At 46.6% G+C, this 72089-nt stretch overlaps 2 protein-coding genes across 5 annotated transcripts in view; both read right to left on the reverse strand.

The window, feature by feature from the left end:
- KCTD17 (potassium channel tetramerization domain containing 17) overlaps positions 1-5450 on the reverse strand; it is a 54334-nt gene extending 48884 nt beyond the window's left edge. Inside the window, exons 1-2 of the mRNA XM_086936457.1 lie at positions 5206-5450; positions 3082-3190 (exon numbers count right to left, since the gene is read on the reverse strand). Of these exons, the coding sequence (XP_086792583.1) occupies positions 3082-3190; positions 5206-5397 (301 nt within the window). The 5' untranslated portion in view covers positions 5398-5450. The remainder of the gene's footprint in view (positions 1-3081; positions 3191-5205) is intronic.
- Positions 5451-12180: 6730 nt separating this feature from the next.
- On the reverse strand, positions 12181-40798 carry LOC147748571 (3-mercaptopyruvate sulfurtransferase-like). 4 transcript variants are annotated; one of them, XM_086963159.1, is made up of 3 exons: positions 40682-40798; positions 36696-37352; positions 12181-13301 (listed from the first exon to the last, which is right to left on the reverse strand). In XM_086963159.1, exons 2-3 carry the CDS (start codon positions 37288-37290, stop codon positions 13000-13002), a joined length of 897 nt encoding a protein of 298 aa, XP_086819285.1. In that variant the 5' UTR covers positions 37291-37352; positions 40682-40798; the 3' UTR covers positions 12181-12999. The 4 variants fall into 4 exon arrangements, with proteins under 4 accessions (XP_086819285.1, XP_086819292.1, XP_086819302.1 ...); XM_086963166.1 differs by having other exon boundaries at positions 40045-40756; XM_086963176.1 differs by having other exon boundaries at positions 40559-40736.
- Positions 40799-72089: the final 31291 nt, after the last annotated feature.

Below are 72089 nucleotides of genomic sequence, written 5' to 3' on the forward strand. Positions count from 1 at the left end.
GGGCAAAGATTAAACCCTCAATCCCACCAACCATCCCATTTTCCTCAGGCTGGTCTGTACAATTAACAACAATTCTAAAGACTCCCCTTTTCACCAGTGATTATAGACTCACCTCGTTCCATCACAACTCTCAAATTCCATCCCTCTTACCACAACTTTCCTTATCAAGCACATTTTAAAGGAGGTTTCAGTTAGCTATCTTTGCACTATTTTAAGTGCATGGATACCTCGGTGTAGTAGATACTGTATATGTACTCAATAAAATATGTACTTATTGGATTGGTTCACATGAGTAGTGTTTAGTCTACTGTCCTACAGAAGCCACTGGAGACCACTCAACTATGCTTAGAGGAGAACGTGAACGAACCATCCATGGGCTGAAAGAGTGGCTGAGGCAGAAACATTCACAGAGGGGAAGAGAGATTCAGAGTGAGATATACAACGCGAGAAAGAAAGGACAAATAAACGAGTAGGGCGGAACTAGAAAAGACAAGCAACACAACCCAAAATAAGAAAGATGCGATGAAAAGGCAGACAAAAAAAAAAAAAAAAAAAAAAAAAAAAAAAAACACCTGCTCCAGTCAAACACTTAGAAACCAAAAAAGACCGAGACATAAGTAGTTGCATATATGCTGGCAAACATCCTAGGAGATAAACAGCAGAATACATTCACAAGGCACATCTTCAAAAGACTACATCATAATTTGCACTGCACACATTCGCACTGTTGTCATAACACAGAGGCTGCACTCTTAGGAGCCAAAACTGCCTTGGGCAAGTTTTGACCAGTTAAACATTCACAGAGGATACCGGTGTGCACTAACTGAGCTCCACTGTGGCATAAGAATGCACTAGTAATCTACAAGGTAGTGTAGGTAACCACATACCATGGTAGACCACCGTGCCCTGAACCTGGCAGTTTGATAGCCTCAGCAGGATCGTATCCGATATTACTGCATCCCTGCATTACACCCACGTTTTGCACTTGTCCACCTCTGACGAGGAGAGGATCAGACTAGGTTTATCTTTTACTCCCTCATGTTCCTGGTACTACATCTTGCCTTGTCAGAAGTAGCATGTTCATACCATTGACAGACGGCTACCAGTTCCTCGCTCACCCAGCTTCAGGCACGGGACACCAACTAGGAGTCCTTCCTCGCTCTCCATTACCCCACCTACATACACCTTCCTGCGGGACAGGAGGGTGTTTTCAACACTGCTGGTGTTCCAGACTGACCAAGATTAGCACACCAACAATATAGCTGTGAAATGTCCTGTTCAAATGTTTCTTCATTTATTAGAGCTAGTCCGTGTTCAGAAAGGATAAAGGAATGTGGTTATGAACACTCCAATGTATCCCATCCCAGAAGCTAAGAAGTCAAGCCACCCTTTCCTCCGCATGACTCCGACATGGTGACCAAAGCTGGGCTAAGTGCAGGAGGACATGCTACTTTTAATCCATCAACATAGCTCAGGTGGACTAGGATAGCTCAGGTCAAACAGTCAAGCCCTTATCAACTGGGAGCAATCGAAAATAACTGCTTATTTCTTTTGTGCCAACATATTGCATAGCAACACGTAAGCGGTGGTGCTAGTAGGAATGGTGAAGATGAACAAGCGGTCTGTGTCAGCTGAATGGAGCGCAATTGATAGAAACCTAGAAATTCTGTCCTGGAATATGGAGCTTGATGAAGCAATACAGCACCCAGCTTAGAGTAGTATTTAACTGAGGGAGACAAGCAGCACAGGCCAAGTAAACTTCCAAAGTAAGACTTAACGCCCTGCAGCCGGCAACCCTCATAATCCGGAGTCATGGAATGGGTTGTAATACATGAAGCGCGTATGGCACTATTGCACCTCAGGACAAGTCCTTGTAAGTCTAGCTCAGGCACATTCAACAAGGAGAAGGAATCTCCAGAGCACAGGTGGTAGTAATACAAAATGAGAGATCCAATTAAGTAGAAAGGGATCATCAGTGCTAGACCAGAACATCTTTAAAAAAAAAAGTCTTACTGTGGAGAATATTGCGACAGAGCAGCATTCTGTAAGACTTATAAACCACCCAAATGAGGTTTCCCCATTGTATTCCTCATTCACAGCAATACCGTACTATACACCATAGACGAATAGAGTCCTGTTAAAATAGTCTTGAAAAATTCCAGATTTGAGCGAAGGTCAACCTTGGACTCAGAAGGCCAGAGATCAAAATTTCTCAACTACATTAGGTTTGATCCTTTAAAAGACATTTCTTCCTGTACCTCAGCTCTCATATTTTGCAAAGCAAGGTACAATTGAGAAGAAAAAATAATAGCTACACTAAAAACAGTTCTTAAAGTGGTTAGTGGCGCAATATGAATACATGCACATTAAACCATAGAGAAAACCCGCCGTCGCCTGACCAGCCTTACAAGGTGGCCATCACCAGGAACACAGAGCATCTCAAAAGAACGGTTGCTTAAACTAAGGGGTTTGCTTGCTACCTTGATAAAATGATGCTTATGTATTTACTTATGGAACCTGTGTTGCGCAAGAACAAAGTCAAAGAGCACACAAGGTTGAATAGACTACAAAGCAATTTAGACCACCGAGGTTGAGGGCTTGAACTCGGCGGGGCCCGTCCAGGGCCATCCTAGGAACACTGCACAGAATAAGGGAAAAGTGCACCAGCCTGAAGTGCTTCCCTTCAGCTCCTCATCAGCCCTTTGGGGTGGACAGAGGGGACCACAAACCGCTGCACAGAAAATCATAATATAACTAAGATAAACTCAAAGGATCATGCAGCCTACTTCACATTACCCCAACTGACCTTTCTCAGCCTATAGCAAGAGCTAACTGAGTGAAAATCGAGAATGCAATATCAACTAGTCAAAATTCGAACAACTGGACCATGGAGTACTTTGAATGGACGCTGCTTGGTGTACACAAGGGCTGGCTGGACGGACATCTGAGGGCTGTGATAAAAACTAGTCTTTGTGGCAAGGGCACACTTGCAGGTCTTGCCAGGCATCAACCCACACTGCAGACAGATAGACTGGCACAACAAATAAATAAGCACCACAGATTTCCTTCAATGGCACCCACCCTCCTCCGCCAGGTCTTTGTCCAGCACCAACTTCCCATGGCGCAGAAAGTTCAGGATGGGCCCGAAGTAGGTTGGATCCCGGTCAATGAGGTACGCCCCGGATTCATCCTGCAACAAGACGGAGAAGGCCATTTCCAATAACAAAATGAAAGGGAATCAGTGGGATGGAGAAAGGGAGGTAAACCGTTTAAGGAAGGGATAGGGGAAAAATAAATCAGAAGGATGGTGCAAACAATAGGACTTCGATATTCTGCCCATTTTTATTTAAAGCTTTACAAAAAAGCAGGGCGAGGGGACAACAAAAAAAGGCACAGGGCAGATATATCAAGAGTAAGAAGTAAAGGGGGTTTTAGGAAAAGAGAGCAGACAAACCAGGGTGTTCACTGCGGACCAATTTTGGGGTATGTGGTGGTTAGATAGGTTCGGACCCACAGAAATATCCAATCTTCGCCCATACTGCACTAAATGTGTATTTTGCAAATAGAAATATTTTGCAGTGACAGCTTAAGAATTTTGGGGGACCTGGGCCAAAACATAGTCCCCCACCCACACATCCTCCTGTTGAGAACAGCTTTAAATGTATGATCCAATTTCAGTTTTTTTTGTGCCCTCTTTGACCAGGTCACCGACACTGCACTAGCAGACTGGTCCAAATTCTAAAAGTGACTACATCTAACATTTAAGGATAATGTATGGTTTTAATATTGTAATAGAGCAGCAGCACATTCATATTAATCTGCATAACCTCCATGACCCACTGCCATTTCTCATATGTGAGCTCCTGTTTGTTCTAAATGGAAACTTTCCATGGATGCTGCATGGTGTTGAAAAACATGTATCTGGAAAATGTCTGTAATAGACTCCCACACATTACCCGTATTAAAAATAAATGTAAAGAAAAATGGTGTTTATAACAATCTAGGATTAAATAATCATTCAAGGTCATCCGGGAAGGAATGCATGGCGAACAGAGCTCGATCATTCAGGGCCCCCTCCACTCCCCCTGAAAGGCTGTGGCCCTGAGCCGGAGCCCACACCTTAAAATGTCTGAACTTTAGAGCTGTGTGGTCAAAACTTTACATGATAGACCGTACATTGCGCACACCCCAATGAAAGTAGAGTGCAGCATACCCACAAAGTGTCGGTGTACGAAAATCTAGAAGCCACGAGGCTGCAGGGGGCAGATGGTCTGGGATGAAACTGCAAAATGTAACTTTCCAATTTTTAAAAAGTCTATTACATTGGCCAAAGATTCCAATACGGTCAGTGGTGTGCTTAACAGTGTAGGGTGACCAGGCGTCCCGGATTTGCCCGGACAGTCCCGGGTTTTCGCCAGCTGTCAGTAGATTTCAGGAAATTTAGCTCATGTCCCGGTTTTTAGAGGGTCGCATGAAAACGGTGGGAGGTATTTTTTTATGTTTTGCAAAGCAGTGATAGTTAGCAGTCGTTAGCACAAAGTAATTTAATTAACAGGCTTTAAAATTTGAATTTTATTTATGTTCTTACTTCCTCTGCTGTAATTCTCTGCTAAGGAACAATGTCATTATGTGCATTCAGTTGAAGTAAAATTGTAGTCCTTCCATTTCTGGGAAATGTCCCCACCCTAGAACAGTGGCCAAGGCTGAAAATAAATTGCAGGTAATCAGACATCGGCGAAGAGAAGCTTTGTTTCAAGGTGGGAACAAATCACACACGTTTAGTGCATCTGGAAGTGCCCGCCCACATGTGTGATGGACAGACAGGTGTTCACAAGGGATGTGGGTTAAGTGGTTGCGCGCCCAGTGAAGAAACAAGAACACTGCTCTGGTTCTAAACGCGCACTCCAGCTAGGAGGATGTGAAGCAGGTGCTATTGCCACCAAATGAGGATGAGGTTGGACTGTGGGCCAGAGAAAACTAAGCCGCCTTCTTCGCGCTGTTTTCCACAGCTTTTCCCCAAGGGTAGCAGATGGAAAACAGGGAGGGGGGGGGGGGGTAAGGGCGTTAGGATGAATGTTGTAAGACTTTAGAGATCAGAGCAGGGCTATCATTTTCTTCTATACCCTTCCGAGATGTTAAGAATATGAAAATAGGTGGTGGCTTGGTGCAGTACATAACATTTTCTTTCCGCCACACCCTACTCACCGTCTCGGACTGAAGGTCCGTCTCCTGGCACAGCCTCCACAGGAAGGACTGGGGCTCACGAGCCAAGGTCTGGCGGGTGCTGAGGAAGATTGTGCCCCCCACGTTAAGCCGTACCCACTGGCTGCCCCCACCGCTGCCTCCCCTCTGAGGGGGGCCCCGCTGGGCACCGGCCACCTCTCCCGCTGCTTCCATCTGCTCCCTTCGTCAGTATCCACCTCTGGGAACAGGTAGGTGCAGCAGATGCAACAGCCCCAGGGGCGGCTGGGAGTCGTAGTTTGGAAGCGAGCCCAGCCTCGCACAGGTGCACCGATCCCAGAGGGCACAAAGCTCATCAACAACATCAGCACTTAACAGATTAATCACCGGCTGGAGCAGCCATCCTGTGTGTGTGTGTGCAGCACAAGAGGACATCCCGGCTATAGGACCAAGCAGCGCACAACTAACACCTCTACCTTTAAAATCTTCCAGACCCTGGCATGTATCCTCAGTCTAATCTTTTACAAAAATGTACAGACAGCACTGGCATCTCACTCGGCCGTGGGTTCCTACTCCTGGGGTAGGTATCCCTTGTGCCTTTGGAGCTGCAATGAGAGTTGGCAGATTTCCACTAGCTGACCACAGTCAATAACGAGGAGGCAGAAAAACCTAAAATAAAGGTATATATTAAAAAGTCACAAGCAGCAGTCCAATGACAGAAAAGGGACACAGAACGGAGAGCACAAAAATCACCCATCTCAAAAGGTCAATGCAACACAGGAAGCCACGACGGCAGCATACTCGACATCAAGATTTGCATCAATTAAAAGACCACACGAGAATCCTACTCAAATTGCACATTCAGAATCTAGAAAATCGTACAATAGACTGTGCTCTTGCCATCAACCCTATACTTGAGAAAGGAGCCAAACCCTCACCTTTTCACGGAGCACCTCATCTGCCACCAGCCCCTGCATCCGCTCGTATATTTCCTCTTAAAGGATTCTATAGGCCAGATTTCTCCAACGAGTAGCTTGTGAACTACTGGCGGCTCTCCTGTGTGCAGCCTAACCTACTAAATTAAAAGCTTCTGATTGTTTGAATTAATACAACATTGAAAAGTGTGCACTCAAGATGAAAATGTGTGTATTTTCAGAAATCAGCAGACATTTGGAGACAAATGGCTGAATTCTCAAACTGTATTTTCAGCTGATATGTGATAATTCAGGCAGCGTTGGGAAGACCGATTAGTAATAAGATTGCCTTTTTTTTTAAATTACTCCCGACCACCATGTCTGATGCCTTAATGATGTACTGCTGGGCCATTTTGCACATGGAGGCCACTAAAGCAATATTGTTACTATTACAACACTTATAATCTCAGAAGCGTGGGAAGATTCAATGGACAGGGGTAGCTCTTATAACAAATAATGGCACTTCCTGTTTAAAATATCTACCTTTGTATTTTTATTTATCCAATGTAAAGCGATCCAGTGAAGTTCATTAATGTTCATTTGACACTTATTTTAACAGCTCCTCCGATTTTCATTTAGTATCTTATCTGAACTTTTTGCAAAACAATCTTAAACATACATAAATTCAACAAATACTACAGCGATTAAAAGAATACAATGCTTAACAATACTCAATATTGCTATTGAGTGTGGAGTGTTGAGTGAAGCATCCTGAGGCGGAAAGCCGGGACTAGTAAGCTGATCATTTTGCTTATTCTTTTAGCGCTTTTAAAAATATATTAAATCTGTTGTCACTGCTTTTAAAATTTGTTTTCTGATTTTAACGAGTCAAATACTGTATTTTATTACTCACCTCCACTTAATCTTCACTAGTGTGCCGTGTCGTGATGCTCCCCTGATCACCCATCCGCAGCAGAGTAGGCGCTGCTGGGGCCCCCGCCATCTTGGGTGAGGGCAGGAGCAGGGCGAGCAGACTAGTGCTCGGCCCCTCCCGCCCTCGCCACTACAAAATGGAGCCACCACCTCGGAAGCGCAGCGGGCGCACCGTCAGCGCGCTGAAGGCACGCCAAAGGCAAGCCCGTCAGCGCCCGTCCGCGACACACCGGGACCAGGGGCCATAACCCCTGTCCTACATACCAGCCACCCACGTCCCATGAGAACAAATGTCATCACATACTCAAGCAGTGAACTAAGACATTTCAACACCTTGGCCACATTACACCAATCGTCATGTGCACAACTGGGACCCCTGAATACTATGGGGCCAGTTAGCGGTCTGAACTGTAACTGGGTGAGTGATCCCTGGCACTGCCCTACTAACTCTACCACCTCCGACCTGGTCTTGAGATGTATTTATCTCAATGCAAGATCCCTCCCCAAACATGCTATCGAAATCTGGGACATTTTGGAAACTGATAAACCAGACTTAGTCTTTATTACTGAGACGTGGCTTGACAATCACAGCACCCCGGACATTGCCACAGCCCTCCCAGATAACTATTAAATTCTCAACTTTAACAGGGAGAAAAAAAAGGGAGGCGGGGTAGCAATGCTGTTTAAAGACAGCATCACTTGTAGACAGGAGGTGATTACTCAGGCCATCAGCCACGAAGCCATGGCATTCCCAGTGTCCACTAACACCAATACTCTATTTAGTGGTGTTATCATTTACAATCCACCTGGCTGCACGTCTGAGTTCAATACTCAACTTCTGGCTCAAGTTATGCCAGTCTGTCTTCACAGCAAAAATCTATTGCTCCTAGGGGACTTTAATATTCACTACGATGATAGCAACAACCCCCTTGCCAAACAGCTAGTAGAGAATATGGAGATCCTGCAGCTGTCCCAAAGAAATAAACAACCAACACATATGGCTGGACATATCCTAGACTTTATGTTCTCCAATATAAACCCCATCTCCATTAAAGGGATAAAGCCATTATTAGTATGGACGGACCACTCTATGGTCAAGTTCAATATCCACCTACCTGTTAAAAACTCCAGACCCCCTTATCCAGCAGCAACCCATAGGAGGAGTTATACTAACTTTAATGTTGAAACTTTTCAGCAACATTTTATCTACTACTATGGAGAAAAAACAAGTATTAATGAAGCAACAGATAGGCTCCCGACCCATATCATGATGGCACTTGAGCATTGCTCAGTGAGTCGCCACGGTGTCAAACCCAGGCGCACCATGTCAGAAAATTGGTACGGCCAAGAACTAAAGACATTAAAAAGGAAATGTACAATGCTCGAACACAAATGGAGATTAACAAGAACTCAAGAGACCAGAATGGCATATAAGAAAGAACTCGCACAATACACCAAAGCCATTAGGAAGGCAAAAAAGGACTATTTCTCTGGTAGAATTACAGAAAATCAAGACTCTTCCAAAGAGAATTCTAAAATTGTAAAAGAGCTATGCAGCCCTACCAGTCTCTCATCTAATCTGACTCCCTCACAAGCAGGCTGCGATAAAATGAATAACTTTTTCTGTGAAAAAATAGACACGATCTATTCATCATTTTCCAACCCCAAATCGGATGCCTCGATGACCACGAGCCACCCTCCTCCCAAGCTTGTTGTTCCAGCTTCGGCCCATTCTCTGAAGAGGAAGTGGGCAAAGCTATGCTAGAAATTAAATCTGGCTCCCCTTTGGACCCTTGCCCCCACCATATTTTTCGGCAACTCATCCCATTAATCTACCCAGCAGTGACTCAAGTGTTGAATCACTCGCTAGAAGCTGCCGAATTCCCAATCAGCTGGAAGAACGCCACAGTCACCCCCCTTCTAAAAAAAAGCAGGTCTAGATATCAATAACCCGGCCAACTACAGACCCATATCTCAGCTGCCCTATTTATCGAAAGTACTAGAAAAACTGGTCAACAGGCAACTGGCCAGTTTTCTTGAAACAAACAACCTACTTGATATCTCACAAACCGGTTTCAGGGCCAACAACAGCACGGAAACACTCCTGGCCGTGCTGGACAATATCAGAATGCATGTAAATTAGGGGAAAACAGTTGCCCTGATATTATTGGATTTCTCGGCGGCATTCGACACCGTCCCACACAACCAGCTTTTAGAAACTTTAGCATCTAAAAGGCATCAGGGACAGAGCACTGGGATGGCTGCGGTCCTTCATATTGGATAGAACGCAATCAGTGCACATGGGCAATTTTTCATCTCCGCGCCGGAACATCAAATACGGGGCCCCACAGGGGGCCTCACTAAGTCCAACATTGTTCAACGTATGTGTGTCTTCCCTGGCAGTAATAGGCAGAAAGTGGGGTGTCGAAATCTGTTCTTATGCAGACGACACTCAACTAACTAATCTTGGACGAGAGGAACGACCCCAAAGACAGGTTACTAAAGTGTCTCTCTGAATTGTCTGACTGGATGCACAACCATTGCCTTAAATTAAATGCAGACAAATCAGAGATACTGCTGTTCGGCGAACACACTCAACTGTGGAACAGTTGGTGACCAGAAGCCCTGGGTACTCCACCAGCTCCGACATCAACAGCAAGAAATCGGGGAACAATTGACACCTCTCTATCCATGAAATCTCACGTAGCTACCATATGCGGCAAAGGCTTTGCAATATTAAAAATGCTTAGACGAGTTTTCCCCTGGATTCCCATAGAGTGCAGAAAGATCCTGGTCCAGTCTCTACTGATGAGTAGGCTGGACTACGGAAACTCCCTGTTCGTAGGCATGGCAGATTATCTCTTCAGCAAGCTTCAAATGGTGCAGAACGCAGCGGCCAAGGCCATCTGCATGAAAAGAAAGTTTGACTCAGCCAAGAGCTGTCTACGTGACCTCCATTGGTTGCCAATGAAGCAAAGAGCAACTTTCAAAATGATGTGTATAACACACAGAGCGCTGCACAATACAGGCCCACTTATTCTTAGAAACAGGATTCAGTTCTATGCTCCAACCAGAAACCTCCGCTCTCAATTCTCGGCACAAGCCAGAACCCTTCGGGTAAAGAGAGCCAGGATGGGTGGGCGAGCCTTCTCCCACATAGCTGCATCCAAGTGGAATGAACTGCCTGTGGCCCTCCGACTCACAGAATGCCACCCGGCATTCAGGAAACATCTGAAAACCTTCCTCTTTCCTAATCCAGACTAATCTAACTCGACCCATGCCAACCTTCCACACACTTTAGCTATTACAGCGCTGTGATATCCTACTTGGATGATTGTTAGCGCTTTATAAGAAAAATAAATTAAAACACAATAAGATCACCACACACATCAATCACTACCTCTCACTCCTACATCACACCGATGCACCCCATATATACAGTGGTTTTAAAATCCCAGAACAAAAGTCATTGCACAAACAACCAAGAAGACTATTATTCTTCAGCCTTCCATTGAAGTTACTTGAACTGGGTATGTCCAGAATTCAATGGATGGATTTTAAAACAACTGTATATATGGGATACATGGGTGTGATGTATGAGTGACAGGTAGTGATTGATGTGTGGGGTGATCTTAGGGTGCATTGCTTAGCAATGTATTGTGTTTGCTGTAAATCACTGTACTATTGTTTGTGAAATTATTGTTTTAAGATTGTTCTGCATAAAGTTCACATTAAAACGGACTATATAAAAAAAATCGGAAAAGCTATTAAAAAATACAATTATGGCGAAATGAAATTAAAACATTAATTAACTTAATTGGGGTGCTTCATATTCGATTCAAGCAGAAGTGTCATTACTGCTTCTTGTTGTGTTTTCCCCTTTCCCAAAACTAAAGTATTTTTGGAAGGTATCTTTCTTGAATAGTGCATAAGTAGTGCTCATTACAAGGAGATCCCCACTATAGACACTACAAATATTTACAAGGCTTTGATGTTATTTAGCTGGGCATGCACTAGAAAACACATACCACGACGACAATCTTTACAGACTGCCCTCCCAACCCCAGGTACACTTTACGTTTAATTGATTGTTTAAAAAGTAATAATTTTTCTCATCCACCGTTCCTTTTGGAACTCTGGATATTTCTCTCTGCCTGAACGAGATCATTCCTCCAACTTAAGCGCAGGAGTTTCCGTCTGTGGAGGACGTGGTTATGCGTTCTAGGTGTGTGGCAGTTTGCCAGAGGCCATTTGTCCTCACACTGCTGCATTACCAGTCGTAACATTAAAAGAGTGCACTATGGAGCATCTCCTAAGCTTACCATTGTCATCCCCGGCACCAGCAGTAGAAGTCCCAAGCTCGGAGGGAACGATGGAAGCTGACAAGGCAGCTAACAAGTGACAACCTTCTGTGTATGTGTATAACTGACCACATCTACATGTATCCTAAACAGAAAAAAACGTACCCATGACTATCAAACCTTCCTTACATGTCAGCACTGAAGTGACATATCCCACTCGTGTTGGTCCACCAGGACATCATTGCCTCCCACACATCTACTGGACATCCTTGATGAGGTCCCCAGGGACCTTCTCTACTTGTGCATTACTTAAGTTACCCCATGGGCCCCCACACTTAGTAACTGTGCATCACTGACCACAAAGCCCGTCAGGAACCCACGTGCCCCAATATCATGGATGGCATCTGGAACACTCGCAGCTGCTCTACCATCACTGAAGTTACCCCCAGGGGCTCACATTCACACTTTATCAATGAAATGAACCAGATACACTCAACTCCCATACTTTTGCTGAAATTTCTCTGGGGTCCCTTAGAAAGCGACCATGAGAGCGATTGAGCTACTCCAACTCACACTCAGCAGACCATGCATTACTAAAATTGCCCACCACAACACCTTCCCTACATGAGCATAACTACATTGACCCCCACCCCTTTGACACCGTAACACCTTCTGTACCTGTGCGTTATTTAAATTGCCCACAGAGAGACACACACTCCTGAACATCCCTGAACTGATTCCCATGGACCACTACACCTTCCGTACATGTGCATCACCAATATGACACCTAGGGATCATCACACAGTGTGCAGATACTGGACTTCAGAGTAACTGATTAAGCAAACTCCCAGAAAAATTCACTGTTCTTTTATTTGCAGAATTTACAAAAAAAGGCTTGACTACAGTATTTTAATTCTTATTTTTATGCTCCCTGTGCAAGTTCAGTGTGCCACTGTGTCCGTTATGCTAGAAGAGTGCATTTGATCACCACAGACTGGCACAAGCTCCCTTCATGTCCCCCTCGTTATGTACTTGTTGCTGGTAGGGGGAGGCTATTGACTGAGAGACCCAATGTCCAACTCCATGTATGCAAGTGTAAATACGCGCAATTGCTGCAAGGGTCACTGATGTGGGTTGCTAGCGCAGAGTTCGAAGGAACCCCCTCAAAGGGATGGAGTTTGAGTCACGCACCAGTATTCGCAGTACTTTCAGCAACAAAGCTGGATGCGTCTCCTCATCGGAAGAGAGGTGGAGGACTCAATTTGTTGGGTTCAAGTTATGTACATACATCTACTGATGGAGAGATGAACAAGTCCCATGCTCAGGCAAAGCTAAGCGAGCCTGCGTGCTAGCACTGAGTAGGAGTAGGCCCCACATGGAGCCAGAGACGTACTACTCCCTTTGTTGGGTCCAAGTTGGGTAAGCACGTTCGTCACATCGAGGTGGATGGTCGACTCTCCGCCATTACGCTGGAGGAGCGCCTTCACTAGGAACAATCTGGAGAAGCTCAATTGCTGACACAGTGGTTGCCACATCTGCTCAGTGGTACAGATAAGTCTGTTCGCTCAGAAGGAGTTGGATAAATGCATTGATTGACAATGTTGGGAGAGGTCTTGCAAAGGCTCAGCATGCTCCTCTTTCCTCACATTTAGGAAGAAGGGTCTGAAACTTCACACAGTTTTCCCCCGGCCCTCAGACACCACATCCTCAGGTCGCGCCCGCATGTACCACTCCACCCAGGAGCCATCATAGACGGCAGTGTCCTCTTTACCGCACAGGAAGGCAGCGAGGCTCACGTGGCAAGCAGTGACACCAGAGCCACAGGATGCCACTAGGGGCCGAGAGAGGTCGATTCTCTTCTCCTCAAACATCTGGCGCAGCTGGTCAGGTGCCTTTATATGGCCAGTCTCCGTCAAGAAACTGTAGAAGGGCATGTTCACCAAACCACCAGGCATGTGTCCCGGCTCAATACCTGCAAGAAAAGACAGTTTGTTCAAAATACGGCAACAAGAGCAAGTATATGGAGTGTAAGAGAGAGAGGGAATGATACACAGAGAAAAATAAAGGATATGAAGTAGATAGGCACACATTCAAAAATACCAACAGTAATCAGAACGTACTAAGTGGTACAAACGTAATTTGAACATTGCCACAAACGGCTTTTTAAACTAACAAGATATGCAACAACGGTGTTAACTGTTTCAAGTCCGCATGGCACCGTTTTCAAATGTGAACAGGTCAAAAACGACTGACCTTGATTTGCATTTGCACCAAATCAAAACAAAGGTTAAAGAAAAAATATGCACTTTGACTAAAGTAGTACCTTCAATCCAGCTTTGGTGTAAATCCTTCAGTGAATTTCCTATGTGAGCTACAATGGGAAAAAATGCACTTTTCTACCATTTGCCCCATTAATGTTTTTTCATGTGCATGGCTCTTCATGAACATTGGCTCAAACGTTCTAGGCAAATCGAGAGGAGTGTTCAATTTGATTAAGCCTCAAACAGAACTACAAAGTGTCATCGTATTTCCTTTATTTCGGTTGAATAAAACCATAAACGGTACTGTATAAACATTTAAAATCGAGATGTAATAAAATGTGCAAATTCATTGTAAATTAATATTTCTAGGTAAAACTAAGTCCTGTGGGAAATTTCAGTCCAACAACTCAAGTCTCATCATATATTTAAGATCCTTATTATAATAAAAAAAAATGATTAACAAACAACAAGTGAACTCATAGACAAAAGGGTACAAAACCAATCAGAAGTACAATTGAAACAGTACATTAAGTATGCATGAAATGTGCTAACTATTTTAAAAAGCATTCAACCCTTACGTACCATTTTGCCAATACGTATCTAGTAACTAAATACACCACACAGTCTCTGGTGTTGGTTTTACATATTCTAAGAGCTGTATGGTGTTCCCTAAACCCAAGAAGTTTACAAAGAGTAATAATCCAACATGTGCGTTCTTTAGCATAGATCTTACAGAAATTAGCACATGTTCAATATTCTCCACACTACAAAGTGTCTATCTAAGACAGTGGCGGTCACCACTGTTTTGGTATAGTTAGGTTAGGCCAGTTTCCATAATAAGAGCATTTTTTGATTTGCTAATACCTCTGGAGCTGCTTGATGAATGTGCATTAAGATTTTCAAAGAAGGTCATCCATCTATGGTCCTTCCGGGAAAGGATCACGCTGATCCATTAAGCAGGGGTCAAGAAAAAGTGAGGGGGTCCCAAAAGTGTGATTTCCCATGGTAAACTTCGTTCTCAGACAGTAAAAATGGCTGAATGAAATTTGCCCACATTTGTCAGAAAAGTTAGAAATATATTCAGAAAGTGTGCTCCTTTTGATGTGATGTAATTCTGTTCAGCCATTTGAGAAATTAGCTTGGCTATGAAGAGGTTAAAAAGTAAACTATAGCTGGACTGTTGGTGTCCAGATATATGCTCAGATTTAGCTCCAATTTCAAACGGAATAGTCGATTCAGATTGGCTGGCCACAACATGAACATTAGATTGTGGCAGCCATTGCAGAACTAAGGAACATTGTACCTACATCTTAAAAATTAATTAAAAGATAATAAAAAGGGACAGGGTTGGTACACCCTGATACCCGGAGGTATGCGAGGGGTTGGTGACGGTCGAGTCCTCAAAGGCCTCTCCCTCGATTTGCTGGCCATAACACAGACAAAATATTGTGGCAGCCATTACAGGACACTGGGACATGGTCCTCATTGAAATGCGTTGTAGTTAATATTAGGTTTTGAGGATCACAGAAAGGAGGACATATAAAGGGTGATAACAGATTTTAGTAACACTATAAATCATTTTCTAGTGGGGTTATACTCATTCTGGTGAGTTCAGGTGATCCTTAATAGTGATAATGCTGACCCTCTGCTGGGATCGGATGTACCACGCTTGAAAAAAGTTTTCCACCATTTTTTCCATAGAGGTTCAATGAGGGTGCTCAAGAAGCTAAAATAAGAGCACATTTTCTATAAATTCACACTATCTTCCTCAACCATGTGAGAACAAGGTCTAATATTCAGAGTAAAGCATGTATTTCCAGGAGCATCAGCCATTCAACTGATTTCCACGACCTACTGTAGTTTCACCACAGTGTTCTAAATAGCAACTACAGTGGTAACAATCTGCATTTGCGACAAAATTATGACACACAAAGGCCATTTTGACTGAATCAAAGCTTTCAAACTGAAAGGAATTTCCCAGAGAAAACTGAAGTAAATTAACAAGAGGGATTTCCTGGTCACTGTTATTATGGCGAGTTCTCTAGAAAGCTAAAATAAGTACACATTTTCTATGCATTCAAGTATCTTCCTAGATCCATTTCGGTAAAACATTCTAACAAGCAGAGTGAAACATGGACAAACCTTGTGCCAAGCACTCCACATGTGGCCAACCCATGCTGCGCATAGCCTTTGGCCATGTGCAGTGGGGAGGCAGCTGCAGGGCCTCAATAGTGGCCAAATCCTGCTACCACCCATCCATGACCACCTAACACCCTACTTGCTTAGCCTTCAGCTAGTCACAGCAAAGGCTGACCAAAGTGTCTTTGATCAATGATGTTCAGTGGCCAGCTCTGTGCAAATGACCTACCGCCAGTGCACCCTTTCTTTGGGTGAAAACAGGTGAAGAGACAATGACATCCATCAAAATTGCTTCACTTCTGAAACATTCAAATTCTTTTGCATCTATCAAAAGCTTACAGACAAGCATATACGTCCGTATATGCGGTCCGTACGCAAGATCTTACCCCTTCTTCCCCTCCCATCCAGGAAATTACTTGTCCAGGGTCTGGTCTTGGCCCGGCTCGATTACAGCAATGCCATATATCTGGGGGCCCCTGAATACACCCTGGCCAAACTCCAACGTACCCAGAACGCGGCGGCCAGGCTCATTATGAACCTTCCCCCCAGAGCGTCGGCCAAGCCTGCCCTCAAAGCCCTACACTGGCTTCCAGTCCGCCAGAGAGTAGAGTTCAAGGCCCTATGTACAACCCACAAGCTCATCAACGGAGCTGGCCCTGCCGCGCTTAAACACATGGTCACCCCTTACAAAGCCTCAAGACCCCTTCGCTCCGACGCCGAACACCTTGCTACGGTGCCTAAATTTAGGAAGGCCCGCACCGGCGGTCGCCGCTTCTCGGTCAAAGCCTCCACAGCGTGGAACTCACTCCCTCTCAGTCTTCGCCTGGAACTCTCCCACATGGTGTTCCGCAGGAAACTTAAAACCCTCCTTTTCCCCAAATAAAGCACTCCCCCTTCCCCCCTCTGTATCTTCACAGGTTGAATAGCGCGGGGATGCCTACGGGTCACCAGGCGCTTTAGAAATCGCAAAATAAATATACGAGTCCAATCATTATTTCAGGTAGGTTTAGTATCCCTCGTTCACAAGCCATGTAATACACTGTCAGAATCATTAGTTGGTCTCGTTAGTAATTTCAACAATATTATTACTTACAGATTTAATTTAGCATGTCACTAGTGATCTAATATGCGTTGTCATAAGCAGTGCATGATGGGGGAGCAAGTTCTAGTCAGTTCAATAAACTAACAGCCTTCTTTGTTTTGTTTTTTTGGGGGTGGGGGTTAAACTTTAGTTCTTATTCCTACACCAAACTATAACACAACTTTAACCCTTGCTCTTTCCAGTGAAATATCTGTCTAGTTATAGTTCGATCCAAATTTCCCCATGGGGTTTGCCTAAAGGGGGAATTTCCCCATGCGATTTCAATAGGGATTTTTGAACAGATACCGGGGAAAAGGATGAATAGAACTACACCCAATTTGGCTGAAAGCTACATCTCTATTCAAAAGGTGTGCTTTTTGCATTATGTAAATTTGTTGCATAGTTTTTGAGAAAGGAAGGTAAAAAAAAATAGATACCTTGGCAGACTTGTCCAGATATGCGCTGATTGGCCACTTTAAAGGGACTGTTGAATCCAGATTGGTTGGTCACAAATAGAATATTTTGTGGGAGCCAATACAGAGATCTGGGGCATGGTCCCTGGGTTTGCGTCCAGAATCTGAATTAAAAATTATATATAAGGGGGGCAGGGTGAGCACAATCCGACCCGAGAGGACATGTGGGGATGCCATAGAGCTTTCCACAAAATGGAAAACATTTTGTGGCAGCCATTACAAGACCATTGTGCCTCATGATAGTGTTCCTACAATCTCATCAACACATGTGTATATTACTCCAGTATGCATCTGTACAGTGCCCCCTAATGCAATTTTCCTTAAGGCATCATCGGTGCATCCTAGTGCTATCCTCCTAAAAGGACAGCCACCAATGCGTTCCAGTGTGGCCATAACTAACTCCAAATGGTCTCCTTGGCACTGCCACTTTCTCTTGGGTGTCTTCCAAGTACTACCACGGGTGTCTGGTTTCGGAATGTGCTCCTGAGGCGTTGGTGGGACAGCATGTACAGAAGTCAGGAACTGGCACATATGAACAAATCAAACAGAATGGACAGAAGTGAACAAAGTGCAGGGTGATTAACCCCATACTTGCTCAATAGCCAACAGGCTGAGCACATTTTTTTTTCAAAGATGTAGGTCCTAATGTTAGCCAAGAAGGACCTGTTCTGTCAGGTGTACTCTAGCAATTATACTGAAAGTTTATAAACGCCACCTTTCACTGCAAATGTTTTTTTCACTATGTACCTGATTTAGAGTATGGCGGCGAGGATACTCAATCGCAAGGTGCAGAGTCTGCTTTCTGCCAAACTAGAGGTCCGCCCACCGATTTATAAACAGGCGAACCTTCAGTATGAAGACAGCAGATGCTACTGTTTCTCCGCCACCAACCTACCTCTTTCGCATCCGAGCAAAGTTAGATCCAGCGGAGTTCTAGTCACGTGCCTTCCCACCCTACTTAGGGAAGACAGACACATGGTAAATTTAAAATTTAAGGCACCACCACTGATAACAGCGCAGTACGTAAAAGTAAAAACTTCAATGACCTCCACACCATGGGAGAAAACTCCCATGGCAAGACGGGTCATTGCTTTTTTTTCCCAAAAACAAAATCTCACTTTGAGTTTCTGTTTTTGTAAATAAATCAAAATGTGCTATGTGGCACTGTCTTGGTGGTGGAGCTGGATGGCGCACTTTCAATGCATTTACAGGAACCGCCGTTGCTCGGCCAGTGGGCATCTCTAAATTAGGTGGGCGGAGTAATCTCGCTATGGCAGAAGTAAAATAATCTGCCATGGCAGCGGTACTCCCAAAGTCCACCAAACTGTAAATCAGGTCCTATGAAATCATTTTATACTCCATTTATCTTAACTCAACATAATATACATACAACTAAACCAGTACCCTAAAGACAGGTTGACCAATACATCACTGCAAACACTTCATTTAACTAGAGGTCACCGAGCATTAAAATAGTTTACCATATTGGACCAATTAGAAATAATCGTTTTAACCCTTTGGATGCGTTGGACGTTACGGGTGGAGTGTGCGTCAAACAGCAGGGAGCAGTCTGAATTTCGCACACATCCAAAGGGTTAAATCTAGTTTCCAATGAGGACAGATCATTTTGGCTAGCTAGAATTTGCCCTACTCCATTTACCTTACACGGCACTAAGTGCAAAACTCAATGTATTTTAGGTTCAGAAGAAAACCCAAATTCATAGTGAGGGTAGATACCTACTTTATGAATTTAAGTACATATAAGAGCTGGACAGGTCGATGTTGACTTCAAAGAAATAAGACCGTGAATGTTAGACACGGAATAGGCATACTCATAGGCGGTACTGGGAAGGATGCTAATTAAGGGCACTTCCAGGTAAGCTAGTACAGTGGTTAGAATAAATGGTCTTAAATCATCACCTAAAATACATAAGTAAATGGGACGTGGCAAATGTGTTAAGGAACGCTGTTCCGGAGGCAAGGTTCTGCTACAGAGAATTAACCATCTCAACTATATTAACATCCGATTTAGCTAGCGACCAGGACAAGTCTTCTGTTGAATGTAGGCTGCACACTGGAATGGAGTTTTCCTGCATGCACTTAAATAAAAATGCATGGAAGGCAGAGAATTATGAATGGGATAAAGTCTTACTCGAAGCCAGTATTGGCGAGGTGTGCCTGTACTAGTTTTTCTTTAGCCTAAACAGCAGTCTCCCTGCGGCGTTTTGTACCTCGTGAATCCTTCCGATTTGGTATGCTGGTAGTCAGTGTACAAGTCTCCACAGTAATGTAGTTCAGAGTTGAACTGGGCCCCTACTCTAGTTGGTGGATTTGAATGGGGGATGAATTGCAGAGACTTTCTAAAGAGATTGATGTGGCAGAACGAAGTTTCCCACATTTGGGTTAATGCGGAGGTCTGCAAACCACATCAGCCCCTGGATTCTTACTTTTATTTTGATAGACAAGTGTTCTCCAAAGGTGGGCCGAGAGCATGGGTGTCAATGTTTTTGATGGGTTGTGCTGGGCCTAGCACAGATAGTCAGTTTTAGAAGTTCAATTTGAAGAAACCAATGCTGTAGAGGCAGGAGTTAATATTTCAAATTGCTTAGGAATGCATCCATCTGATTAGGAATGGAACTAGAGGAGGCTAGAACGGACCAGGCCTACTGGTCAATTTATTTAATGCTGAAGAGGTCTACGACATGACCATGGACCATGTGTTGAGGGCACTTTGACAGCATTCAGCATTGATAGAGGTGCTGGCTGTGACTTAGAGTGACAGAGAAGGGTGTTGTGATCTACTGTGTCAAAAGCAGCTTACTGGTCCAGAAGTGCCAGCATTCTGGGTGGCCCGACTTGGGATTTCCAAAACATCAGCCCACACAATATGGTTTACAATCAGGCTGGGACAAAACTCAGATTGAGTTTTAAATAGTTATTTGACGCAGTGTGGTTATGGAGTCAGTTGGAGATGTTTTTTTCAAATATTTTTTAGGTAAATGGAAGGACTGGGCGATGGGATCTGTGGTGCTTGGGGTGTTCGGGTGGATGGGGCAGAGGGAGTGTTCATATAGGAGGGTAAAGAATCTTCCATTGTGTGAGGCTACCATTTACATAACTGGTCATTTGCATAGGCAGGTGCAGTAGCAGTAAGGTAGAGGGCACCTGCATTTTACGTTTGCATGCTTTTAAGGAGAAGGAGCACCAGCTCTTTTGTCAGAGGAATGAAGCTGGACTGGTTGGTCTGCCGCGCTATATAAAATTGCATAAATAAATAAATAAAGTGAGGGCTTAGGCACAGACAAGTCATTAATCTCGAAGGCTCTGCTTATTGCAATTTTTTTATTTTTCTATGAGGAACGAGGGAAAGGAGTTGCACTTACCTTGGATTGAGGAATGGGGGTGTTGACAACTTGATTTTAGTTTTTTAGGTCTCGCCTGTCGATGCGCATGCGCATCGAGCAAGCGAGAGTATTGGGACTTATCCACTCTTTCCCCAACTTGCAAGGAATCGTGGCGATTCCTTGCAGTGCCCGTGACTTTTAAGCTCAATGCGCATGCGCATTGAGCTTAAAAGCGCGTGCACATGCCCCAGCCGCCTGCCTTGCCTACTCTCCCGCCCCCTCACTTCTTGATTGCACGGCCGCTAGGCCGTGCCTCCCCTACTCTCCTCCTACTCTCCTCCCCGTCTGTTCCCGCACTCCTCCCACACCCCCGCTCCGCCCCCTCCCCTGCCTGCCATGTCGAATTTCTCCTCCCCCCTCCCCCCAGCCGCCTGCCTTGCTACTTTCTCCTCCCCCCTCCCCCCAGCCGCCTGCCTTGCTACTCTCCCGCCCCCTCACTTCTTGATGGCACGGCCGCTAGGCCGTGCCTCCCCTACTCTCCTCCTCCTACTCTCCTCCCCCCCTCCCTTTATCCGGCCTTCCCTCCGTCTGTTCCCTCTCCCCGCTCCGCCCCCTCCCCTGCCCGCCGTCTGTTCGAGACAAGACGAGAATTCCCTCTCAATAGGTAGGATATTTTACATTATAGGTTTAATCAACGTTTTGATGTCTGCAAAACCGGAGTTGAAATACTGCGGTAGTGGCCTTGGGGAAACTCCACAGCACGACACAAACCTACGTGTCTTACGGAGCATATTGCTAATATCTCCTGGCCATCTTCCTGCCCACCTTAAGGTGATTTAGATCCTAGGGATCGCAGCCCGTCTATGAAGGAATGGAATATATTATATATGCTGCGCCAATATGGTTCATCCTGGAGGCATACGGGCGCATATGCCCCTCCTGATCAGGACGTGCTAGGTATGTGCAGAAAGAAACACTATCGCTTCCTCACAACGTTAAGATTTGTAAACGGGTTTTATGCTCCGGGCAACAGTTTGGTGCAAGTATACAGAGCAGGCAGGCCACTCTCTTAAAATTGACCGAGTACGACACAGTGTAGATGCTGTAGACACTTGGTGGTGTGTGATCCTGGGCGGATTGGCTCAGCACCTATCCACATGTGGAGGCCCCAGAATATCAAACGCAGAGTGTACGTTGATAAGCAGTACCCAAAGAGGATAGCGCACTGGACAGCTCTTCTCGACTGTCTCCTGCTTAATATTACACACTATGAAAGCGGGTGTCACTTTATCGGCCCGTTACATACCGTTACATACAGACAGGCGTGGACCCTAAGCCCCCACCCGCCCAAGGTGGAACGCCTGCTTGCCACTGGCGCCTATTTCTCATCACGGGAGGAGGCATCATTTAAAGATACCAGATGGGAGGTAGACGGGCTTCCCGAATCACACTTGCTTCACAGACGCACAATCTGACCGTGGCCGCTACTCTCCCGCCCCCTCACTTCTTGATTGCACGGCCGCTAGGCTGTGCCTCCCCTACTCTCCTCCTACTCTCCTCCCCTCGCCGTCTGTTCCCGCACTCCTCCCACACCCCCGCTCCGCCCCCTCCCCTGCCTGCCATGTCGCGTCGAATTTCTCCTCCCCCCTCCCCCCAGCCGCCTGCCTTGCTACTTTCTCCTCCTCCTTGACCCTCAGCCACCCAACTGTAAATTGGGAGAGGCAGCCAAGTGTGAAATGTGTGAGTAATTCGATTGGGAACATGCTTCCGGGAGTGAGGGGTAGAGGATAAGCAACATAATGTATGTGTTTTTATTTTGCGCCCAAACTACTTTATTTAGTTTCTGTGAGCGCACGTTGTTTACATTGTGACGAAGGGAGACGCTTAAAGTCACCCAGTGTGGAAAAGATGGCAATTAAGTCATTTGGGCATCCGATTGATTGATGATGAGGGGGAGAAAAAGATGCTCGCAGTTGTGTTTTGGACAAGTTATTGATATGAAATAATTTTTGTTTTGTTACTGTGAGTTTTACATTGCACAGTGTGTCATTGCCTTGTAGAGCTTTAGGTGTTTCGGAATGTCGTTCCGTGCGGCTCCAAGGTATTCTTTGATCTGTTGGTGTATGGTTCTGGCGTGTGAGGTAGGAGGGCTTTACAAACTGGATTAGTGTCAGGCTTAGTTTCGGTTGTATTTTTATTTAATCAGCAGAATTCCCCTCGGGTTTTTTGCACCTCGACACATAGTCCGATACACACTCACCCTCACTACCTCAGCCTCACCCTCACTCACCCTCAACCACTCACCCTCACTCACCCTCACTCACCCTCACTCACCCTCACTCACCCTCACTCACCCTCACTCACCCTCAACTCCTCACCCACACTCACCCTCCCTCCCTCAACCCCTCACCCTCAAACCTTCACCCTCAACCCCTCACTCACCCTCACTCTCACTCACCCTCACCCTAACTCACCCTCAACACCTCACTCACCCTCACCCACCCTCAACACCTCACCCTCAACCCCTCACCCTCACTCACCCTCACTCACCCTCACCCTCACTCACCCTCACTCTCAACCCCTCACCCACCCTCTCACCCTCAACCCCTCACCCACCCTCTCACCCTCAACCCCTCACCCACCCTCACCCTCAACCCCTCACCCTCACACAGTGCAATAGGTCTCAGACCATTTCAGTTAGAGCTTTAAGAAAGGTTTATGGCTTTTTTTATTTGTAATTCTTTAGCATTGGCTACAGGAAACAAAAATGCTAAACATTTACAAAAAAAACCCATAAACAATTCTAAAAGCACTAACTCTAATGGTGCGAGACCTATTGCATTTCCAATGCTTGTTTTTTTAGATGGTCAGTGAACTATTGGCTAGTGAGGAACCAGTTTTTAGGTACGAGCGAATCAGTGCTTGCGGTCTCTTTGAGACATGGAATATATAATTTGTGGGCTTCCGCCCAACGATAGGCTTCCCATTTGCTGGCTCCACTGTTTCGCTCATATTCTCTCAAAATATGTCCACGGCATGCAAGAGTCATGCCTTTTCCTGTGTTTAGGCCTCCCAGAGAGCAGGGGTCAAGTACTCTATCAATCCACTGTTCAGCATTTTAGCATCCGTTTTACAAATTACTTTTTTCTTTAACTAAGATCAGTTCACATGAGCGCTTGTGGTTCGCTCTCAGCTACTCTGTAAATTGGCCTGTAAATCTTGTTCTCATCTCGTCCCATCTGCTGTGCATTCAAAGACAAGATCAAATGCCAGATGTGCTTTTCTTTGTCTGACTTCAAAGTGAGCTGTTTTTTTTGTTCATGTCCCGATGCTGCTTTTATCTCTTATCATAGCAACCCCACAAAATTGATAAGTTGAGGCTTCCTGCAAGACGTGTCATAAGGTCTAGAGGCCATTGTTTTTCTACTGTCTTTGGTTTTATTTAACCAAGCTGTTGGGATCAGCACAAGTGCTTTTTGAGCAAGAGGCTATGTTTTTCATCCAATATAATGTTTGGTTTCATTACCTCGAATAACCCAAACCTTAAATAATATACTTACTTAATAGAAGTGTAATTTGAAAAAAAGACAGCCAAAAGCAGGATCAACCTATTTACATTGCGCTTTTGACAGAGTGATTAACTGGATACGATTGAAGAGGTAAACATGCTGTTATTGATCAGTTCTATTGAAATGGAAACAAAACAGGTGATGGACAGAATGTGGATCAATGTCACACATTCACCCCAGTCCAAAGATCTGGGCCCAAATCGATCGTTTTTTTGCACTCCACACCACCCTGGGTTAGACAATGGCGATATGCAAATCAGCTCTGACCCTGTGCCCCATGGGAACAGTCCAGTCCGAACTACAAAAGCCATGTCCTTCCCAGAACGGAATCAAGCATCCGAGGACCGGACCGGTTTCGAGGTAAAACCTCTCATCAGCCCGGCTAGCTTGACTCCAGTGGTGTGGAGTGCCTGGGACCCACGTCTGAGCATCCCCAGCGCACTTATGGCGGCAATTGCGATGGATTTGGGCCCAGATCTTTGGACTGGGGTGAACGTGTGACATTGATCCACATTCGGTCCATCACCTGTTTGGTTTGTCTATTGAAATGGAAGCAGCTTTAAGTTGCATGCCTTCAACTTTTGATGCTTTCTTTTAGGTTTCAATCATTTGTGAAATAAAGCCAATATCAAGGGATGCCTCCTTGTGCTGTCCAAACGCGGCATGTAATGGGAAGTTACTTAATATATCCGGCAGGTAGACAGGTTGCAATACCCAATCCATGTTTATGCTACCTTCACAGGTAAAATATCTTTTGTTTCAGCCTTCTGATCAAAAATCAAGGCGACCAGAATTAGCAGGTAATAAAACATTTTTGAAAGACTTGGCATGGTAGGCATGTATTTTGGTTTATAGCACTTTACAGTACATTTTAAGATAACTATTTTGGAAGATGTTCACATGCCTCCGCAACTAAGCAAACTAATAAATATTGTTCCCACATTTGCCTCTTTTCCTCTTCTCGTTCACACATTTTTATAACCCTCACTGTGTATAGCACTCAGATTTTGGACCCATTCCGGTGTGCAGTTCTGTCATTGCGCGTGCGTGCTCACACACACATCTCTGTACACCAATATTTTTTAAAACATTTTTCCAGTGAGCCTATTTTGCCATGTTTGCATCCAAAGTAACCTGGCAACTAACCAGTCCAACAATTAATGAGGCCCACAGCCTGTGTTCACTTTAAAGATGCAAAATGTTAACTGTCAAGTTATGTTGAGAACCGTAACACATTATAAAGTGAAACAAGCATTTGCAATGCAATAGGTCTCGCATTATTAAAGTTTGAGCTATTGGGATTGCTCAATAATGCAACACCAATAGCTCAAACTTTAATAAGGCTATTGGAATTGTGTGGCAGGAATGAACCAAATTAAGCAGCATGGTTGACTAAATTAGGTGTCAAAGGCAAGAAAAGGAAAGTTATGCAGCATAATAGGCAACATTATGGGCTGTTAAACTCTGGGAGAAAGTAAAGGACAGTTGCATAAAACAAGCATTTGCAATTCAATAGGTCTTGCATTATCAAAGTTTGAAGTTGTTGGTATTGTAAATGGCATAGTTTGTTACCTATTGGTAAGCGTCCGTGGTACATTATTTATTCTAGTTTTATGTAGCACTATGTTCCAGCGTTGTAGACGTCACAGCGCTAAAAGTAACAGCTTTTACATGTGCCCCTCAGTGTTCATATTTTATTCTGCAAAAATAGCTTAGTTGGTAAAAGCAACCTCTGCAGTGGGCTGCCAGGAGTCAGGTTCCAGGTTCCAGTCCTGGAAAACCCACTCAACTATTCACCCTCAAGAGTATGATAAATCGAGTCATGTAATAGGAGGGAGCGTCTTTAGTACACCACTCTATAACTATTTACTGCTGTAAATTATGTTGTGTTTGAAGTATTGTTTATTTAATGTGCACGTAGCGTTCTTTTCAACAAAAAAGTGCTTGATGTGTCTAGAATGGTCTAGTCTGGAGTTTTCCCCGAAGGCCTCCCTGCACGGTGCCTGTCCCAAGCCTGACAGTGCTGCCCTCTTATTGGCATTTTTGTACAGCCAGGCCACTCTTGGGGTAGCAGCTGGCAATATGGTTCAGTGAGTTAAGTTTCCTTGCTGATGTCTAGTGTGGTTTGTGAGTTAGATATAAATGCTTTCATCAGTCCTAGGCGGACACTGTTAATCTGGTTAGTAGCAGCCCCAGTTACTTACAGTGCATCTAAGCGATAAACTAAGGTGTGAAGTTCTGTTTAGGTCTTCTATGTGAAACAGCAGTAGTTATAGAAGTACCATGTAAGATAATACATTAAATAGGTTATTTTATTAGAACTAGCTTCCACCGTGCCTGTGTTGCACGTTCGTTTCCTTAACTTCACCAAACCGTTCACCACATGCTGAAGTTTGTGAGCCACCTGCCCTGGAAGGGAGGTCATCTTCATTATTTGTGGCCCACCTTTAGAGAAGGCCAGGAAAGTTGCAAAAGATTGTATATATACGAGGTAGTGGATTTCCGTTCAGTTAGCACAGTTTTACTATTGTGACTGATAAGGTAGTTTCGGAATGGAAAATTCTTGCCTGTTAGCACCGGCAAAAACTCATGCCAACTTTTTACCTTGGATTTTTTTCCACCTTCCGAACGACATCAATGATAATTAGCATCGGTGAGCTTCGTCGTCTTTTAAAATCACCAGAAAGGTTCTTTGCTCAGCGGTGCGAGTATTACCAACAAGTGACGTGACCTTTCCCAGCCCTACCAGCCTCACCTCCTGGACACCCCTACAGGCCAGTCTGCTTCTTTGCGAGCCTTCTATTAAAAAGATAGCGGTGGAGGGTGAAAGAAGGGACGAGCTGTGAGGGGATCGAGGGGGCAGAGCGAGGGATAGAAGAGATGGAAGGTGAGGAGAAATGAGACAGGTGAGGCAAGAGACAGCTGTGGAGGATGAGAAAAGGGAAAGAGCTTTGACACAGACTTCATTAGCTGAAAGAGGGGAGTAGGGGGTGGGGAGAGGTTGGAAGCTGGGGGAGGGGGCGGGGGGGGAAGATAAAACAGAATAAAATCGCTAGTATACACAGAATACAGCTCCTAAGCGCAGGAACGGTCTTACTGACTCTACGAAATGGATTGGGAACGAAACGCATCCAAACCCAGAGAAAAAAAAGCCACAGAGAGAAAACAAGACGTGCACAGGATCAAACAACCAGAGGGTGGAGCAGAGACTTTGGCCTATTGGGGTCTAGTTGACAAAACATCACGCAGGGAAAGGCCAATAGCAGGCCTCAAATGGAAAATCACACGCACGAGCGTGAGCATTTTCCAGGTCCATTTTCAAAACCTGGACAAAAGGACTCTCGATGCACAAACACTGCTGCACAGTTTATCGCTAGGCGCAAGACCTAAAAACAAACTTGTGCCTGAAAACCAGAGTAAATCTGACCATAATGTTTAAATATGCAATTGTTTTAGTTGGGAATGAAACACTGCAAAAAAGTCCCTTGTATGGTACAGAACTCAGGAAACCTTTGGTAGTTTTGACAGATGATTTACTGCACTGTGTGGTAAATGCAGTCTTCTACCTGGCACTTTTCTACCACCAAAAGCATTTTATTCCAGAAATTAAACTGACCTGAGATTTGTACGCCACACAATCACGAGTGAGTCATATTTCACCCATTAATAAAGTTATGATTCTGACAGGCTGAGGAGAAGCTGAGAATCTTTCCAGAGGCAATTGCTCACTTTAGATTAACTTGAATTGCTTCTTGCAACAGAGTTGCTTTACTTATACCCATGACTGTATGTCGTCCCTATTTGGGTGGCCTTCTTGCCAGTTTACCTCCACGTGCGTTTCTCAATCCCGCCACAGAGTGTCTATGCATCTCCCCATAGATAGAAATTTACACAATAGATATACACACACAGTACTGTGCGCATTTAGTTATGCCATTCCCATTATTCTTGGCACTGGGACGGTTATAACAGCAGAATAAGGAAGCTGGATTTAAATCGCAGAACTTCACATTTTTAAGACAAAATTTAACAAGATCCCAACAGTTGGAAAATTTACTTGAACATTTTTGTCCTTTCAAAACCGACAAACATTAGGCCTTACTGTCCTGTAATCATATTTTTATGAAGCATGAAGTGTTTTCCAAAATTTTATGCAACAAATTCAATACCACACCACATAATTCACCTCCACTACATGCGACACCACTCAAAATAATTACATAACACACAATCTCACTCCACATAATTCCACTCCACCCAATACAACATAATTACTAGTCACATAATTCCAAGGCTCACCATGCCATATAATTCAAATACACAATTCCACACCAAACAATTCCACGCCACATACATCCATTCCACTCAATAACAAAGCTAAAAGACAATAACATTGACAACGCCTATAGCTCTCAGATTGCCAAGACCTATTGGCTTTAAAAGCTTGTTACATATTCTAAGACTGGAGCAGATTATGCCCACTTTGGCTAGGCTCTCTGCAACAGTGGAAAGTATATAATCAGGCGAGGTATGAGAAGCAAATCTTAGTACTGGATGAAGGAATGGTGATAAGCAAACTACGCTAAAGTAGAGTATGCATACAAAGTTTGCAGTGTGAAACTGTTGTGTAGAAAGCATTTCCAATTGAAGGCTTTCACAAGTGTCCAATTCTTTTGACCAAGCCTGCCATCATCAATCCAGAAAAAGCTTAAGTATTTCTCTTAAGAATATGGTGGACTGCTTGCGAAGTTGTAGACTGGGTGTGGTGGGCTGGGGCAGGTAATGATGTTTGTGTTAAAGTTGTGCTTTTGTGTGACCTGAATCACTGTATTGCAGCTTTCACTTTGGGTTAGAATAATAAGGGTGGTATGAAGAGTTTTTCTATGCATTGCCGCTACCCGTCCTCTGAAGTATTTGGATCTAGTGGTGCGTGTAAAGGAATAAAACTGGGGTACACAGCAGCCACATCGCTGTATACAAGTATAGAACATTGACAATACCAGTAGGTCTCATAGGCGAGACCTATTGAGGTTACCAATGGGTGTATCTTAATGCTGCCTCCTGTATGAAACTCAGAATAAGCCCCATATCCATGCTGCTAATAGCATAAAGGATTTTGCAGCAAAACTTCCTGGGCTTGGTAACTAAGATTTTTCAGTGCTGCCAAAAGAGGCGATTCTTAAAAATCACCCAAGTGTGATCACAACTGCTGTCACATGGCAGTCCTTTGGGGTCCTGCCTCCTTATCACTTTTCATTCATTAAATACTTCTAAGCAGTATCCTCAGGCTTTGTCACTATCAATAGCGCTCTCTACTCCGGCCTCCTGGAAGGACTTGTCTATAGTACTTCCTCTTGTAGAGCAGTCCAATGTTAGTCCACAAGGTTGAAGCCTTGCCACACTTTCATAATAAAATAGATATTACCTTTATACAGAAGAAATCGAAATGTGTTTCTTTTAGTCTGTCGCCATCCTAAAAATCTGGCATGGTTCTGATCCTTGAACACTAATACTAGACATCTCAAAATCTTGCATGCCACAAACTATTGTATACCATAAGTAAAAAGCTCAGCGTTCCATCATACTTTTAACGCCTTTTAAGCAGGGCCAATGAATAGACAGCCCGTAAGACTATGAAAAGTGCCACGTACTCCTGCAACTCTTAAAGACTAATCAGCATTGCCACCTGTCATTGGAACGCCCTCTAGTACTACAGGTAATCCGAACTCCACCAGTGCTCCTATTTCTAATTGTCCATAGCAGATGTTTCCCTACACAGCCACTAATATTAGTCATGCTTTACACTGCTGCTGCCCATAAACAGCTCTAAGCAATACCTTAAAGTATCCTCTCCAATAAACGATCAGTTGTGACCTTAACACTGACTTTCCTGAAGATCTCGGAGCAGTTCTCCTAACACGGTCACCAATGAGAAGGTAGCTACTGTTGGTACTGTCAGCATTACCAATCTCAGAAAAACAAATGAGTACAAACCACACACTTTCTTCAATCCTTCTAGTAAAGGAAGAACACAAACCAATATCACTCTTGGGTCTGTTGGGTATTTCTTATTCTTACCCTTTTAATTTCTATTTTTTCAATTTTCAGAAAGATTTTTATGTATGAAAAGGAACAAAACATTTTTGACATTTACACATAAATACAGAACATTATTCACACTAATATATATATATATATATATATATACATACATACATACATACAAACACACTGTACAATATTTACTTATTTTTGATTAATATACACAGATCCTTGTCTAAACTTGACAAAGTGACGCTCAATATCAGTTTAAATTCAATACATATAAATGTGGACAATCAAAGATTATTCAAAAAATAAACCATATCTAAATTAATTGGTCTATAGGTCAATTGATGTCGTATTTTATATGCCTACGCGTTTCGAAACAGTTGACTTGAGTTCATAGGTTATCTTCAGGGCTCTGTCTTTTAGTAAGTATCTGAAAAATGTGTACAAAAAATAAATTCATTTTAGCTTCTATTTTAATAGTTTGTCTCAATCTATTCGAACTGTTGCTATTTTATACTTGTTTTTCCTGCAGCCGCCGGTCTACAGGTTTGACGTTTATTTCTGAAGTCTTGGTCCTGCACCCAAAGTGGAAAATACATTTATCACTATTTGTGTAGGGTGTCAGTGTCCAACATTGTCAAGCCTCATGTCCCCAGACATACCTTTAATGTTTCAGTGCTCTTGAATCTTATTATATTCTCTTCATGGGAGACACTCTTTCTGTACTTTTAAGGACGACCTAGATTTTAAAGAGGTGTCTTAGTGTATATCGAGCCTGTGATTCACCATTCTTATTACTTATCTAGACTTGTGGGGCATACCTGTTATGATATCACAGTATCATCAGCACTTTCCGCTTTTCCAAGTTCCTATGTGTGGAGGCGGTACTCCAATGTTCTGTGGTTGCCTTTGAACCTGAAAATTACGAACGAGTCTGTCAGATTTATCGGGATAACTATTTTTTCAGCCTTACTATCTTTAACGCTCGAGGTAGCATACCTGTAATCTTCTAGTGGTGCTCCGCGTGTTTTCCGTTTTACTTCGCGCACCAATCGGAAATCACGGGGGCACTGGTTTCTTTTAACCTGTTTTGGAGAACTGAAGTCAGTTTGTATTTTTAAAAAAACTTTCAAATAGGACCTTCATTAAACTAGGTTGTTCTGCTCTCCCCTTACCTCTGCGTTCGGCGATCCGGTGACTGCAGAATCAATCTGTGGACGCCGTCGCCATCTTTGAACAGGTTATTATAGCAAGGGCCATGTGCTCTGTCTCGGCCATTTTGGAAGGGGTAAACTTATCGTGCCGCTTTCTATCAAACATTATGGGTAGATTTAAAATGATTATATACATTAAAGCTTTATGGTTTTTTATTGAGAGATTCATTGTAAATGGAAGCCCGGGTATTTCTTGCTTTCTCGGAAGATCTCGCAATAGATTCAAGACTTTCTCCGAGACCTCCTCCTCAGAATCATCAGGTTCAGATACACGCGGCAACCCTAATAAAAAGCAAGTGAGTTTTTTAGAGAAGGGCCAACAATCCAAAGCAAGGTACAAGGTACCGTGGGAAATGCGGACAAGGAAAAACACCTACAAATCGTAGCAAATAGCACTAGTGTAGTAAATCTCTCCCAGAAAATAGACAAGGGATGAGGAATAGGTCCTAAATTTAGGACTGAAATTCGTCCCCTGCCAATACACGGACTTTACAAAAACCAAACTGGAGGCAATAGATTTTTGTCGGAAGATTAGGCTCAGAGCCTTTTTTTCTAACCAACCTCCTTTGGTAGAAAAGGAAACTACAGGATTGCGGAATAAATCCACTTTTGTACCAACTCAAAAAATTCCAAAGCAAATTTATGCCTTTGAGCAGATCCTGTTGTCCTCGATAGACAAATTAGAAAGGAATAAAGGGTACATCAAACAAAATATAAGTAAAGGCCAAAGAGTAGCTCTCAAAAATCTGAAAGACGATAACTCGATTGTAATCAAACAGGCCGTCAAAGGCGGTGCTGTGGTGGTCTGGCCGAGGGACAAATACAGAACAGAAGCTAGGGCCCAGGTGGAGAATAGAGTGTGGTATAGACTATTAGAGGAAGACCCTGTTAAAAGTATACAGGGAATGATTTCAGACATAATCAAACTTGGGATGGAAAGTGGGTTTGTAGGTCCCAAAGAAAGTGACTTCTGATTAAAAAATTTCCAAGAACCCCGATCTTATATTTTCTCCCTAAAATCCACAAAAATCTAAACGAACCCCCAGGACGCCCAATTGTGTCAGGGTGCGACTCATGTCTAGAGCCCCTGGCCAAATAGGTGGATTTCTTTTTGAAACCCTTTATTTCCAAAGTAAAGTCTTCCCTGAAAGATACCACAGATTTTTTAATCAAGGTGGAGGGTACTGAGTTTGACTCCACCTCAGAACTACTAGTGACAATGGACGTTACGTCCTTATATAACCAGATTCCCCAGGACGAGGCACTAGAAGTGATGGAATTGTATCTGGAGGCCCGGGTTAGACCACACCAAGTACCAACTTCATTCATTTTGCGACTAGCTGAGGTAGCCCCGAGAAAGAATTATTTTAGATTCAATGAGCAGTTCTTTATGCAAGCCAAAGGAACTGCTATGGGTTGTCCTTACACGCCAGAAATGGCAGTATTGTTTATGGCAGAATACGAAAGGAAGTACATCGATCATAACAACCCCTATATCGCACATATAAAACAACGGTATCGCTACATCGATGACGTGTGGCTCCTGTGGCAGGGGAGCCATATGTAGTTGATGCAGTTCCATATGTGGCTCAATACCAAACATCAGGATATTAAGTTCTCAATAGACTCCAGTGCCACAAAAATGACCTTTCTCGATGTAGAGTTCACATGTGCAGAAGGACGACTAAAATCTGCCCTGTATAGGAAAAAGACAGATAAGAACACGATGCTACATCACCAAAGCGCTCATCCAAGAAATTTAAAAGCTAATTTGCCTTACGGACAACTACTCCGTATACGAAGAAATTGTACGGATATTGCAGATTATGAACAACACGCCGAAACTTTCTGCGAAGAACTGAAACACAGAGGTTATCCTCGTAAATTATTGAAACATTCAAATAAGAAGGCATGTTTCACACCGAGAGAATGTCTTACAGACCACTAAGAAACCTGAATTGGATCGACTGGTTTGTGTGACCACTTTTGGTCCAGACACCAGTAAAATCAGACAAGCAGTGTTAAAGAACTGGCACCTATTGGAGAACCTTAAGTGTTCCTTCCCCCAGCCACTCTTCGCATATAAGAAAAACAGAAGCATTGGCCAAATGGTTGTACGAGCAGATATAATGATACCAAAACCAAAGAATGATCCACTTACAAAGTGGGGTTTAAAACCCATAACAGGTCATCATAGATGTGGTAACTGTGTGGCATGTGCCAACACAATGGAAGGTGAAGAATTTGCCCATTGTAATGTGAAATGGAAGCACCCGTGTTTTACAAATTGTAAAACTCGAAATGTCATATATGTAATTGTGTGTCCCTGTTCCAAAATCTACATTGGAAAAACTAGTCAACAAGTAAATACATGCATGACCCAACACAGATCAAGAATAAAAAATAAAGTTTTAACTGCCCCAATGGTTGAGCACTTTGTAGAAAACTGCCATGGAGAATGTGACTTTAAATGGTCTGTTTTGTTCAGTGTCCAAAACAAAAAATCTTCAGTAGACCCTGAGAGAGTACTACTGCAAAAGGAAGCGTACCTAATATTGAAATTTAATAGTGTGCTTTCAGGCCTGAACTCATTGTCTGAAATTTCAAGATTGTAAATACTTTAGGGACAACCCGGCACGGGTGGATGTAGTTAGTATTTGGTTATGAAATTACAACTTTCGCGGTAATAAGTCCATTCCAATATGGCCACCGTACACTAAACACCCGGCACACGGTTTCCATGATGCAAACGCGAGAAATACCCGGGCTTCCATTTACAATGAATCGCTCAATATAAAACAAAGCTTTAATGTATATAATCATTTTAAATCTACCCATAATGTTTGATAGAAAGCGGCACAATAAGTTTACCCCTTCCAAAATGGCTGACACAGAGCACATGACCCTTGCTATAACCTGTTCAAAGATGGCGACGGCGTCCACAGATTGATTCTGCAGTCACCGGATCGCCGAACGCAGAGGTAAGGGGAGAGCGGAACAACCTAGTTTAATGAAGGTCCTATTTGAAAGGATTTTAAAAAATACAAACTGACTTCAATTCTCCAAAACCGGTTAAAAGAAACGAGTGCCCCCACGATTTCCAATTGGGGCGCGAAGTAAAACGGAAAACACGCGGAGCACCACTAGAAGATTACAGGTATACCACCTTGAGTGTTAAAGATAGTAAGGCTGAAAAAATAGTTATCCCGATAGATCTGACAGAGACTCGTTCGTAATTTTCAGGTCCAAAGGCAACCACAGAACATTGGAGTACCGCCTCCACACATAGGAACTTGGAAAAGCGGAAAGTGCTGATGATACTGTGATATCATAACAGGTATGCCCCACGAGTCTAAATAAGTAATAAGAATGGTGAATCACAGGCTCGATATAAACTAAGACACCTCTTTAAATTCTAGGTCGTCCTTAAAAGTACAGAAAGAGCGTCTCCCCATGAAGAGAATATAATAAGATTCAAGAGCAATGAAACATTAAGAAAGGTATGTCTGGGGAAATGAGGCTTGACAATGTTGGACACTGACACCCTACACAAATAGTGATAAATTTATTTTCCACTTTGGGTGCAGGAGCAAGACTACGGAAATAAACGTCAAACCTGTAGACCGGCGGCTGCAGGAAAAACAAGTATAAAATAGCAACAGTTCAAATAGATGGAGACAAACTATTAAAATAGAAGCTAAAATGAATTTATTTTTTGTACACATTTTTCAGATACTTACTAAAAGACAGAGCCCTGAAGAGAACCTATGAACTGAAATCAACTGGTTTGAAACGCGTAGGCATATAAAATACGACATCAATTGACCTATAGACCAATGAATTTAGATTTGGTTTATTTAATCTTCGATTGTCCACATTTATATGTATTGAATTAAGACTGATATTGAGCGTCACTTTGTCAAGTTTAGACAAGGATCTGTGTATATTAATCAAAAATAAGTAAATATTGTACAGTGTGTATATATATATATATATATGTGTGAATAATGTTTTGTATTTATGTGTAAATGTCAAAAATGTTCTGTTCCTTTTCATACATAAAAATCTTTTTGAAAATTGAAATATAGAAATTAAAAGGGTAAGAATAAGAAATACCCAACAGACCCAAGAGTGATATTGGTTTGTTTTCTTCCTTTAATAGAAGGATTGAATTAAGTGTGTGGTTGGTACTCGTTTGTTTTTCTTAGATATATATGGTCCAACCAACTACATGTCCCAGGACCTAACTCCACTTATTGTACAAGCATTACCAATCTCAGCACAACCTCCTAAAGCAGCTGCAGCAGTGAATATCAGCACAATATCCTACTGCTGTCACTAGTAAAGGCCCATTAGCTACGTGCCCTGGTGCTACTTTCAAGAAAAATCTTAAGAGCAACTTCTGCTGCTGCTGCTGCAACCACCATGGAGCTATGAGCTGTGGTAGTTAGTACTGCAACCAAGAATCCCAGCAATGCGATCACTGTGTCTTATCCATTAAGTCTGCTTGTACCTTTTAGCAATAATACTGTCAGGAGCCACACTCTACCCTCCACCACTGAAGGATCTTGCTGGACTTGCCTGGTTGTGCTTCACAACGACCACTCAGAGGGAGCAGTAATTAGCACATAATACTATTGCTGCCTTTTGTAATCCCTCAGTATTGTCTATTGTAACTTCAGCAGTGCCTGCTAAATACTGCCCTTTCTTAAGTAACAGTTCATCGTAATTTTCTACCGGTAAGAGCCTACAATCTGCACTCTTTCACACTTGTAGCTTTAATCGCCCCTCACTCTTGTATCTAGTGATAAAAGAGGGTACCAGTAACGAAAAGCTCAACAGAGTTGTCAACTCCTGGTACCATTAGGGTGCCATTGGCAGAGTCTCCCAACATTAAGGTTTTAGCAACTGAAAACAGTCTTCCGTGCTTCCTACTGCTATCATAAATAATGTACAGCATTTCTTACCACTATCACCATCAAAGATCTATGCACTCTACCATCACAGCAAGAGGCCCAACAATGCCTCCAAATGCTGCCAACACTCTTGATCTATCAAATGTACTTCCTACTGTTCCCATTGGTAGAATCTAGGCAGCACCTGCAGCAAACAAAAGATCCATCTTTGGTGTTTCCACTAGTTAGAATACCAGCACCTCCAATTGCTAAACCAGTAAAATACTCTTATACATAATTTCCCAAGAATATATAACCCAGTGACAGAGTGCGTCTCACCTTCCCGCGGCTCAGGTTCCAGACCCCGGAAACGTCCCTCAGAACGAGCGTCAACAACCTGAAAGGCATGTGTCTCCATGTTGTCCACCATCTCCTCATGAGTCTTCACCTGAGAATGGTCCAGCTTGGCACTGAACTCAGTTGGTGTAGGTCGACGCACCCCCGAAGTCACAGGGTACCCCTCCAGTAGCCAGTTTTTAAACCCACCATTCAGAAGCGACACATCCCGGTGCCCAAAGATGCGGAACATCCACCACACACGAGGTGCAGAGAAAGAGCCCAGATCGCTGCCATCGTAAACAACCACATGGCAGTTGTTGTCGATACCCAAGTTGCCCACATACTCAGCAAAGTCGTCCTCTGTAGGAAGCATGTGGTCGTAGGGGGTGGCCCGTTCTGCACAGGCATCTATATCGAAGAACAGGGATCCCGGGATGTGACGCTGTTTAAACTCTTTGCGAGCATCACGTTTGGTCTTGGGTAAGTACCAAGAAGCATCAAGGATCCGGAGGGGGCTGCCCAGCTGGGTGGAGCGTAATGCCTCAGACAGCCATTTAGCAGATACGAGGGTGCGAAGCAGTACCTGGCTGGCCATAGTGGAGTCAAAGATCAGATGCCAAGGGGACAGGATATCAGGGTGCAAAGTCACATCGGATTCTGAAGGCAAAAGACAAATAAAATAAAGTTAGGAGAGCAACATCAAGAAGATGGGTTCAAGGATTTGACAAATTGAATAGTGTCTGCCCCTTCTTGTGCTAGGTGAAGTTGAAAGCTGCTTACAAAGTGATACTGTGCTTGTCATGCATAATACTGGTTGATTGAGGACGGGCACAAGGATAAAGCGCTCACTGCCTCCATCACTGATTGGGAAAAGCATGCAGGAAGACCACATCACCTGTTCGGGGATTCGTATAGATGTGCGACTATGTACTCTAGTGGGCAGATAAGTCTTTGGGGGCTAAAAGTGAGTGTTAACCCAGCAGGGATATGGAGGAAGACCCTATGTACCAGTCATATTCAGAATCACCCCATACACGGGTGCTTCAATACCTGCTGCGGAAGCCTAAAAGGCCGGAAAACAGAATAAAAGCTCAAACAACTGTATGTCCTCAGGAACAAGTGCCTTAAGGGTGGGGCTCTAATGAGGCAGTTTGTGGCTTCTCCGAACAGGAATGCAAATTAGTAATCACATGTACATTGTAACCTTCAAGTATTACACTATGAAGACACTTAATTATGTATAGATGTTGAACTACCAACATAAAATTATAAATGTAATTTTAAAACGTCCCCCAAATATTCAGAAAAGCACAAAAAGTCATGAAACATTAATTAGTTGGAAGGGCAAATCTGTAACAATGTTGGCCAGCTGCTAATCCTAGCACAATATCAACCTTGGAAAACAATTTAGATAGTACAACTTGACATTGCCCGGTTTAATAGCAGTGTATGCTTTCTGTGTTAAATTAACCTTATATGGCACAAAAGTACAACTTTTGGACCAACAATTATTTTCCTGCACTAAGATATTTGCATCAAAGCAAACATTACTGTTTGGGGGCCTTGGATTTATTTACGGGTACAATTACTGTGGTGACGGCCACAGGGAGATGTTCACGTTGATCACTCACGTTTTACAATGCCTGCCACCGCATAAGCAAAGTTAGGTGCCCTTGCTAACAATTCTGAGCTGCAGTAAACTACAATCCTCTTGTATACCTTTCACCCTAAACTGGATCTCTCAGTTTCAAACAGGATTAGACTTAAACAAGGTGTGTCCAACGTAGCTTTAGCAAGATTGGATACACGTTAGATTCTCTGGATACCCACAAACGATACATTTACATAAAAATACTCCGAATGGAACTTAAATTGAAATAACCTGCATACTGGGAATATGCGTTTAAGACAGTACAATTTTCAAAGTTTGAGAAATGTAATTTATTAATGGGTAATAGTCCAACGTGGAAGTCATGTTTTTACAAATAATAAAATTAACTGATTTACTGGCTATCCAGTTAATCTGACATGGAATCAGCCCTTGAGGGCCTACACTGGACACCCGACTTAAGTAGCTAAGACACTGCATGTTAGATTTTACATCCAGTCACCAGCTATTTAAATAGTAATTAATCATACCGCCCATTGGTGCACCACACACTCCAAAGAGAATGGTCTATAATAAATTATTAATAAAAAAGGTCATCCTCATGGAAACCTTGAATCCAAGCCCGCGAGCAGAATCCAACGACCTTTACCTCAAAGAGGACATCAAAACAGACATGTGCCACAACGCTCTCAAGTGAACGTCTAGTAAGTAACTAAGATGAACAACGTAAAGCAGGGCCCTCCAACTCCACACCTCCTGCCGAATCGCATAAGGTTACACTTACAGCACTCCGAAATGGGAAACATCATTTACCACGAAGGCATTACCACTACTCACGTTTACCACGTGACACTTACCATTCTTACCATTCATTGGTTTCTCTGAAATAACAACGCAAAGCACAGCACTCTGCAAAACTTCTCAATAAACTGAAATTTACTACAGGTATGGAGAGGACAACGATGACCGGATGAGTTCTGCCCTGGCAGGAGTTCCTTCCTGCAACTTGAGGAGGATGGGGCCCCCATACTCCAAAGGGCTTCAAACATCAGTCTAAACGTGAAAATTCATCGAGTTGTTAAACTTTACGTTTCCTGAACGTAGTCTGTATGCTTGCATATTTACCAACATCATACCAAGAATATTTAACATAAACTACAAGTAGCAATATAATAACCTTTAGCAATGCTCTGTTTAAATTAAGTTTCAAATACAATTAAGGAGAACGTAATACGATTTAAGAACACCTGTTTTTAAGTTGTTCAATACGACCATTAAATAATCAGATGGAAAACCTAAAAATAATTATATCGACCGATAATGGTAATTGGTAAGTTATATAACCGTACAATCATCCACCCCATCACCCCAAGCACAAAAATCCAAAGCTTGTGGACTGAAAGGCAACCAAAAAGAAAAAATTGTGCAAGTTGCATTCGCCCAAAACACACTTTTAAGGAAACTAAAAGCAACGATTACAGTACACTACTTCTTTCAGAACACAGTGTGTTCTTCTAAGGTGTGAATATATATGTGGAGTAACATAATTCACTTGCATTTCATAGCAGTAGGTCTTCAGTGCAACAAGCAGGTCAACGTGTCTCCTGTACGAGATTGAGTCCATGGAAAATCAAACTGAAATGCCCATGTATGCTGTCAAAATGCATCTTTAGTCTTCTAGGGAATGAGGAGCAACAAAAAGAGAGCGAATACACCCGATATGTTGTTGAGGACACTTACTCGTCCAGGGTAACAAGATCTGAGGAATACGTCCTAGTTTAATGTTCTCTCTGCAGCACACAGACTTCCATCTTCTGGTTTATTCGCGCGCGCACATATGTTGCACTGGACTAGACGACTATTTCTATTCAGCAATGTAATGGCATGCTCTCAGGTTGAGGTGAGCGGTTCCTGTATCCCCTTAGCGGAACATGAATGGGGTCCTTGAGGGGATATTCCGTGTAGCAGAAATTCACAACAGCCCTCAACTGCAGGAAAGCCGTGACTAAAAGAGACGTCCATGGGAGACGCAGTTAAGGGAGGACAGCCTATCCTACTCTGAAAGCAATGGCGAACCTGCAACCCACCTGAAAAATGTTAGCGTGGCCACGAAGGTTCTGCTTAAGGGTACTGAAACCCACTGTCGTTTAACTTAAAATGTGCCCTTTTAAACGGTTCCAGGCTACCTACAGGTTATGTAAACCATGTAACACCTTCAACAAGGAAGTACCGGAAACCAATGGGCTGTACTTACAGGAATGTCCGCTGTGTAGCATTTCCAATGAAGTCATAACAATACATGGACATTAGGAGAAAGGGCTCTTTGTAACGGGATGAGTTGTAAAGGCGGTATGCAACAATCTTGTTCGCTACTTACATGACCGTCCGTAAATCCAGCTCAACGTTCTTTGCCCTTTATTGATCTTATCCGCAAGACACTTGGCCGTAATTTACGTACTTCCGGGTCGCATGACAGCCAACTCCATGGCGCAACGTAACATGGGCGTCTTGTAGGAGTGGCAGGGGCTCAACTGTGTAAGGCGGCTTGGGATTGGAGCGTTATCGACATCAGAACACATCCTGGCGCCCTGCACATAATTGTTAAGCGTTTATTGGCTGTGGAATCCCATGTGCCTCTGAAACACGCTGTTAACGCTGTCCTGTCAGTCGGCTGAAACAACGCAGTTTGGAGGGGGCGGGTCTTTGCTGACAAGACATAAGGTGAGTCACTCAAGGACCGGGAAATACAATTTGAGCTGGGTGAAATCCGGTTGACACTCTGTTGCTTCCACCCTCTATATAGAAAAAGCTCGGGGAGGGCGGCGATGGGCCAATGTAACAGTGGCAGCAACTCACGGTTTTTGAAACAGGTTTAGAATAGGACGGTGGGATTGAGTCGAGTGATGGACTGGTCAGACCCAGGACATGGTGTATCCGAGGTGTCAGGTCAGATAATTGGTCAATTTATGGTTGACAACCGGCCCCTGGAAGACCCGAAAAGCAGGTCTTGCCTACCTTTGCTGCATAGGAGGGGACCTCTTGGAATCGATCAGCTTTTTTGCCCAAAAACGTGCACGCTTTGCATTGCTTTCAATTGCAACTTGTGGACGTTTGGCATTTCCCTTGCAGGAGCGAGCTTTGGCGACCTCTGTCTGTAATTTTCCTGCAAACAGATGGTGCCCCTGTTCGCTCCCCCTAGGGAAAGGCTGTGTGTGTGTGTTTTTTTCTTTGTGCTTGTTTACAGATTCTGCAGGCATATTCAGCACACATCCCCCCCCACTTCAAATGAACTTCAGTTTACCTAATGCCACACTTTCCCGCAAATGTAATCATGGCCTGGCCTCGGGCGCTCCATTATTTCTCTCAAAGCTGAATATTATATAACTGTGTATATATATATATGAGACTGCTTGTTCTCAGAGCAGCTAAATTAATCTAAATCGGCACTGGCTTTAAGTATCTTATCAAGCCATTGTCTGGACTTTAAAAAATATCATGAGGTATCATTAGGTCTCACCTACGTTTGTTTGGCCTCCTTTTCTATTTAAAAAATTATAAATAGCTAATTAACAAACATCTCGGCCTTACACATAATCTTTTAAAAGAGATCTTGAGTCTAGATCATATGACTAACATTCCATGGATAAAATACCTAAAAACCTGTTTTAGCAATTTGGGGCGCCTGGACCTGTTTTTAAAACCCAAAGGTATCACCAGAAAAGACGTAGCGCTCACAAAACATCTCTTCGCCTTCGTAAAACAATGGAAAGGGAGGAGAAAGATCTGCTGAAGCCCAGCGTACGATCATATGTGATGCTTAAAACCTCCCTAGATATTGAACTATATTTATTAGGGCCGATACCAGCATACAAGCGATTTTTATTAATCAGGTTCAGATTAAACATTTTTCATCTTTTATTAGCAGTCCCAAGGGGATGTCACAAAGGAAACGTGTTAGCACCCTGTGGCTGCGACAACTTGTCTCCTCAGGACCTGCTACACTCTATGTTCTTTTGTAAATTTTATGAATTCCCAAGGACTTTTTATTTAAAACCCATTTTAAAAAAGTTAAATTTTGTGCAAGTGCGCCCCGCACTTTATTACTTGCAATTGCTAAGACCAGACTGTATCCCCTTTGTGGCCGGTTTCTTGAAATGTGCAACGAAGTATCGGAAAAGTTTAGATCTTTGATTAATCAGAGTACTATTTTTAAGGTCTCTTCTTTTAACTAATGGACTCCTTATTTTACCCTCCTCATCTTGTAAATGCAGAGGTCAGAAAGACTTTAAAAGACTTGTTTGCCAAGGTTCAGGCGCATCAACAGTTAGCTGGCATGGCTTCAGGAGCGTCCCAACCCATTTCTGAGCAGGAGGATGGAACCGAACCGATCACCAAGGCGTTCTTGGAATCAATGTTTGTCGCTTTACGGGAGGACATCCACACACTCAAGAAAGAATTCACAGAAGAAATTAAGGAGGTCCGTAGAGACGTGGACAGCATAGGAGAGCAAGTTGCAGAACTTGAGGACAAATGCGATGGGAAAGACACTGAAATCGCGGCACTTCAGCAGGAAATCATCTGAATCCATGATCAGCAAGTCGACCTCCAAACCCATCTTGAAGCCCTGGAAAATCGTTCTCGGCTTCATAATATTCGGATCTGTGGGGTGAAGCTACAGGATGACACAAAAGATCTTTTCAAGTACACACAGGAGCTCTTCAATCACATCTTGGGGAGGCCTCTGGGAACATAGCTCCGCCTAGAGAGAGCGCACAGGGTGGGTCCCCCACGTGCTTCCTCGGCACCGCCGCCAGACATCCTGGTCTGTGTGCAGGACTACCGCACCAAAGAGGAGATCCTCTAAAAAGCACGTCAAATGAATCCATTGCAATTCCGGGATCAATCTCCGGTCCTGTATCCGGACCTGTCAGTTCTTATCCTACAGAAGTGCAGAAACTTTAAACCTATCTCTGCCCACTTACAACAACACAACATCTCCTACAGCTGGGGTCACCCATTTCGTTTGGTGTTCCGGATGGACAATAAACTCTTTCAGCTATGATCCCTGACGGAGGCCTGCCGCCTGTTAGGCATAGATCCCCCCCTGCTGAGGAGAACAACACGGTGACCCCAGCAACAGAAGTGGACGACTCCAAGCCCCTGTGGTGTCAACAGGGGAGGAGGCGACGAGGCCGGAGGCCTCCTGCAGCAGAGATCATGAAGGGATAGCAAGCAGCACTGGAAGCGGCGTCAACGGAATTGTCCACTTCCCAACCTGGCTGAGTTCTACGGCATCATGAGGCCAAATCATTTCTGGTTTTTGCTCCCGGGCCGTTGGCGGGAGGGGGGGCTTTTCAGAACTCGACGGACTACCCAGATTCAGTACTTTTCCAATCACCTACGGATGATGGACAATATGGTGTTTTTCTTTTTTCATATTGGATGGTTTCTTTTGGGGGGCTCGTTGGGGGGAGGGTTTCTGTGTTCCTTGTCCATCTACCACTTCGGGATTGTATAGGCCTGCGTTCTTTAGGCTTGCTAGAGTTGCTAAGCCCTTGTGTATTGATGAGGTCAGGTTCCGCGCACCAATATTGCTTCTTAACCTTTATTCCTGATTGAATGTCGGCCACCACGCTTAAAGTTCTTACCTTGAATGTGAGGGGTCTTAACAACCCAGTGAAGCGCAAAGCGGTCCTCTTGTGTTTAGAGCAATCTCAAGCTGATATCTGCCTACTACAGGAGATGCACCTTTTATTGAAAGGTTGTCACCGTCTCCGGTCCAGAGAGTTCCCAATTCAGCTGTTCTTCTCAGGCAACACTAAAACGGTGGGGGTTGCTATTCTAGTGGTGCAGCGGTTCAAGGGTAGGGTCCTGCATTAAGAGGCTGAGCTAAAGGGAAGACTGCTGACCTATAGGTTTACTATAGGCGATTTGATTTTTACTATTGGTTCTGTGTATGGCCCCAACGATGGTCAGGAGCGATTCTTTCACTTGGCCCTTACAGAGACCTCTGCAATGCCAGACTGCCACATCCTTCTTGGGGAGACCTAAATCTGGTCCTAGACAACAACTTAGACAGATCATGTCAACGTACGCACCAGGCAGGTGCCCTCTCCGCAGAGGGACTGAATAGACTATATGACTTAGGATTTAGTGATTTGTGGTGTGCCTCTCACCCTCGGGAACGTGGATACTCGTATTATTCCAATGCACACAAAACATATGCGCGGTTAGATTATATGATGGCATCTGCACCGGTACATGCCCTGGCGACGGAGGTCGAAATGCGAGTCGCCTCCCTCTCAGACCATGCCCCGGTGACAGTTGTTCTTTCCCTCCCGCCAGTCCATCGGCCCCCCTAGGACACGGCGCCTCAGAGAGACACTATTACATCGCAAGGATGTGGTCACATAGATACAGAAGGTCATCACTGAATATATCTCTCACAATTGTAACACTGACACCACTCTTGCTACACAATGTGAGCGAGAGGTGTGGAGTACAGAGGGATATGTTGTTGCAGTGAGTGCGAGGTGTGGGGTACAGAGGGATATGTTGTGGCAGTGAGTGTGAGGTGTGGGGTACAGAGGGATATAAGACAGTGAAACACAGTGCCGGGACGTCTTGCCTGACATGATATGGTGCATATTGGCAGATAGATATGTTATTGACACAAGACTGTGTACGTTTTAGTGGGATCTGAAATCCTGGCTATGCTGCAACCTCAATTTTTGACTTGGGAGGATAATGCATCCCCCCCCTCCCCCAGAACTTCATTCAGAAGCCCCCTTGCTCTCAGGCTACACAGTGTTAAAAGGAGGTCTTGGTGTCTAGTTTGCCACTTTCCCTTAGGATGCAGCCTGCACTTTCACCTATGGCTGATTAAGGAAAGGAGTGCACGAACCAGAATGATATTGGGCACAAGTTTGAAGGGGGTGAGTGTATTTCCGCACCACCTTTAGCAGTGGTGATGTCAAGTGACATTCGAGGCAGAGCCTGTTCCGTTTCATGGCCTTAGGGAGAAAAACCCGATCATGGAACACACAACACTGCTCTGTGTCCGCTGGTCTCGGCAGCGCATACCCAACCCGATGAGCTGCCTCATTGAATCAGGGTGGGATGTACGGTTTAGCTGGCCATTGTCACTCTGTATGTGATAGTCAGCCACAGACAGAATGACAATGGGCGGGGGGCTGCCAGGAGGTGTGCAAGGCACCCCACCAGGGAGTTGAGGCCTCTGGCATGGAACAGCTCTGCTCCCTGCAGGGCCCAGAATTATAGACAAAAGGCATCCGTAAAAGAATGGGTGGCCGCAGGAGGGGCAAGGAGGGGTGCTCGGGGGGCAAGCGCCCCTCCTTGCCCCTCCCTGCGGGCGCCCATGGTCATGACATGTACAAACCTACCAACAAATAGAGCAAGGCAGTGGCACTAATCTAAATAAACACTGTCAGACATTCTTGCCACCACAACCACTACCTCACAGTGAAGCTGACTAACAGGAAGGACTAGTGTGTATGCTGGTGGAGTGAGTGTATCGAAAAGCATGATGGGGTTGTTGTCACAGATAATTCTCCCCCTACCAATTGGACCATCAACACCCCTCTGAACCATGCTCACCTCACAGGGGGTGGAAATGGACTGGCAAGAACACTGTGACTAGGCTCTGTTGTGAGGAGCACAAGGCCCTGCTGGGATTTGGCCACCAACAAACAACAGGACTGCACTGTCAGCATAGGCACACCCCCTCACAGGGAAGCAGAGTCCAAAGGAGGAAAGTGAGGGCATGGCGGGAAGGGGGGTGTAGCCAAGAGCATGGTGGGAGTTACAGTCACTGACAAACCTCAGCCACCTACATTGCCCAGCAAGCTCACACTGAACCATGCTCACCTCACTGGGGGTGGAAATGGACTGGCAAGAACTCTGTGTCTAGGCTCTGTTGTGGGGAGCACACAGCCCTGCTGGGAACTGCCCACCAACAAACAGGACTGCACTGTCAGCCATTTTGTCAGCACAGACCTACCCCCTCACAGGGAAGCAGAGTCCAAAGGAGGGAAGCGAGGGCATGCTGGGAAGGGGGGTGTAGCCAAGAGCATGGTGGGAGTTGCAGTCACTGACAATCCTCAGCCACCTACATGGCCCAGCAAGCTCACACTGAACCATGCTCACCTCACAGGGGGTGGAAATGGACTGGCAAGAACTCTGTGACTGGGCTCTGTTGTGGGGAGCACAAGGCCCTGCTGGGACCTGGCCACCAACAAACAACAGGGCCGCACTGTCAGCCATCTTGCCAGCACAGGCACACCCCCTCACAGGGAAGCAGAGTCAAATGTGAACTGGGATGACACTCCTGTGTCAGCCACCTGATGGACCTTGAGTACCAAGGGCCATGTCCAGTGAAATCCCTATATGAGCTGGCCATGCACACACTTCAACATGCACATTGAAATGCTTCATGTTGGCTGGACCATGTGCAACAACAATATCAATCTCTGTCTGAGACGACTTAGGAGAATGCAGTGTACAGGCACGCATCCTGACGTACTGTTGCAAATGTCATGTATATGAACCATTGATCCAAGGCGAGGGAATGGTTCACTCGTCCTGTGCAACCCGGGTCTTTACGTATTCTGTTGCCTTCATTGAAAACCTCACATACGTACACAGGCGTAGTGTGGTATATATCTTGGTTTTCCGCCTCAGTGTACTGTAGCAGGATTATCATTGGGTCTCCATTGTGGCAAATATGCTGTGCCTATACCTGGAGGTAAACTGGCTAGTTTCCCAGTAGTGCCTAGAGATGAAAATTAAGAGTGCGTTTCTGTGCTCAAGTGTTGTGAGTCAAAATCCCTTACATAACTTAAAGGCTAGTGTTAAATGGTAAACATTGTAATGCACGGAATTACAAACAAAGGTGTTGCGTGTGTGGATCCAGATACTGATCCTCCGCACTAGGGTTGTTCACTGTTGGTCAACACGTTTCAGCCCCATGCGATCCTTGAGGCTTTTACTTCTCTGGACACTACTCGGAAAGTAACCAGTCTACCTCCAGGTAAAGGCACAGTATATTTGCAACAATGGAGACCCAATGATAATGCTGCTACAGTACACTGAGGCGGAGAACCAAGACATACTGCCCAATGCCTGTGTACGTATGAGGGTTTTTAGTAAGGAATGAAAATACGTAAATACCCTGGTTGCACAGGACGAGTGATTCATTTCCCTCCTCCTTGATTTTTAGGTCTCGCCTATTATGTCCCGCAGGGAGGCTTTTAGTATTAGCCCGGGGGCTCTTTATTAACAAATATACTGGAGTACTCAAAACATTGCTGCAGGATGTGGAAAAGGCAGAGGAACAGTTGAGGTTGGTCGGAACAGGTGAGGCCAGAGCATCCGGAACTGCAGAAAAAAGTAATGGAAGCCAAGGAGGTGATGGCCGCGGAAGTAGAGAGGTTGCGTTGCTTTGACTATAAGAAGTATGTTGAGAAGACACACACAGAGGATGATAAGTCGGGGATATTGTTAACTTGGTTAGCGAATCCTACGCCGCGGGGATCCCCAATCCTAGCATTGGAGGCGGAGGGGGGGACATGGTTAAACCCAGAAGGGAATTCTGCATGAGTTCCGGAAGTACTACGAGAGGCTTTATAAGAGTGCACTAACTGCTGATGAGTCTAATATAGAGGTATACTTGCAGGACTTGATGCTTCTGCAATTAGAAGAACAAGCGCATCTTGAGGAAATCAGATGTGCCATTAAAGAGATGGCATGGAATAAGACCCCGGGGGTAGATGGAATGCTGGTTGAATTTTATTTGAAATATATCGATATACTGGCGCCGAGACTATTGGAGGTCTACGAGGAGGCAAGGCAATTGGGTCAGCTGCCGGGAACGAAGCGTGAAGCTCTCATAGTCCCGTTGCCAAAGCCGGGACGTGATAATATGGACAAGGCGGCGTACCGCCCACTGTCAATGTTGACCACGGACTATAAAATACTTAGCCGGGTGTTGGCATCGTGGCTTGCGCAGCATATGACTAGTCTGGTACACGAGGATCAGGCTGGGTTTATCCCTACCCGGAACACTGCCACCAATGTCGGGAGACTACTGAGGGTCTTGGGAGAAGCATCTGGAAGCACGCCCCTGGCGGCAGTACTCTCAGGAGATATAGGAAAAGCATTCGATAGCTTAGAATGGAAATATTTGTATAAAACCATGGGGAAATTTGGGTTGGGTGAGGGATTTGTGAGATGGACGAGAGTGCTGTATACATTAGCGAAAGCTAGAGTGCGGGTTGGGCAGATGATTTCTCCCCAATATGAGGTAGCCCGCGGGACACGACAGGGTTGCTCACTCTCCCCACTGTTGTTTGCGTTGGCAATAGAACCCTTGGCAGTGCAGGCTCGATTGGGACGGTGGTACGAGGGACTGGTTTTCAGGGGGGCACAGCAATGTATATCGTTGTACGCAGACGATTTGCTGTTGTTTCTGGCGAACACGGGTGAGGCACTGACCGGGGCAGCACAGATGTTATTGGACTTTGGACAGGTGTCGAGTCTGCAAGTTAACTGGTCTAAGACATGTTTATTTCCTGTGCTCCCGGGGATGGTGGCGCCTGAGTTGCCACTAACAGTACGATGGGAGCCGTCTCGCCTAGCATACCCTGGAGTCCATATTTATCATGGACATAATGACATCCTAGAGGGGAACATCGGAAGGTGTGTGAGAGCCCTGAGTGGAAGCATGACCTTCTGGACACACTGCTGCTGTCAGTGATGCGGAGGATTTCCTTACTGAAAATGGTGGCACTGCCTCGGCTGTTATATTTTTTCAGAACTCTGCCTATATGGGTGCCATGTTCAGTGTTTGCAACCTTGAAATCAATGATTGTGGGTTTCATTTGGGGATCGGGGAGGAGCAGAAAGGCCCTCCGGACTTAGATGAGGCCGAGAGCGGAGGGTGGTTTGGCGGTTCCTGATATGGAGTTGTACTACTTAGCGGCGCAACTACAAATCCTTACACAAGCGGTGGCAGTGGAGTTTAGGGGGCCTGAGTCGGCAAGAGGTGGTGGGATCCCAAGACATGTCCTGTCCTTCATAGTAATGCAACAGCGCATAGAACTCGGTGATCTCATCTTGGAAGAGAGGACGCTGCGGCAGTGTCGGAACAGAAGTCAAAAGAAGGCGGGGGTACAGCATCCCTATGTGCCGGAAATACCATTGGGGATGCTCACTGCGCTGACTCAAGGAGGAGACTGGACATTGCTATGGGACTGGGAACAGCAGGGATTCAAGTCCTTGGGGATTTGTATGAGGATGGAGTGCTCTTAACGTATCGGGTGTTGCAGGAAAGGTTTGAACTCCCTAGGGGAGGCTTTCTGGTACATGCGGCCCTGGTGCGAGCAATGCAAAAGCAGTGGAGTGGTGTGGCTCACTGGTTAGAGGCGGCAGACCTGTAAGCAGAGGACGGCCCGGGACCAGGGTTCGATTCCCGACGCGGCAGGGTCGTGGACCAGGGTCAGCGGGCTCGATAATTCTCGCCTCGGTGCCTACTCCAGTCAGGGACCACACTTGGCAACTCTGGGCATTAGCTTGCCTCATCTTCACAACGGCCCCCCCAGACTGCCGGGGATGCTTGGTCGCACCTTAGAGATACCCATTAGGGACCATCTCTCAGGGTGAGCCAGGACGGGTTCCCCAGCGGTCGAAGCGCGGAGATACTCCTCCGGGAGTCGATTCTAGCGCTATATAAACCCACAATTAATTGGAAGGAGGGATTGATGGAACCTAAAACAACAATGGCATGTCAGTATGTGGTGATGGTGAGTGGTACATTTAAGGCAGTTACGTGTTTATATTCCAGAATGCTGAATGAAAGGTTGGCCCCACTAGATACGCTGCGCTTGAAATGGGAGGAGAGTATAGGGAAGATCATACCGGAGGCCACATTGGGGGCATATACTGTGTAGGGCCTGGAAGGGGACCAGAAATGCGCGGATCCAGCTGGTGCACTTCTTCATAATACACAGAGCGTACTTGACTCCTGATAAGATTATAGACTTTTATAGCACTAGTAACGCAATGTGTCCTAGATGCGCAGTCGTGAGAGCAGACTTGGAACATATGTTGTGGAGTTGTGTGAGTCTGGGGAGCTATTGGATGGAGGTGGAAGATTTACTGAATTTGATTACAGAGCGCAACTTGGAATTTGATATGCCTGTCTGTGTGCTCCATTGGTTCCCTCACACCCCCAAAATAAAGACAACTAGTAAGTTTATAGATATGGGCTTAGTGCTTGCAAAAAGAGAAATTGCGATGCATTGGAAGGCAAGAGAGGGACCTAGTGTCAGGAGGTGGAAGGCCGAATTCCTCAAATGGGCTGGTAGTGAGGGTGCTGTTCGCTTGCGGCAGGCATGACGGCAGAATAATGCTAAAGCGCTAGAAGCGGCGAAAGCATGGGAGGAGCTGGTTCAGGCACTGATAAACCAATTAGGCGCAGAGGAAGCGAAATAAAACCGCATAGGATGGAATGTACCCTGGAATGTACGATCTAGCTGGAAATCAACACGCACTTTATTTATAGGAAGGAATGATAGGAGGACACAACGGTGACAGGGTGGGGGGAGGGAAGGGATGGGAAAGTTAGTTAGTTGGTTAAGTAAGAAAGGAACATGTAACCTCAATGCGAACCGTTACAATGAAGAGCCGGAATAAGATGTAGCATGTTATGGTTATATCTTGCGGAACGAAAGGGAATATGAATCGAATAATGTAATTGCCTATTGATTTTCAAGGACTATTGATCAGACTGGGGGAGGAATGATTGATAATTGTAATGGAATTGATGGTTACTTATGGAAAAATCAATAAAATTGTGTTTAAAAAAAAAAAATATATATATATATCCCGCAGGGATTAATAGGCGAGTATATAGTAGGCAAAACAAAATCCCTACCAAGTGCGGATTACGTCCAGTTCATGTGATGCACTCGTGTGAGACGCGCGTGCACGTCAAACCCATCGGCATCGCACCCATTTGCTCCCCGAGCCAGGCATCTGAAGCATCAGACTTCAAAGGAATCCCTTTCGCTCCCCCGCCCCCACCACACCAGCCACGTCACAAACCACCATTTGTCGCATAATCGCATCAGACCCGCTACAGCAATGCCGAGAGCTTCAGACTTCAAAGGAATGCTCTCCCCCGCCCCCCTCTGCGCAATGCCAGAGCTTTTTTAAAATCATTTTTGCGTGCCACTCGCAGGCTGTTAGTGCCTTACAATCCCTGAAGCACTCACAAACGTCATGTCCATACAGTTGTGGCTCCGACTTTTCTCGGGCATCTTTCATTTTCAGTGTTGTTTTTAATGTGTAGCCAGCTGGGGCTGACATCAGAATCTGTTTTCAGTTTGGCATTCACACTATTGCCCATGGGGATGAAAGCATAGTAAAACGTGCAAATAGCAGCAATTTTGTGCGGGTACTTGAAACCCGACCAGTCAAGTTTTTTGTTGTTGTTTGTTTTCATTCAAGCTAATTACAGTGGAGGAATAAAGGTGATTCAGTCTATCGACTTTGTCTGGTTTAGACTTTTGCTTAAAGTGCATGTAAAAAAGGTTAAGGTAATCTATGTCATTAGTATTTATATTCCTGCCTTTTGTCATGGCTCATGGTGCCTCTCAACTACCCCTCCCCCACCCCACCACAGAGCGCGTCTCACGGCCGCGCGGCTGTGTCATCGCTTTCACTTCGCTTTCACTTTCACGGCCGCGCAGCCGTGTCTCTTTAAACTTTTCTTGTATTGCTATTGAGTTCTATTTATTATTAGGCAGCCAGTTTCACCACTGGGTATGACAGAAAGTATTTTGCATGGTGTTCGTTGTAAACACGAAGGCCATTACATGTGATGAATATGGCGGAATGGATAATGTGCGTGTTGGCGGGGATGTGTACATCCGGTGCTGTGTATTCTATTAGTAAAACAAACGTGAAATCTGCCCAGTGCGACATCGCACTCTCCCTAGAGCTTCTACATAAAAGGAAATGTATTAACTACAAAAGTGCACATGCAACCTTCCTGACAATTAACTCACAAATAACCTGTAAACACCACCAAGTACACTAAAACTACACTAAAACTGTCTACACTAAATGTACAATGATTCATCTATCCACTCATATTATGGGATCATATTAATCTGCTTTACACACTCGCTGCGAAGCAAGCACCGCAGTAGCTTTTTAAGGAAGTTGCTGTGCATCTATTCTAATTAAGCACCGCTATTTAATGTATATATTTGTTTCATGCACGTAGATTTTTTTTCACATAGGCGAGAGAGTATGTCTGTGTGTAATACGGGAATACAATTTTTGGTTTTGATGACCATGTTATGTTTTACTGATCAGTGTTGTTTTCGGGATTATTTTCCGTGTTCAAATAGAACTATGCAGCAACATAAAACTTAGAAGGCTATTCCATTTGTGGTACAGCGTTTGTTGTCCTATACACCGTCGTCCTCCAAATCCAACTCCACCCTCCACCCTCCACCCTCCAACTCCACCCTCCACCCTGGGACACCACCATATCACTCGGGGACACCACCATATCACTCGGGGACACCACCATATCACTTGGGGACACCACCATATCACTCGGGGACACCACCACACCACTCGGGGACACCACCACACCACTCGGGGGCACCACCACATCACTCGGGGGCACCACCACATCACTCAGCCGAACCACATCATCACTCAGCACCACGACAGCACTGTCTTTGCTTGCTACCAACAAGCATTGCCATAACCAATAGGACTCGCATTAGGAAAGTGTAAGCTATTGGCTTTGTGAATAACAATTCTATTAATTCATATATTTTCAAAGCCAACACATATTAAAACAAGCATTTACAATGCAATAGGTCTCGCAGCATTAAAGTTTGAATTATTGGCATTGTGTATGACAATGCGGTGCATAACATTTTTAACAAACTTTGAATTGGTGAGCAGTAAGAGTGTGTGCAAGAGTATGCTGTTTTTGAAAGCAGTGTGGTAGAGAGTTCAGGAATTTGGGTGACCTGAGCAATGTGGATGATGCACTTCACGCATGGGGCTGCCGCAGTTATTATTCACACAGCTCTGATGGTGCACTTCACGCACGGGCTCACAGCTGTTATTATTCACACAGCTCTGATGATGCACCTTACGAACGGGCTCACAGTTGTTATTCACACAGCTCTGATGATGCACCTCACGCACGGGGCTGACACAGTTATTATTTACACAGCTTTGATGATGCACCTCAGGCACGGGCTCACAGCTGTTATTATTCACACAGCTCTGATGATGCACCTTAGGCACGTGCTCACAGCTGTTATTATTCACACAGCTCTGATGATGCACCTCACACACGGGGCTGACGCAGTTATCACGCAGTTCTGATGCACCTTAGGCACGGGCTCACAGCTGTTATTATTCACACAGCTCTGATGATGCACCTCACGCACGGAGCTGACGCAGTTATTATTCACACAGCTCTGATGATGCACCTTAGGCACAGGCTCACAGCTGTTATTATTCACACAGCTCTGATGGTGCACCTCACGTACGAGGCTGACGCAGTTATTATTTACACAGCTATGATGCACCTTAGGCACGGTGTTGGAAGGCGGTGAACCCAGGGGTCAAGACTTCTCTCTTAACCACCCGAGACCCTCCTCTCCCACAATTCCTGCCGAGTCTTATCGAGGGTTGGTCCTCGCCGGGGAGGACTGATCGTACACACTGTCGACACACCACACTTACGAACGGACACCACACCGCGAATCTTTATCAAGTATGAACTTTATCAAAGTAAAATAGGTAGCAATACACAGCGATCGAGGGATCGCGAAAGTCTCATGAACAGGGAAACGGGGAAGCGGGACAGTCTTAGGGGGGGCCAGTTGGTACGCCGCGTACCCTGCGCACAGTTCTCAATCCTCGAACTGGGGGGTACGGGGACTGGCGATGGTACGTGCTGTCCTACTCACTTCGGTTCAAGATGGTCGTGAGGGTAGCGTCGATGGTCCAGCCGGACCAGAGGGTTCTTTAAGCCGCGACGAGGTCAGCGGGGCTTGATCTGGAGTACTCCGCAGTACTCGTAGGCAGGTGGAGCCGCAACAGAGTCCGCAGGGCTCAAGATGGTAGCACAAGTCTCTCGTTCTCAAGAATGGGCCGCAACGAGGTCAGCAGGGCTCCGATGGTTCAGGTCTTACTCTTCGAGAGGGAGCCCCGACAGCTTCAGCAGGGCTCAGTGGTTCGGTTCCTTAGCTTCGAGGTTGAGCCGCGATAGCGTCAGCAGGGCTCGGTGGTTCAGAGTCTGTTCTCCTCAAGGTCGGCCGCGATCAGATCAGCAGGGCTTTCTTGTCCAGGATACAACTGCCGGCTAGATGGGAGGCGGGCTGTCTTATAGTCCAGGAGCCCTTTGATGTCCGGACTCTCAGAGGCAGGAGGCCGGAGGTCCGAGGGCCAGGCGTCCGATTGTCTGGGCGGCTGGGTCTTTGATGCTTTTGGGCCATGCATCCAGGGGATCCCAGATGCTCATCACAGTCTGGGGCCAACTCGCTAGGAGGCAAATGGTGCGATCGAAACCAGCCCCCAGGGATGGTTCAGAGGTGTGAGGGAGACCAGTTCCTCGGGAGGGGGCCGGAGGTGTGATGGAAGTCTTGGTTTCGGGTACTTGGTGAATCGTTCACCCCCCCCAGGGCGGGTGTGGGCGCGCCGGACGCGCACGCCTAGCTGCAGCCCGGAGCGGCCAGAGGTTGCCGAAAGGGAAGAAGGCGGCCGGCTGGCCGGGGGGGCCAAACATGGAGTCTGATGGTCACGTGCACGGGTGCAGACACGCGGTCTGGGGGTCGTCTCAGGTCCGGTGTAGGAGTCTCATATATAGTTCTGGGTGGACGGGAATCAGTTCCATCCGTCGTTCTGGGGTTGTGGGGATCAGCAAGGGCCACGCCACGAGGCCGGGTCCAACACACGGGCTCACAGCTGTTATTATTCACACAGCTCTGATAATGCACCTCACGCACAGGGCTGACGCAGTTATCATTCACACAGCTCTGATGATGCACCTTAGGCATGGGCTCACAGCTGGTATTATTCACACCGCTCTGATGATGCACCTCACGCAGTTATTATTTACACAGCTCTGATGCACCTTAGACATGGGCTCACAGCTGTTAATATTCACACAGCTCTGATGATGCACCTCACGCACGGGGCTGACGCAGTTATTATTTACACAACTCTGATGCACCTTAGGCACGGGCTCACAGCTGACACAGCTCTGATGATGCACCTTAGGCACGGGATCACAGCTGTTACGGTGCTTCCTTCTTTTTACTGGGAGCAACCTGGCTGGATGAATGCAGTGAAGTTTCTCAATGTAAAGACTTTGCTGCCTCAGCTGCATGTTTAAATCTAAGCTTGGGACTAAGCTCGGGAGAGGATTCATGCAGTACAGGCCGGACCCCGCTTCACTCTCACGAGCTCTCTTCCACCTGTTGCCCCGCAGCAGGAACCCTCCGGAAGCATCAAACGGGTCGTGAGGAGAGTTCAGCCCACAACTTACAAAGTGTTCAGCAGTCGGAAAAAGATGTCCCCCTATCAAGCTGTTCTGGGGCCAAACCAGTAATAACGAGCAACACCTTCGGGTAAAGTTCGCACTATACAAATTTGCATTACATAAATAACAATAACAATAAAAAAAGATCGCTATTGTAAAAAAAAGGTAAAACCCATACCAGATATGCGACCCCAGGGCGAGAGAGCGAATTGAGCGGAAACAGGAATAGACGTGCGCGTGCACTGCCGAAACCTGCCGTGGGGCGGGACTTCCGTTTCTGCTGGAAGCCCGCGCCCACGGATTGCCCGGCCAGAGGAGCAGTGGTGACGCGGGGCTCCCATGCCCGAGGGAGTGAGGTGAGTGGGGCTTAGTTGAAGTGGGGGGTGGCGGTGGGGGAGGGGGGTGTCTCTGTGCGCTGGTGTGTGTGGGCTCGTGTGTGTGTGTGTGTGTGTGTGCGCGCTCTTGTGTGTGCGCGGCGGGGGGTGTGTGTCTCTGTGCGCTCGTTTGTATGTGCGCTAGTGTGTGTGTGCGTATGTGTATGTCTCTGCGTGTGTGCAAAGATAATGAAAGCTGGCAACTCTGTCGCTCTAAGCGCGCACTCCCAGAGCCATCTGGACAGCAGTAAAAACGAAACTTAAACAAAGTGAAAGCACTGTCTCTCTAAGCACGCATTGGAAGGGAATCCTAAGCTGCTTAATGGAACGAGCGTGCGCGTGGCCCGCTCAATTCCGACTCTTTCACATGCGCGTGACCAGCCTTGTCTCCTGGAAAGCAGAGTCGCTAACAATAGGTCTCTGGCGAGACCGCGCTTCGCGCGGTTAACGCCACAAGACCTAAAAATGTGTCATTTACAATACCAATAGCTCACACTTTCCTAATGCGAGACCTATTGCATTGCAAATGCTTGTTATTGCTAACCATTGCAAGCGGAATGGATCAGTACCTCTTCCTCCCTCCCCTTTGCTAAATACATATGTGAACTATTGATGCCTGTAGTAGCATAACTGACAATGTGTGTCAAGTGAAGGGGAGTCCCTGTCCCAGAATCTGGTGGAGGCTGAGCTCTCTGGTGTGGATCTGGCTCTGTTCTCTTCGGATGATGAAGAACAACCTGGCACCTCCGGTGTGAGTCATCATGCAGCCCCATCAGCACAAAAATCTGCACCCCCTGCACCCACCCCTAAGACATCTGGCAACATACCGAGCACCCCCGCCAACACGGACATACCTAGGAAACAGAATTCAAACAGCACAGGGACACCGGCCAGCCACGAAGCTACGGACAAGACCACCAGTAGCAACACCCAAGGGGACCCACGGTCACCTATGCGTGCCACTGCCCTTGTGGCTAGGGGTGGTGGGAGGGGTGGTAGGCAGAGGTCACGGCCTGCAGAGGGGCCTGGAATGCATGATGACCCCCAACTGCTACGCATCATAGATGCATACCAGGATAGCACCGGAGGATTCGGCCAGGTAGTGGGGATCCTCAAGGACATGCAACAGGAGCAGGTTGGCCATCATGCACGCATGGAGGCCAGGTGGGACGAACTTACTGCGGTGCATTGACATTGACATGTCTCCGCCAGATCAGCACAAATATGTCCACACCTCCCTGGGTGCCCACAACATCTGTTGCTGCAAGATCTGCAAATGCCACAGGGAGGAAGGATGACTCTGGTGGAGAGTCCAATGCACCGCAGACGCCTGCACTTGAGGATCCCTCCCAGAAGAAGAGAGGTCGTCCGAAGAAGGACAAGTGAGACATAGATGTCTGTAGGGTAAGGCTTGTGCAGCAGGGACCTGGGGTAGCCAGCTCAGGCTTGCTCCTGGGCTTGTCAAGTTGATGTATTGAACCAATTGGTGCTGCACCATGAGTGAATGATATAGTACAGCATATAGTTTACCGGTCCTGGAGGAAACCATCATTAGCAACAGCAGCTGCGCACCTGGGTAACAGTATAACTTTTTTTAGTTCACCCAGGTTTGGGGCTGGCAAGGTCATCAGCTTGGCGGCCGGAAACGGAGTAGAGAAATTCATATCCGCGAAGGTGCAATGCACACTCGCCAGTCAAGCAAGCTAAGTTTCAGCAGAACCCTGATTTACTGTCGGGAATAAATGCAAGGTTATGGGCTACACATATATAGGCATTTCTGTGAGCAGGGGGCGCGAGTGAGCCATTCCCAGGAGGGTGCGACTGGCCTTGATGGTGCTGAAATGGAAGGGATGGAGTACTAATACGGACAACTCCAGAGCACAGTTTGCAGTAATAGTTGAGAGGATCAGGGACAGTACTGATACAGTTCACAGACCTGTAGAGCGGCAGAACTGATTGGGGCTTGTGGTTGCCGGTCAGCAAGGTTGTCCAGAGGAGGAATGGACATGTCCTTGCTTGATCTGAGGGAGCCCTTTGAATGAACAGGCTGTAGGTAACTAGGTCTATAGTGGTGGGGGGCCCTGGGTGGCCACACCCAGTGCTGTGGCGGAGTTACAGGGCGGTTCAGAGGCTGTAAGGTACAGTAAGGGTACCCTCTGCAGGACCACAGGAAGGGGGCGGAAGCCAAAATCCCCAGGGAGGTCCTCACGCTGGACCCTGGAAGAGCAACAGCGCCCTGTTAGTCCTTCAGGTGGTTGTGGACCTGAGCAACCGGGGGTTGCCTTCAACTCTCCGCCACCCCTTAGCTGGGAGGGGCGTGAGTAAGGGGCGGACTGGCGGTCTGCCGGTGGGAGGGGCTAGACCCTCCCCTAAAATCGACAAACACTGGTTGGCGAGGGCCACCGGGTAGATTGGCTCATCAGGTGGGCAGGTGGCGATAGGCTGCCTGCCCTGGGGTTGCCCATAAGATAACCCACCATGTTGGCATATTTGTTATGCAAATAAACCTGCAGCAAATCTCTCCACTAAAAATGTGTGGTGTCTGATTATTTCGCTAAAGTATTGCTATGGGAAGGTTGGGGAGTGTTGCCGATATTAGCACTATGCAGGGCTGCCCCGGACCCACACAGGGGGCCCTCCTAAGAGGGCGGCCCCACTTAGTGCCACAGGATGGCACACAACGGGTCAGCCTCCCAGTGTTAGGGATCCTCGAGGGTCCCCTAGGCAGACGTCACTTCCGGGCAGGGGAGGGCGGGGAGGGGTACTTTATATCTCCCCCGCCCTCGGAGCATCCTCTTTCTCTGCTGCCCTGACGCTGTTTCCCTCCCCACTGCGTACCCAGCGTACATGCAGGGGGGGGGTGTGTTTCATAACTTATTATTTTGTGTTGCAGGCGGAGTTACAGGGCGATCCAGAGGCTGTAAGGTACAGTAAGGGTACCCTCTGCAGGAGCACAGGAAGGGTGCGAAAGCCAAAATCCCCAGGGAGGTCCTCACGCTGGACCCTGGAGGAGCGACGGAGCCCCGTTAGTCCTTCGGGTGGTTGTGGACCTGAGGAACCGGGGGTTGCCTGCAACTCTCTGCCCCCCCCTTAGCTGGGAGGGGCGTGAGGAAGGGGTGGACTGGCGGTCCACCGGTGGGAGTGGCTAGACCCTCCCCCAAAATCGACAAACACCGATTGGCGAGGGCCACCGGGTAGATTGGCTCATTAGGTGGTGAGAGGCTGCCTGCCCTGGGATCGCCCGTAAGATAACCCACCATATTGACATATTTGTTATGCAAATAAACCTGCATCAATTTTCTCCACTAAAAATGTGTGGTGTCTGATTATTTCGCTAAAGTATTGCTGTGGGAAGGTTGGGGAGTGTTGCCGATATTGGCACTATGCGTGCGTGCAGCTGTGCCCGCACTGATTTCAAAGATAAGCCTAGGCGTATGCCACGATTGCCGACTCCTAGTGATACAATATAAAGAAATTGGGAGTATAGCACTACTACAAAGCATGTCCTCAGCTCTCATCCCCATACAGTCTCCGATTTTGCGTTACAGTGCCATACATTTTTTGACCGGCAGCGGGTGGGGGGCAAAGAGCATAGCACGGGAGGTGCGCGGCTGGGCATGCTGAAGTTGCCAGACGGGTTGCTCCTCGGATTTCGGGGGCAGAGGCGACATTGCTGACGAGTGCAAGGTTAACCGGGCTCACCATCATCATCCATGCGTCTCGGGAGTGGGGCCCACCCTGGGCAGAGAACAGTCATGTCGATGTAGTCGTCGTGGTCCTTGGTTCCTGCGTGTTCCCCGCTGTCATGTTGAGTGGTGCCCTTGAGCTGGGAGGTGTCGGTGAATTCTTGCGGTGAGTCTGCCCCCCCCGGATCCCACTTTGGGGGGCCAGTTTTCTTTTACCTCCTGGTGGCACCCGTTATCACTGGTTGCCTCCGGACAGGTTTCCTTATGTGGGGCCTGACGTCTGCAGGTGCAACAAGGGCAAGTCTTTGCTGCCCCTACCTCCTGGCAGTGTTCCCTTCGGGGATGGCTGCCCCTACCTCCTGGTGAGCTTCGCGCCGGCAGAGAGAGGATGGTGCTGCCGCATTAGCTGCCACGGACCCAGACCAGAGTCAAGTCATTTTGAGAGTGCTCTCTACCCCTCACCTTTACCAAAAGGGTAGCTATGTATTTATTTATTTATTTATTTAATGCATGCATTTTTATAATGCGCGGACTTTACCCAAAGGTGTCAGAGTGCTGTACAATAGAACCAGTTACGTTAAATGAGATAATTGTTACAAAATAGAAAGTTGAAAAAATAAGTAGGAAACTAGAAGAGGTAGGGTCAAACCATAGAAGGCAGGAACACAATATCAAACACAGCAAGCAAGGGTGAGGAATGTACAAGAAAATATTACAAATTTACAATGATGAACGAACTACCAAGAGGGGTCTGAGAATGAAGGTATTAGTTCTGAAAGTGTCTTTGGAAGAGAAGAGATTTGAGGTTAGCTTTGAAGATCCGGATAGAGGTGTTGGCACGGAGCAATGGAGGAAGCAAGTTCTGTATTCTCACCTCATTACCTGAGAACGATTGAGCCATCGATCTTTCCCTTTTGAAGGAGGGGGGCTCAAGCAGAAACGTTTCTACATTCCGAGAAGGTCTCGAGCCTCCAGATATTTTCAGTTTATTCGCCAGGTAAGGAGGGGAGAAAGTTTGCAAGGCTTTGTGGGCGATGCAGGCCGTTTTGTAAATAGATCTTGCCTTGATGGGAAGCCATCGAAGAGAAGACCGGATAGGAGTGATATGGTCACTTCGTTTGGACCCTAAAATAAAGTGAGCTGCTGAATGATGGACAGATTTGAGGGGGGAGAGGTGAGCTTTGGGTAGGCCAGTCAGAAGGGAATTGCAGTAATCCAGTCTAGAGAGAACTAGTGATTGGACCAAGGTGTTTACGTCTTTCTCCGGGAAGAACCGACGAATCCTCTCAGAATGCGCAGCTGGTAACGTGCGTTCTTGGCAATGAAGTTGATATGGGAGATTAGGTTGAGTCTTTTGTCAAGTATGACACCTAGGGATTTAGCGCTGTCGACAATGATGGGTTTATTGTTGAGTAAATTCAGCTGATCTATCCAGGATTGAACAGGAGGCGGGGAGAGAGAGGTAGATAGGAGGAGGAATTCAGTTTTGGAGGGATTGAGAATGAGTTGGTGAACTAACATCCAGTTGTGAATAGAGTTGAGAGTAGAATTGAGTAGTGAGAGATCTTGTGATGAAGACACCTTGAGGTACATTTTAATGTCATTCGCATAGAGATGGTAGTGGATCCCAGATTTACTTAGGAGATTCCCTAATGTTTCCAGATAGAGATTAAACAAAGTGGGTGCAAGGATAGAGCCTTGAGGTACGCCTTGACCAACCGCCAATTGAGACAAAAGACTGTTTGCTATCTTGATCATTTGGGATCTGTCCGAGAGGAATGAGGAAACCATTTAAGCACTGTGCCTTCCATGCCCATTCTCTGTTGAAGAGTGTTAAGGAGGGTGCTGTGAATAACAGTGTCAAAGGTTGCAGAGAGGTCAAGAAGAATCAAAAGGCACGATTCACCAGGATCGGGTATATGCAGTGCACCATCAATCACTTGCAGCAGGGCTGTTTCTGTGCTGCAATTTTGAGTGAATCCAGACTGGAACACGTCAAGGAGATTATTGACCATAATATGTAGGGAAAGTTGGTTCACAACACATTTTTCTGTGATTTTCAAAAGAAAAGGGAGGGTGGTGATGGGGCGGAAGTTGTTGAGGTCGTTCGCATCTGTGGAGGTTTTTTTTAGAAGAGGGGTAACCTGTCCTGTTTTGAGGGCAGCTAGGAGGGAGCCTTGGCTAAGGAAGAGATTAACTAGATTGGTCCAGTATCAATGGCGATGTCACTACGCCTGCTTTATTGACCTCAAAGCAGCATTCGATAACGTACAGAGGGCAAAGCTATGGGTCAAAATGCAAAGCTTGGGGACACCAACAAAACTTTTTGAGGCAATTATCAACCTTTACTCGCATATATGGGTCCAAATAAAAAAAATGAGACGGGCGCAGCATAACAAGTAAGATCCAAACTAAAAACTGGCTGAAACAGGGGTGTGTGCTGGCCCCTTGCCTCTTCAACATCTATACCGCTGACCTCGAGAAACACCTTCAACAATTTCAAACTGCCCCCCCCCAAAACTGGACAAAACACTAATCACCAGCCTTCAATATGCAGATGATATTGTCCTTCTATCACAAGCACCGATAGGCCTGCAACGATCAATGACCCAACTAGGAGCCTACACCATTGCATACCAATTAACAATTAATCTCAAGAAAACTAAGGTGCTGTGCATATGGCCATGTCTGAACTGGGGTGGTGTGGAGTGCAAAAAAAACGATGGATTTAGGACCAGATCTCTGTACTGGATGAATGTATGACATTGTTCTGCATTCTGTCCATCAACTGTGGTTTTTGCATTTGTCACCCCGAGTGGGATGGGTATGCTCAGACGTGAGTCCCATGCTCTCCACACCACTGGATTCAAGCAAGCCGGGCTGAAGACGGCTAGAATGCCAGAAACTGGTCCTCGGAAGCTTGTTTCCGGTTCAGGGAAGGCATGGCTTGGCAGTTCGGGCTAGACTGTTCCCATGAGGCACAAGGTCAGACTGATTTGCATATGGCCATGTCTGAACTGGGGTGGTGTGGAGTGCAAAAAAACGATGGATTTAGGCCCAGATCTCTGTACTGGGGTGAATGTATGACATTGTTCTGCATTCTGTCCATCAACTGTGGTTTGTGCTTCTCAAAACAACATAAAAAAGGTTCAAAAGGTAAATTCATCTGGAACCTAGGTGACAAACCAATAACCCAGGTGGAATCTTACAAATACCTAGGGTTTCAACTTGATCAAAACCTCAACCTCAAACATCAGCTGAATCAAGTGAGAACAAAAGCAAAATAACTTCTTTATGCCTTTAAAATTTTACACAGAAAATTAAAAGGCTGCTCAACAGGGCATCTGCTGAAGGTAATCGCAGCAAAATTCATACCAACTATATCATACGGGTCGGAAATAATGCATACAAAAGACTCAGCCGCCCTTAACCAAGCCCAATCAAGCTTCTTCAAAAGATTGTTCTCAATTCCTCAGCACATTTCTCAAGCCCAGATTCGACTGGAATACGGGCTAAAAAACCAGAAACCAGCCAGACAAGGGGCGGTTGTCAAATACTATTGGCGGATGAGGCAAGCAGAAGATAACACATTAGTCCCCTCCTGCTGGGAAGAAATCGAAAAGCAAGCGAGGCTAAATAATTCCATCGCCACGGTCATAAAAGGATCACTCAAGGACTTACACCTCGAGGGGGCATGGCATACAAACACCTCTTTCTCTGGTCTCAAAAAGGCAGTAAACAGCGCAACCAAACAAATTTCGCAGCTAATGGATAAAAATGCATTCTCAAAGAAAAAACACGATTGGGCAGTGATTCGTTCTTATCAGTCGCTTAAACCACAACCATACTTGTTAGAACACTTTTCACAACACAAAAAGCATTATCTGACTATGTTACGGTTGGGGTCATTCCCCACGAAGGACCTAACCCCAAAATGGAAACCAGTATGATTAACAAAAGAATGCCGGCTGTGTGGACATGGAGAAGAGAGCCTCTTACATCTCCTATGCATCTGCCCCACACTTCTAGAAATTCGGAAAAGAGTCCTCCGCAAGTTGCTGATAAAAAAGCAGCTACCGACATGCAGAGCTGCAGTCATACAATGTCTTGGAGGCCACTCCATTGAACTATCTTGTAAAGCCGTTATGCTTTGGAAAATGGCAGCCAAAGAATTAGACAACAAACACGAATGAACTGGAGCGGTTCCGTTAAGACTGCTTGGACCCTTCTTCTCCTGCACCAACATTATTTCTGGTCTCCTTGTTTACAGTACCGCCTCTCACTGTTCAAAATTTCATTTTAACCTCATTGCTGCTAAGACAATTCCCCTCCTGTGCTGCAGGCCACTGTTTCCCATTGTTCATGACGAGCTCAGCTCGTCATAAGCAGAGCTCAAACGTGCCTCATGACGAGCTGAGCTCGTCATGAGCAGCGAAGGGGTTAATATGAAAGTTTACTTTATGTATTATCTATGGATGATTATCTAGGTCATGCCAGTATTGTGTTTTCATCTTTTAGCACCTTTTTAACCCTCATCTATTTATCTATTTATGCATTTTCTTCAACATGTTTGTATTATTGAACTTTTTCCACTCTTTTATGATTTTTAACAAGATCAAATAAAAGTATTTCTGACTGACTGACACTAGGGATGGGGTCAGAAGAATGGTTGGAGGGTTTGGTTTTGAGGATGCATTTGAGGAGGTAATCTTCCGAGATGGCTGCAAAGTTCTGCCAAGTGACTAAGGATTTTTGCTCCTCATTGGGGGTGGGTGACCTGAGCCACCAGTGATTTGACCTTTTCATCGAAGAATATAGCGAAATCTGCTGCTTTCTTTGATGGCTTGGGGAGAGCAGTTTGGGTTTTTGATGAGGTCAAAAAGTTTTTGGGGTCTGTTTTTGGCTGAGTCGAGGATGGAACTGAAAACTGATGCTTTTTCATGGAAGATGTGCTTGTGGTATTTGGATCTTGCCGAATGTAAATGAGAGAGATTGAGTTGTGCTTGTGCGAATCCGACGAGATATGGATGCATGGACTATACGTAAGGCTCCCGGTTTTCCGTTTAAACGGATTTTTACATATAAATACAGACGGAAAAATATTTTCCTTCCGTCTGTATTTATAAATAGAAGCGGAAAAATACCACCAAATCGGATTCTGAGAATTGTTAAGCAATCCATGCTCCAGCCCTGAGCCCAGGGTTGACTGACATGCCCCTCTTCCTGACTGCGGGGAATGCCTGCCCACATTAACACCTGCTGGCCTATTAATCTCTGGCAGGGGCCTAGTTAACACTTAAATGGTCTTTTAAAGACCTTCGAAGTACTTGGGTGTGGCTGCGATAACGATAAGCTCATGTTTGTGTGTGCCTGAAGTTGTCTCAGCCCGGGCTGACGCACAAGGGGGGCTGGAGGGGTGGGTGCGGGGGGGGGGGAGAGGGGAGCTGAAGCCCTTTGAGCACAAAGGTCATTGTACGCCAGTCTCTAGCACTTCACCCAAAAGAGAGGCAGCCAGGTGTGTGCACACTGTAAGAACGAGTGATTCACACCTAATCTTGCACACACAGCGTTGCTGCCGTGTATTTTACTATAAGTACTCAAATGTGCCCCCACGGGCAGGTGCACGTTTTGCAGCACCTCACCCAAAAATGAGGTGCCCATCAGCCTTGATGAGGAATGCCTATTTCACCAGGCCATTAATTTGTGCACCTGGAGGCAAAACCTGTGCGCCCTACGATCGTGGCTGGTGGCTCCAGGAGCAACCTGCTGCTTCCCACCTAGTATCTCCCTGGGTAGCTGCCTCGTAGCGCCTTACAGCAGCATTGCTCTGGAAGCGCAGGCACATGTGTTTGCTGCCAGCATTGCACACCTTCACTGATGCCAGTAGTGAGCAGTGGTGCACACAATTACGTGGTCTCTCCTATTCAGTTTTAAATTACATTAAAGTTACCTGAATGTCCCCTCTTGGTTTCATGGGTGCAGAGGTCAAAGCTGCTGATATGCGGGGCCCCCTCTGCTTGGCTCAGGGGGCCCTTGAACTAGTGACAGCCCCCTCGCTTTGTGAATGTTCTGCGTTTGTTTTCTGAACGCAGAAAACCGACGTTGTCAGACGTGAAGGCGATGAATTGAAAGCGCCTTTCAGCACATCTAATCCAGGCCAAAGTGGGAACACATGTTGTGTGAGTGCTCCGTGCCACAGAGGGCAGGTGTTTTCCACGCTCGTGTGCAAGTAGCAGAGGAATTCGGAGGCGGTACTGCAGTCATGTCTTGTCCTCTGCAGGCCACCTTAGTTGGCAGAGGCGCAACTAGAGCCAGATTTCAGGGGGCGGGGGCTAATTTCAGGTCACTGAAAGTGCATAGGTGCACTTTTCTAAATGTGTTTACAATAATCATGGCTAATGACAGTGTTTTAAATATTTTAATACAGCAGCAGCTCACTAATACTGCAAGTAATCTCTGTGACAAAGTTTTCAGATGACTATTGTTTTTACTTAATTTGGCGCATATATACATCTAGCTAAACCTATAACAACCGTGTGCACTGTCTATTCAAATAAATGTGGAAAAATACTAGCCGCAGTCTTTTTTCGCTTGCGACAAAAATAAATACAGATATATACAGAAAAAATTACAAAAAAATAAATATGCATAAATACAGACGGAAATGTTAAAAAAATAAATACCATAAAACCGGGAGCCCTAACTATACGTCACCTAGTATATATTTGGGCCCTATCTTCAGCTTAGAGTAGGGCTCGGGGGCAGAGGCATGCATATGGCCAGGTAGATTCTCTCTGGTCAATGGTTTGGTCCTGTGCGAGGAGCTAACTTTTTTTCAGCAAAAGTAATCGGTATGGGGAGGGGGAACCGACTGCCCAGGGCAGAGGATTACTCTGCATTTCATTATGGCTGACTTCGTTCGCATGTTTTCAGTTTGTTAGTGTAGAGGACGCGGTGGCTTGGCTGGGGCAGCACAGACCGAGTTGACAGAAAGGTTAATAACATTAGTTGCTTTAAATCGAACTATACTGCAATGGTGCCATAAAGTGTTAAGGCCTGTGGTGGTAATGTTACTTACTTTGGCTGATCGTGGAGGATTAATTCTATTTATTAGCTAACAGCGATCAGATGGCGCATTGCCCTATCTTTTGCGTCATCTAAGGCTACAGCGGTTCGGTATGTTCCTTTAATTTATTTGATGAGCTATTTGTTCTAAATTTATCTTTCACAACTATTTTCATTAATTGTAAAACTCAATGGAGTAGTATGAAGATAGTTCCTATATATCATGCCCACGACAATTGGACTTGCATTTCTTGTGAGACTTTCAAAGGTAATGCTGCTATGTGCTAATCGCGGATGTTAGACGGACCGGGAGGGTCGGCCGAGTATAAGGGGAGAGGTCTCCAGGGAGAGCCGTCTCCAGCGATCGTACAGACAAGTAACTTCCCCCCCACAGACGGACACCACACAAGGATAAGGTTGAACGATACTTTATCAGCAATTCTTCGAGTACGGTTAAATGATACAAGGAGGTCTGGACTCAGGGGTCCCCTCGGTTCGGGTCTCTGGTGGGGAAAGGGGTAGCGGGACAGTCTTGTTACCAATTGGGTAGATGGATAGCTCTCAATCCTCGAGCTCGGCGTTCTAGATGATCGGGCCGCGGCGGAGCCAGCAGGTCCCGAGATGATCGAAGGTAGCGACGGTCCGCGGCGGAGCCAGCAGGTCCCGATGAAGATGGAGGTACAAACGGTCCGCGGCCACGCCAGCAGGTCCCGACGACGATGAAGGTTTACGGAGGTTACGGCAACGCCAGCAGGCAGGACGATAGTTCACAAGGAGGGACTACGGCAGCGCCAGTAGTCCGTCAAGGATGAGTTCTTCTCTGCGTCTCTCGACTCCAGGATACAACTGCCTTCCTGCTCTGGAGCTGCCTCAGTTATAGGGCTGGTGCCCTTTGATGTCCGGACCCTCGCACTAGGAGGTCGGGGGATCCAGGATGAGGGAGTCCAGACACCCAGCAGGGGGTGGAGCGAGCGCCCGGGGAGGCTGGGGGCGAGCGGTACCTGGCGGGGGAGAGCCATCGACACCTCTTTCTCCCATTGACCTGCCAAGTAGTCCGCTCACCTCCTGGGTGGATGGTGGTGCCGGGATGTCTGAGGCCTGGCCAGGCCCAGGGTTAGGGTCGATCGGAGGCCACGCGGCCTCGTGGTGTAGTGTCCAAGATGGCGCCCAGGTCGGGCGCGCGGGCCAGTAGTGGATCGGGCCCACGAGGTCGATATGTTCAGAGGCAGGGGTCCCGGAGGGGACGGAAAACGTGAAGAGGTGGTGTGTGACACTTGGGGGACCGGGCTCGGGCCTGGTCGGGCAGAGGGGGAGCGGGCCCTTCATGTGGCCTGTCCAACATGCGTCCCCCCCAGCTGAAGGCGGGGAGAGTCACCCATCCTCTTGGGGACTCTCCTCGTCGAGGCGGAAAAAGCGTGACAGGCCATCCGCGTTGGCGTGATCTTGCCCAGGTCGATGTTCTACAGTGAAGTCCATCCCTTGGAGGGAGATGGACCAACGTAGTAGTTTTGGGTTCTCCCCCCGCATCTGCATCAGCCACTGCAGGGGTCGATGATCGGTCTGTACCCGAAAGTGTGTGCCAAAGAGATAGGGCCGGAGCTTTTTGAGGGCCCATACCACGGCGAAGGCCTCCCTCTCGATGGTGCTCCAGCGTTGTTCTCGAGGTAGGAGTCGCCTGCTGATGAAGGCCACTGGCTGATCAAGGCCTTCGGGGTTCAATTGAGACAGGACCGCCCCAATGCCGTGGTCGGAGGCATCCGTGTGGACGACGAATTCCCGGCTGTAGTCGGGGGCCTGGAGCACAGGGGCGGAGCACATGGCGGCCTTCAGTTGTTCGAAGGCTGTTTGACAATCTGGGGTCCAGTTGACCTTCTTTGGTTGATTTTTGGACGTGAGTTCTGTGAGGGGCCCCACTATGGTACCATAGTCCTTCACGAACCGTCGGTAATAGCCCGTGAGTCCCAGAAAGGCGCGTACCTCGGTCTGGGTGATGGGGGGCTGCCAGGACTGGATGGCGGCGATCTTGAGCTGCAGAGGGGCCACCAGGCCGCTTCCCACCTGGTGTCCGAGGTAGGTTACGGACCCCTGACCAATCTGGCATTTGCTGGCCTTGATCGTGAGGCCAGCTCGCTGAAGGGCCTGTAGCACCGCTCGGAGGTGGTGGAGGTGGTCGGACCAGTGGTGGCTGTATACAGCGATGTCGTCTAGGTAGGCGGCGCTGAATCCTTCGAGCCCGGCCAAGACCTGATTAACGAGTCGCTGAAACGTTGCTGGGGCATTCTTCATGCCGAAGGGCATGACCTTGAAATGATAATGGCCGTCAGGAGTGGAAAATGCAGATCGTTCTTGGGCCCGGGGTGTGAGGCCGATCTGCCAGTAGCCCGCCGTCAGGTCGAAGATGCTGAGGTAGCGGGCAGCTCCCATGCGGTCGATTAGTTCGTCTGCCCGGGGGATGGGGTGTGCGTCTGTTCTGGTGACCGCATTCAAGCCCCGGTAGTCGACGCAGAACCGGAGTTCCGGTGTGGTGCCGGGGGCGGCTGCTTTGGGGACCAGTACTACCGTGCTGGCCCAGGGGCTGTCTGAGGGCTCAATGACCCCGAGCGTGAGCATCTTGGTTACTTCTTCCTGGATGCAGGCCCGTACCCGATCTGGTACGCGGTAGGCCCGGTGGCGGATAGGGGGGCTGTCCCCCGTGTCCACGTCGTGCACACACCAGGAGGTGACACCTGGGGTGAGGGAAAACAGGCTGGCGAACTGCAACAGAAGGTCTCGACATTCTTGGCGTTGTTCCAGGGTGAGGGCCTCCGAGAGTCGGACCCCGTCCACGGAGCCGTCTTTCTCCCGAGTCCGTAGGAGGTCAGGGAGGGGTTCGGAGTCTTCTTCGGCTCCATTGTCTGTGGCCATCAGGAGGCTGAGTTCTGAACGCACGAAATGGGGTTTCAGCCTATTAGCGTGGAGGACCCGGAGGGGGTTCCGTGAAGATTCCATGTCGATGAGATAGGTGACAGGGCCCTTGCGCTCGACTACTTTGAAGGGCCCCGTCCACTTGTCTTGCAGGGCGCAGGGTTCGGTGGGGGACATCACCCATACTTGTTGGCTGGGTTCAAATTCGATGGAGGAGGCATTTTGGTCATACCACTTTTTCATGTCCTCTTGACTGGCCTCCAAGTTTGCTTTTGCCAGCTCTCTGAACCGTCGGGTCTGGTTGCGGAGGGTTAGGAGGTATTTGAAGACATCTGGAGGGTTCTTTAGAGGGGGCATTTCCCAGCCTTCCTTGACTAGGCTGAGCGGCCCCCGTACGGGGTGTCCATACAATAGTTCAAACGGGCTGAAGCCGAGGGACTTCTGGGGGACCTCTCGATATGCGAAGAGGAGGCACGGCAGTAGCACATCCCACTGGCGACGGAGGGGTTCTTCCAACCCCCCAATCATCCCTTTGAGCGTGCGGTTGAACCGCTCAACGAGTCCGTTTCCTTGAGGGTGATAGGGGGTCGTGAATCGGTAGGTGACCCCACACTGTTGCCAGAGGGACTTCATATATTTGGAAATAAAGTTTGTGCCTCTGTCGCTGACGACTTCTCGGGGGAAGCCCACCCGGGAGAAGATCCCCATCAGGGCCCGGCCGACTACCGGGGCTGTCACAGTTCGCAGGGGAACAGCCTCGGGGTAGCGGGTGGCGTGGTCCACCAGTACCAGGATGAACCGATGTCCTTGTGCTGTACGGGGGTCCAGGGGCCCCACAATGTCTATCCCGACCCTCTTGAACGGGGTGGTGACTACTGGAAATGGTTGCAGGGGGGCTTTTAGTTTGCGGCCGCTCTTTCCACTGGCTTGGCACGTGGGGCAAGATCGGCAATGCTGGAGTACATCATTCCTCATTTTAGGCCAGAAGAAGTGGGTCACTAGGCGGCTGTAAGTTTTATCCTGACCCAGGTGTCCAGCCAGGGGGACATCGTGGGCCAGATTTAGCAAGAAGTCTCTAAAACGGAGGGGCACCACTAGCACTCGACTGGCCCCCAACTCCGCGATCCTTTGTTCACTGTATAGCAGATCATTGTCCCAATAGACCCAATGTGTTCCGGAGGTATCCCCTGCGCTCTGGGCGAGGGCTTGTTGGCGGAGTCCCTCGAGGGAGGGACAGGTCTTCTGCTCTTGGCGAAACTGCTCCTGTGTGGGCCCCCCCTCTTGATGCCACTGGTCGAGGCCAGCGAGGTCCGGAGGTTGAGCTGGTTCTGGGGGGACGGCACGGTCGGTGTCTTCGACTGGAGCGACCGGGGGAGGAGGCGCCGGCCATTCAGGTTCCTCGGGTCGGGGATTGGCACGGGCGGCCATGGACCGGGTGGTGACGCACGCCCAGTCCGGAATGCCTAACATCCCCAGGTGTTCTCTTCGTTCTACGGCTGCCCACGGAGAGCTTTCAAGGTCATTCCCCAGGAGGCAGTCTACGGGGGCATCATCTCGGACCGTCACCTTCAACATGCCGGAGACCCCTCCCCATTCGAAAGGGACGCAGGCCATCCGACACAGACTCTCCGAGTTATCGGCTGAATGGACAGGGCAGAGAATGTTTGGTAGGAACTGTTCTGGGGTCACCAGGTGACAGCGGACGGCTGTTACACTGGCCCCGGTGTCACGGAGGGCTTCGGCCCGGCGTCCATTGATGCTCACCCATTGGCTGTACTTCCGGGTATTAGCGGGTAGGGGGACCCGCGGGACCATGTCTTTCCCCCCTAAGCAGGCTAGAGCCATGGCGGCTGGCTCCCATTCTTGATGTTCTTGCTCATATTCTTCTTGTTCCTCGGAGATCTGTTCCTCCCCCAGGGCAGCGGCCGCCACCTGGCGGGGTCTCGGGCTCTGGTTCTGTGGGCAATTTGGGTCGTTTGCGTAGTGGCCGACTCGCTGGCATCGATGACACGTGACATTGGCCCTATATCCCGGTCGTGCCGGGGTGCTGCCCCGGTTGGCCGGGGGAGTGGTGCTGGCAGCGGGGGCGGCCGGAGTGCTGTCTCTTCCTCTTCCTTGGCCTCCTCCTCCTCCTCGGGGACGGTGCTGACCGTG

The sequence above is a fragment of the Lissotriton vulgaris genome, chromosome 1_1 (assembly GCF_964263255.1).
Source record: "Lissotriton vulgaris chromosome 1_1, aLisVul1.2, whole genome shotgun sequence".
In the NCBI taxonomy this organism is placed as follows: domain Eukaryota; kingdom Metazoa; phylum Chordata; class Amphibia; order Caudata; family Salamandridae; genus Lissotriton; species Lissotriton vulgaris.

What these genes read in the sequence shown, in the direction of transcription:
- LOC147748571 (XM_086963159.1), bottom strand. Translation starts at nt 37,290, where the DNA reads ATGGCCAGCCAGGTACTGCTTCGCACCCTCGTATCTGCTAAATGGCTG. An exon ending in GGAACCTGAGCCGCGGGAAG is followed by an intron (nt 13,302 to 36,695) that starts GTGAGACGCACT and finishes CTTTTCTTGCAG; the next exon opens with GTATTGAGCCGGGACACATG.